The sequence below is a fragment of the Helianthus annuus genome, chromosome 13 (genome assembly GCF_002127325.2).
Source record: "Helianthus annuus cultivar XRQ/B chromosome 13, HanXRQr2.0-SUNRISE, whole genome shotgun sequence".
Taxonomy (NCBI): domain Eukaryota; kingdom Viridiplantae; phylum Streptophyta; class Magnoliopsida; order Asterales; family Asteraceae; genus Helianthus; species Helianthus annuus.
Window position 1 is genome coordinate 110,911,034 of NC_035445.2, and position 72,089 is coordinate 110,983,122.

Consider the following 72,089-nt stretch of genomic DNA (forward strand, 5'->3'; position numbering starts at 1 on the left):
ATGGTATCATTTCCGTGTTGAGATCTGGGCAGGCCAGTAACGAAGTCCATGGATATTTGCTCCCATTTCCATTTTGGGATCTCTGGTTGTTGAAGTGGGCCTGATGGTTTCTGGTATTCGACCTTGACTCTAGCACAAGTCAAGCATTTACTGATGTAGGTCGCTATGCTGGTTTTCATACCAGGCCACCAGTATGTAGTTTTTAGGTCGTGGTACATCTTATCCGAACCAGGATGTACTGAATAACGAGACTTATGTGCTTCATCCATCACAAGCTCACGTAAGTCTCCATAAAGTGGAACCCAGATGCGTCCGTTAACATAGTAGGCGCCGTTTTCTTTTTGTTCTAGTCGTTGCCTCGATCCTCGTAAGGACTCAGCCCTGATGTTCTCTGCTTTCAATGCCTCAACCTGAGCATCGCGAATCTGAGCGGGAAGGTTGGATTGGATGGTAAGCTTTAAAGCACGTACACGCTTAGGTATAGTATCCTTTCGGCTGAGGGCGTCAGCCACAACATTGGCTTTGCCCGGATGGTACTTGATAGCGCATTCATAATCGTTCAAGAGCTCTACCCATCGGCGTTGACGCATGTTTAACTCCTTTTGCTTGAAGATATACTCGAGACTCCTGTGATCGGTGTAAATGGTGCACTTGGTACCGTACAGGTAATGTCTCCATATCTTAAGCGCGAAAACAACTGCTCCCAGTTCCAGATCGTGAGTAGTGTAGTTCCTTTCGTGAACTTTAAGTTGGCGTGATGCGTAGGCAATGACCTTGTCACGTTGCATCAACACACAACCAAGGCCTTGGATGGAAGCGTCGCAATAAACCACAAAATCATATGTGCCTTCGGGCAATGAGAGAATAGGTGCACTACAAAGTCTATCCTTCAAGTGCTGGAATGCGGACTCCTGTGCATCACCCCAACGATAAGTGACACCTTTCTGAGTCAGTGAAGTGAGAGGTTGCGCAATCTTTGAGAAATCTTTGATAAACCTTTTGTAATATCCTGCCAAACCCAAGAATTGGCGGATTTCTGTTGGTGTACGGGGTGCAGGCCAGTTCTTGATCGAGTCAACCTTGGATGGATCAACGTGAATCCCATCCTTGTTTACCATATGGCCCAGAAAATGGACTTCGCGAAGCCAGAAGTCACATTTCGAAAACTTGGCATACAGCTGCTCTTTACGAAGTAGTTCCAGAATAAGCCTCAGGTGTTGCTCGTGTTCCTCCTGACTCTTAGAATAGATCAGGATGTCATCGATGAAGACTATGACAAATTTATCCAAGTAAGGCTTGCATACTCGGGTTCATGAGGTCCATGAAGACTGCAGGTGCATTCGTCAATCCGAAAGGCATAACCAGAAACTCATAATGGTCGTAACGAGTCCTGAATGCTGTTTTAGAGACGTCCTCCTCTCGGACTCTCAGCTGATGGTAGCCTGACCTTAGGTCAATCTTAGAATAGAAGCTCGACCCTTGCAACTGGTCGAACAAGTCATCAATGCGTGGAAGAGGATAACGATTCTTCACGGTCACCTTGTTGAGTTCGCGGTAGTCAATACACATCCTGAAGGTACCGTCTTTCTTCTTCACGAATAACACTGGAGCTCCCCATGGCGAAGAGCTAGGACGTATAAAACCCTTTTCCAGAAGTTCTTGTAGTTGCGTAGACAGTTCTTCGAGTTCTGATGGAGCAAGTCGATAAGGCGCACGAGCTATTGGTGCTGCTCCAGGGGCTAGCTCGATTTGAAACTCGACTTGTCGATGAGGCGGAAGGCCAGGTAATTCCTCAGGAAATACCTCGGGAAAGTCACGTACAATAGGAATGTCTTCAATCTTCTTTTCTTCCGCGGATGCATCAGTAACGACGGCTAGGATAGCGGTGTGGCCCTTTCGTAAACACTTCTGGGCTTTAAGGAAAGAGATGATGAGTACAACAGCGCCACTCTTGTCTCCACGAATCACGAGCGATTCTTTACCAGAACGAGGGATACGGACGATTTTCTCCTTGCAAATAATCTCCGCTTGGTGTCGAGATAACCAATCCATTCCAATGACAACGTCGAAACTACCCAGAACGATAGGAATAAGATCGATGGAGAAGGTCTGACCAGCTAGGACGAGGTTACAGCCCTTAACTATGTGTGTGGCTTCAAGACTTTTACCGTTTGCTATTTCTACCGTGTGCTTGGTGTTCAAAAGTGTTGGAGTGGGCTTAAGCATTTGGCTAACTTTTAAGGACACGTAGCTAGTATCGGCACCCGAATCAAATAAAACCGTAACAAAGAAATTATCCAGAAGAAACTTACCCATCACAACGTTGGGGTCATTCCTTGCTTCTCCCTGACCAATCACGAACACTCGACCTTGGGCGTCATTGCCATTATTGTTACCTCCGTTGTTGCCTCCGTTGTTGTTTCCATTGTGGTTCCCGTTTCTTTGGTTGTTATTCTGATTTTGGTTCAGCTGGGGACAGTTTCTTTTAAAGTGGCCTTCGGCGCCACACTGAAAGTATCCTTTATTTCCCTGCTGATGCTGCTGCTGGTGGTTCTGTGGAGCTTGTTGCTGTTGTTGGCGATTCTGATTCACAGGACGTGGGCTCCTGCAATCCTTAGCTTCATGACCCAGCTTGTGACACCTCTGACAACGACCCTTGTTGCACTGGTCGCTGTGGTGCAGATTACATCGATTGCACTTAGGGTGATTTCCCTTGTACCCACCCTGACCTTGATTTCCAGATGACTGCTGACTGGGGCTCCTGTCCTCATCTGTCTTTCGCTGCTGAGATTGAGCTGAAGCAGAACCCTTGCCCAGATTTCCATCCCACTTGCGCTTATTGTCGTTGGGAGCATCAGAGGTAGTGGCGCTAATACGTTTGGGCAGTTTATTCTGCTCAACTGCCTGATCAGTGAGACGATGAGCCAACTTGACGATTTGTTGTATAGTGCCAAGGTTAGCTGAGGTTACGTGGCTTTGAATTTCTAGCACCAAGCCCTTAAGGTACAGCTCAATGCGTTTGTAGGGAGGGTCAACCATAGTAGGGCACAAGATGGCTAGCTCATTCGACCTCTTCGTGTATGCCTCAATCTCAGATCCCGTCATTTTCAGATTGTAAAATTCCACTTCTAGCTTGTGGATGTCATCCAGACTACAGTACTCTTCTCTAATCAGTTCTTTGAAGCCGTTCCATGGGGTGGCGTTAGCAACCGCCAACCCAAGCAATTGGACCTGTGCTTTCCACCAGGTTAACGCAGCTCCTTCGAGTGTTCCAGTAGCATACTTCACCTTACGATCTTCCGGGCAATCACACATCTCGAAAACAGACTCGAGCTTCTCGAACCAGTGAAGAAGGCCTACAGCACTTTCTGTGCCGCTGAAAGTGCTTGGTCGGCAATCCATGAAGGTTTTGAATGTGCACACAGGAGGCTGAGCATGTTGACCTGTGGTGCGAGAATAAATGACAAGGTTAAGCACGAGGGTAGGTTTGCGAAGGTAAGATCTAAACGTCCTAAGATAGGTCGAAGTAGCAGGTTATACCTCCTGCAGGAACAGCTGCGAGTGCCTCAGCAACTCGTTCGTTGATCAGAGCCGTCAACTGGGCTTGAGTAAGGTTGATACGTCCTCCGCGTCCGCTCATGATCTTCATAACGAAGCAACGTAAGTGAGGAAAGTGTCGTGAATGTGCGTAAGTGTGGGACGATAGTAGAGCGTAAGCACACAAGGTTCAATAGCAATTGTCACATTATCTAATGCATAGCGAGAACTACCTAACCGACAATATAACATAAATCATACCACTTATGGTGTCGAGTCTTGCACGTGGAGCGAAGCGTCGTTGTGATCGTTGAGCACTGTACAGGTTATAGTCTGGTTTTATCAAAAAGCTTTTCCCTTTTTAAAACCAAGTTCACTATAACCAATGGCTCTGATACCAATCTGTCACAGCCCCAAAATCCACCATGCGGAGTACCACCGCTTGGAGGCGTGACGTGACCAGGATCGAGCCACCAATCATATTGAACAACGTATTTAAGTAAATAAAACCAACCACAATACGATTGGTGACCATAAGCCAGTTAACCAAGTTTTAATTTAGACAGCGGAAGCATAAACATAAAGTTCAAAACATAAGTTCGCAGTTCATAAGTTTAAAGTCCGACAGATAGGTTTAATAAGTTCACAAGGATTATATATTAAACACGGGACATGACAGTCCGTATCCCACAACGACTCCTTCCTCGTGCAAGCTCCAAGCATTTAACGACCTGTAAGGCATGTAACAACGAGTCAACCACAAAGTTGAGTGAGTTCACGTTTAGTTGTTTAGTTTTAAGTTGTTTCTGAAAACGTGGTTTGTCTTTCGTTGGGGTAATTACCGTGGGGGTTACCCCGTAGTTGAAAGTAAGATTAACCAGTTCATTCTTTATTACCCGAACCATTTCCATGATTAGTGGGGGCTTCCCCATGTGAACCACTAGACCGTATGATATCGACTACTACGCAAGTAAGTTGTGCCCTACATCAGTGTCTATCATCACTGATGGTTTGCCATAGTCCATTAGTACACGCCCGTCCGACTGGCACGGTGTGAGGTTTGTTAAACCTAATAGCGCTATTAACTAATGACCCGCTCGCCATTGGCCTCGGCGATTAAGTCGATATAAAATGAGGGACTTATGATAGAGTTTTGTCTAGTAAGTTTTAAAGTTGTTGTCCTACCCAAGGAGGACGAACGTACGTAGTTCTACCCAAGGAGAATACGCAGGAATAATATTGGCATCCTACCCAAGGAGGATGGCCGTACATATCCTACCCAAGGAGGATATGTAGATTCAATTTTAAGTTCTTTAACCCATTCCCAAACCACCGGGAATCCCATGCCTTAGAAAGTGTGTGAACTCACCTCGGTTTGCTCGGTTAGATTCTCAAATATAGCTAACAGTTGAGGTCGGTCAATCACGTCCTAATATAATTACCAATTAATCATTTAGTGGCTTTCAAATAGAGCACAAAGTTCCTACACGTATCTATCACATAACATGCATTACTTTGACGGTTTATGCCCATGTAACCTCCCCATCTATTCCCATTCACAATTAAACATACGATATTGCACATAACACTTTTAACGACACATAACATGTTAGATCATTCACAGATAGCATATTCGACATTTAGACACGCAAATCACTACTTATGTAGTTTCAGCTTAAATATTCAAAAGGGGGCTGTTTTCGGGGATTTTAATAAAATAGTTAAATTATTCCAAAAATTCCCATATTTTTACAGGATGTCTTAACGTTCCATATTTTATTGTGTAAAAATATCGGGGCCGGGTTCATTACCAATATTTTATAAAAATTCATATTCCGGACTGAACTCAGATTTATGTATTTCTGACCACAGTCCACGGAACAATTTATTAAAAATTCATCGAGTGTCCGATTTACGAAATTCCAATGGGGTAATTACAAATGCATCGGTTGTCATCTACTGTACAAATTTCATGGTCCGATTCATCACAAAACTCAGGTTATGACTGAAAGTACGACACCCATTTATTGCTGTCAAAATTCAGCTTAAGTTGCTGTTACAAATTAACACTTTAAAAATAGTAAACGGAGTCCAAAAATTACGATTCCGGTGCCATTAGAACCGTATCTTATAATAACATATTTTAGATTCAAAATTTCGGTTTTTCATTGAATTTATGACATGTTTACAGCCTGATGAAGTCGGCTGGAAATCATTACTCAGCTTGCTGTTTTGTGGTTTAAATGTTACTAAGTCGTATTAACAAGCGTCCGGACAACGGGTTTATCAAAAGCTTGACTAACAAACATCATATATGTATTAACCAACCTTAAACCAACAAGTTTTCATCTTTATGCATCAATCATAAGTAAACTTTTTATATGTAAAATTTCATATAAACTTTTATGTTCATCTACTAGTTCTTGTCACTTTAGTGATTTAAAACATACTACACCTTTTGATCATAGAAACGAGATGAAACAAGATTAACAAGAGTGTAACAAGAGACTTACTACTAGCTTATAGCTAGGGTAGAATCTATTGGGAATATGATGGTGAAAAGTCTTGAAACAAGCTCCTTTGAAACCCTTCAAGAGGCAACCTCCAAAGATTCACCTTCAAAGCTTGGAATGCACTTGTTAATGGAAGAGATGGATGAATGAAGTGGTGGTGATGGGTTTCGGTCATAGGGGAACCGAATGAGAGAGAAAGGAGTAGTGAGATGGAGTGTGTAAGGATGAGAATGATGTGTGTAAGAGGTAGCCATACTTATGTATGATTTACTCACTTCTACAAGCAAGAAATCAATTAAACAATTGAATTAAAATCTAAACAAATATATGGAAGTATGGAGGGATGATATGGTGGGTCCACATGGACCAATTTTCCGTTGGGGGGGTCTATTTGCAAAGTTTGTAACTAATTGGCAAGTATTAGTTAGATAGCAAGTATATAATTCCATATACTAGCTAGTAGGGAAAATAGTGGGTGCTGTGGTATACAGAACCCATGACTAGCCAACAATAATAAAACTATGCTCATGAAAAAAATTTAGTGTTCCAGGTAATGTCCGGTTATCCTGTCGGATACTGTTCCGTTAAAGCGTTTAATTGTACCGTAATGTGTCTTTTAAATATATTTTCGTAACACGGTTAATTCCTAACACTCAGGAAAATATTCAGGACCATTTACTCAGGTTTTCTGCATACTACTAGTATGTTAACACGCACATGTGAATATAACACAGAAATCAGAGAGCAGTTAAATATTTCCACGCAGTCGTCAAGCACTTTAATTATCATTAATGAATTGTACGGAATACATGTAAATTGAGGGTTGTCACAGAAATGATTGTCCAGACAGACCTCTCGTTGCGCATTCGTGCCGCGCAGAGAGAAGCTCTCAAAGAAAGGAATATCGAGAATGAGTACCTCCGTGGAATGGAGAAGCAGTTGGTACCAAACGGGGAAGGAACCTTGTGTTTCATGAAACGAGTTTGGGTTCCTCTGTTGGGAGGATTGAGAAAGGTTATTTTCGATGAGGCTCACAAGTCATGATACTCGATTCATTCAGGAGCGGATAAAATGTACCAAGATCTTAAGGATTTCTATTGGTGGCCTAGGATGAAAGGCGATGTTGCAGTATATGTTGGCAAATGTTTAACTTGCGCCAAGGTTAAAGTCGAGTACCAAAAGCCTTCAGGTCTTCTACAGCAACCTGAAATACCCAAATGGAAATGGGAACAGATTTCCATGGACTTTATAACGAAATTGCCAAGGACGCCCAAGGGTTATGATACAATTTGGGTAATAGTAGACCGTCTAACAAAGTATGCGCACTTCCTACCAATCAAGGAGAAGGACAACACGAGTAAACTTGCTGAAATATACATGAGGGAGATTGTTGCGCGCCATGGAGTGCCTCTCTCGATTATCTCTGATAGAGATGGACGCTTCGTGTCAAGGATTTGGCAGTCCTTCCAAGAGGCATTTGGTTCTCAATTAAATCTAAGTACAGCATTTCACCCACAAACGGATGGCCAGAGTGAACGAACAATTCAAACATTGGAAGATATGCTGAGAGCATGTGTAATGGACCTGGGTGGTAGCTGGGACAATCACTTACCATTGGTCGAATTTTCGTACAACAACAACTGCCACACAAGCATTGGAGCAGCACCATTTGAAGCTCTTTACGGACGCAAGTGTTGATCACCGCTATGCTGGGCTGATGCGGGTGATAGACAGCTGGTTGGTCCCGAAATGATTCAAGAAACAACAGACAAGATCTTTCAAATTCAAGAGCGCATCAAGGCAGCTCGCGACAGACAGAAAGGCTATGCAAACTAAAGGAGGAAACCTTTAGAGTTTCAAGTTGGGGATATGGTTTTGTTAAAGGTTTCACCCTGGAAGGGTGTGGCACGCTTTGGAAAGCGTGGGAAGTTGAATCCGCGTTACATTGGCCCTTTCAGAATCCTGCAAAGGATTGGGCTTGTAGCATACAAACTGGACTTACCTGCTGAACTTAATGGCGTTCATGATACATTCCATGTATCGAACCTGAAAAAGAGCCCAACTCAAGAGACAGTTGTCATTCCTGCTGACGAAGTTCATATCGACGACACACTCCACTTTGTTGAGGAACCGGTTGAGGTTACGGATTGGAAAGTTAACAAGACACGACAGAGTAGTGTCAAACTCGTCAATGTTCGATGGAATGCACGACACGGCCCAGAATTCATGTGGGAACGTGAGGATCGTATGAAGGCCAAGTACCCACATTTATTCCCCAAGACCCCTACAACCAGAAGTAGAACTTAAAATTTTGGGACGAAATTTTCTTAACGGGGGGACAATGTGACAACCCACACAATTACAGGTACTATACAAATTAATTAACTCTAATTATGTGCTTAATAAATGTGCTTGATTACAACTGACGCTTTAAACTGCTTACTGATTTATGTTACATACATACATGTGCATCCTTTACATACAGTCACTCCATTTATTTCATACAGACTCTTAGTGGCAAACCTGATGCACAAAGCACAGTTAGCACAGTAAGCGGATAACTCAGACACATGTTGACAATGCCAGCACATAGACAGACACTATATTGAGGCCAATATGAGCCAGGGATAAAGTACTACACCAGTATGGAGTGTAGGGAAGTGAGGACCATAAGACTGTGTCACTAGGTGATAGTTTGAGTGCCGGAAAGTGCCTAAAACTCATTTTAAGTACAGAATCCTGCATTTTCAGTAACAATTCAGCTTTTAACACAATCGTGTTATACATAGAATTGACTAAATGGTCCTGAATGCTTCCCTAAGTGTTGGAATTAAAATTCATTACAAAAAGATGCATAAAAGACACTATGCGGTACAATTAAACGCTTTAACGGAACGATACGTAACCGAACAACCAGACATTACCCGGGACACCAAAATTTTGTATGAAACATTATTTTATTATTCTTAAGTAATCATGGTCACAAAAGTATGAGCCAGGGATAAAGTACTACACCAGTATGGAGTGTAGGGAAGTGAGGACCATAAGACTGTGTCACTAGGTGATAGTTTGAGTGCCGAAAAGTGCCTAAAACTCATTTTAAGTACAGAATCCTGCATTTTCAGTAACAATTCAGCTTTTAACACAATCGTGTTATACAGAGAATTGACTAAATGGTCCTGAACGCTTCCCTAGGTGTTGGAATTAAAATTCGTTACAAAAAGATGCATAAAAGACACTATGCGGTACAATTAAACGCTTTAACGGAACGATACGTAACCGAACAACCAGACATTACCCGGGACACCAAAATTTTGTCTGAAACATTATTTTATTATTCTTAAGTAATCATGGTCACAAAAATCCCCACACACTATAGAGACATGACATACACCCACTATTCTAGAAAATACCCGTAACCTCCTAATTATTTACCTACTAACTATCAAATTTTACAAATTACCCCCCCCCAACCAAATTTCAGCCCCATCATTACTAAATATATTGTTTAGATTTTATTTTTATCTTCTTAATTATGATTGGCCAAGAAACCTAGCTAATCATTTCTCTAGGTTGGTTAGGGTGGCTTGTGAGTTCCCAAGGCCCTCTATATCACCACCACCATCATTTTCTCTCTCACCTCACTCCTCTCCCTCTCATTTTCGGCTGCCCACATCTGAATCCATCACCATCACTTCAACTTCCACTCCTTTGATCCATTTTTAAGTCTAAAACAAGTGTTAGAAAGAAGCCTTGTGGAGTTTGGAGCATTAGAGCCTTGAAGAAGCATCACCGCTTGTATTCTCACACCTCTTTCACCATCATTTCTTGTTCACAAGTTCATCCCTAGCCCTTGTGCTAGTAGTAAGTCTTTGATCTAGCTCATGAATCATTTCTACGTTGATTGTTCGAAACATTGTTGTTTGAAGCTTAAAATAAGAACACAAAGAGAAAGTGAACAAGGAACCTAAACACAAACTTATATAATGATAAAATCTGGTTGGATTATGTTGGTATAAGTATGCATGTTGTTTGATCATTGATTTCTCGATAAACCCGTTGTTAGAACAATCGTTGACGCGTTTTTAGTAACTTTTACATCGTAAAAAGCATGCGGATTGGTATTTCCAGCCAACTTCAATAGGCTGTAACTGGACCGTTTAAATCGAAAAACTGATTTTCTGAAGCCTAAATTATGTATTTTTGAAAAACCAAACAAATGGCACTGGAATCGTAATTTTTCGAGGTCGTTTACTATTTTTAAAGGACTGTTTTTGGACAGCAGCTTAATCTGTGTTTTTACTGCAGAAAAAGTGTGTTGTATTCGGAGTCATAACTTGAAACCTGCGTAGAATCAACTCATGGAATTTTTACAGTAGATGGTCACCGTTGTCACGATGATCCTCCGGCTGGAATTTTGTCGATCGGACTTACAAATAATTTTTAGTGAATTATTCCGTAAACTGCAATCAGAAAGTAGCAAATTTGATTACAGTCGGGTAAATGAATTTCTATAAAATATTGGTAACGAATTGGACCCCGATATTTTTACACAATAAAATTTGGATCATATATGACATTCTGTATAAATTTGAAAATTTTTGGAAAAGGTTAACTATTTTATAAAAATCCTCGAAAACAGTCCAGTTTTGGGTAATGAAGCTGAAATAAAGTAAGTAATGTTTTGTATGTCTAAATGTCGGTTTGATTATTGAGAACGATTTACTAGATATATGTAAAAGAAAATGATATGCTATTAAGCATGGACGCCTCCGCTTACAAAGGAGACCATGGCGAAATTTTCCAAAAAACCAACACTTAGTAAATATTTACTAGACATAAGTTTACTAGAACATTGAACGAACAAATATCCCAACATGGCACATGACTAAGTTAAAATATTAACTATTTTGACAAACAATTATCGCACGAAACAATATAAGTAACGTGACACAAAATACTAAACTCTAAGCCAAGGCACGGCCCGTTCGTCTAATAGACATTAATACGTTGTAGGTTGTCGTGTAGCGGACAGAGTTTGAGATTCGATTCAAGACGCACTATTGTGAGTTCATGTCCCCCTTTTCCTTTAACTGTTTTCAGTTTTATACTTCGGGGGTGAAATACATGTTACAAATTTACAGACGCTTTTATAAATGGTATAGTTAGCTTAAGGAGGGTTTTTGTTTAGACGCTTAGATCATGTGAAAGGTGGGTACAACACTTAAGGCCATTAATCCTCATCGTAGGACCAAGGGACATGAGTGATAGATCTATTTGGGTGTAGCGAGCCCACACCCATGAGGCCGGGGAGTCCCATAGAGGTGACTGTGTCTTACAGCCGGAGGCCCGGTAACAAATTTGCTAGGTTTGAGTACTTCCTGCACCGTTTCACACATGTCAATGGATTTGCAACCCATTGGCGATCTCTTTTATATTTCCTTAATTGCTACATACCAGGGTTTTCATATACACAGACGCATTTCAAAGGTTTATACAGACTCACATACACATGAACTCGCTCAACTTTATGTTGACTTTTTAAAACTACATGTATTTCAGGGAATTAATTGGATCTGGCAAGTGTTGCATGTTAGTTAAGCTGCGTACTAAATAAGGATGTCATCCAGAGTTGTAGGGTTTGGGAAGTGCAACTCCTTCCTGGACGAGTTGCATGTCTCTTATCCTCGTTTTGTTGGTAGTCTTTCGTTGAGTCTTATGAACTCATTTTAAACAAGTCATGGTTTGTAACGTATTCAGTGGTTGGTATTTTTAAAGACAATATGTTATGCTTTTCTTTAAACTATCTTAATGGATGAACATCACGTATTTTTATCATATAGCATTGTTGTGGTTGTTGCGATGGTATTAAGAAGTCACACCAAATAAACCCACGCTTCCGCAAAAGCCAGGGTGTGACATATGCTCCTAGATTCGGCATGGGCATGTCTTCTGGTATCGGGTAACGTTGCACATAGTCGTCCCACCATGGGTCGTAGTTTAGGTCTAAGGGATTGGGTGCTGGAACCCTAGGTATCTTTTCTGGGTTAAAATCATGTATTTCGACTTGATTTTCCGAGTTGTTTTCAATTTCCATTGGCTGGTTAGGAAATAGTGGTAGGGGTTGAGGTGCTATCATTTGCTCCAGGTTAGGGTCGGTTGCAGTGGTTGCTAGGATATGGAAATTGGCTAAACTTCTATTAAGCATATCCTGTGTATGGGCATCTGTCTCTCTTTGAGCGGCTGCTAGGACTCTCTTTTGTTGCAACTTTTTCATTCGCTTCCTACGCTCATGTGCTCCCCAACTGAATCATCCTCTCTTTTTAGGAGGGAATGGCTCTTCAAACTGAGCCTTAAACACGAATATTCCTTCTTCGTTATCAGCTGAATACCCTGAGAGGGCAGGCTGTGAAGAGGCTCCTTCGCTTCTAGGCGAACCAGACAACTGACGGTACGCGTCGGATCGTCCTTGGTCGCTCATACAGTAAACTAACAAATAGTCAAATAACACACAACAATAAAATACAAATATGCACGTATTTCCATGATTTATTTCCTAACAATTTAGGTAAATTTTGGTGTCAGCGGAACACTTCTGTGGCTGAATCAGTGGCTTAGCTCTGATACCACCTTCTGTCGCAACCCCCGCCCCCTCACAACCCGAGAACGGGCGGCCGCGGCCAGTTTTGGTGGTATCTGTTTCTATCCATTTTGGCAGTGGAAATTTCATCAAAATCGTAGTTAGGAAATATTTTATCAGAGTAAAATACCACACTTTCATAATATTAAACACATGGGATAAAACCCCAAGTTTTAAGTACACACATTTTCATAGGAATAAATCCTATTTTATTTAATAAAAACATCTATTTATTTTAGGTAACTTTATAACCACTTTTCCAAGCCTTCAGTGCTGTCCAGCTGGCTTCTATTTGGCTTTCACATTTTATTACATGAAACGCGTTTAAAAACATTTTGTCAGTGGGAAATACTGGTGAGTGAATCTCAGTTTAATCAAGTTTAAATAAAACCATTGTATTGAGAGCGGTCGCGCAATTACATTTGTTTCCAAGTCATATCAATTACCACACACGGTACTGTCAACCTGACTTGTGGTCATGTTATTCCTCGCAAGGTAGTAACAAATTTTGTATACAAAACCCCAACATACCGACGATAATTGTATCCTTACAAATACTCAATAACTGTTTAATGTAATATTAATTAAGTGAGGTTTTGTAAAAATAGTTTACAAAAAGGAGATTACTCACATTGCTGTCTTAGGTTTTCTGTAAGGGTTTCCTGGTGACAATCTATAAATTACACAAATGCACACGCGTTAGTATAATAACCCATTTTAACATTAGTAATACCCTCCCCAAGACGGCATTCCAACGACTACGTCGGGCAGAACCACGACAGCCGTTACGGAACCCTAGATCAATCGGGCAGCGTGTCTAATACGTATCCAGGGGTTATGATACTTACAACGGAGCAGAACTTCGTTATTTAGGGGGGTATAACGCCTGGGTATTACTTGGACTATAGAGAATTGAGAGAGAATTGAAAGAAAATGAACGAATTGGACTGAAGGCCTCTCGACTCCTTTTATGGGGCTGATTAGCCATGACGTCGCGCCCCGCGACGGAGATGGGAGGGGTCGTCGCGCCCCGCGACGTAGGGTGTCTAGGCCGTAGGGTTGATTGGTCATGGGGTAGGCTCGACGGTTGGCAGGACACGTGGCAGCTCAGGGCTGCGCCACTTGCCCAGGCGCTCGCGGCCCGCCAGGGACTAATATAATTTGTTTTTTTTTTTTAGTTTTTACAAAAATAAATGTATTCGGGGTCCGTTTTCGCATATGGGGTGTATTTTAGGACGTATTGGGACATTTTAAAATATATTAGGGTGTCGGAAAATATTTAGGAGGGTTATTATAGATCTTATGAAGTACATCATTTTTTATGTTTAATAAAAGAATTTAATTTCTACTCAATAGTGAAAAAATTGTAATAATTTGGTGATTTTATAACTTATTAAAAATGAGATCATTTAGTATTTGTAGGCACAAAGAGTGAATTGAAATACAAAAAATATAAAAAACAATAATCTTACCATGAGGAATTCAAACGCCAGTCCAGTTGTTTCCATTACAACCATGTGTGGGTAGGAGGTATGTATTCCAACCGGATAGATCCAAATTTGTTATTTAGACGGATCTGGTCAGCAAAAGAGAGCCCCAAAGGATCACTTTTCTGCCAAACACTTCCAATCCCATTAGCATTACCATCTACAGTTCGAGTTGTAATTATCAAACCCAATCCATCAGCCAAAGCCAAAACATAAGGGATTTTCACTGATGTCTCATCATTTGCACGCTTAGTATAATCATCCGCCCCACCCCCATCTCCAAATCATTCACAGCAAAGACAGAATGTATTTCATGGCTTTGAGACGGCACACATGTGTGCACTGAAACCTGCGAGTATCCGAGTGCACCACAACATGAGAAAACCCATAATCCCGTACAAAACAAAACACACACACACACACACAACAGAGCTGCAAAAGAATGAAGTACAAATCTAATCAAGATGTGTTCTGAATGCTCTATTAAAGCTTACGATGTTTAAATAACCAATATTCGAAATTAGTAACTTAATATCCAGTTTATCATGTTTGTATTATTTGGTACATGAGATGGTAAAACTTGTACATCTTAAATGGAAAGAAGCAATTTGGTTAGATGGTCTAACAATCTTCTAACCAATATCACATTTAGCTGTACATTTAAACTTGTTTCTAAAATTTTTAATCACAACAGCCCCAAACTTAATTATGTTTAGTTTAAGATAATCAGCAAAACCTTAATAAACATCACTTTTGTAAAATCATTTATCAAAAGAGTACGTGATCAGCCCCAAAACCCATTAAAAATATCAAAACTGTGGCGTATAAAATTCACCTTTAACGTTCCCTAAGAATACTTTACGAACTCACGATTTGTACACCATGAAGCAGCCCTCAAAATGACTTTGAACCACTCTAGTATGCCGCCTTGCAACAAATCAGGTGAATTCTTAAAGACAAACAAAGCATAAAGTCAGAAATAATGAAACAACATACGTCAACAAAATCAGCGAACAACATACGTAAATAAGCAAACAAATCGCTCACCTAAAGTTGTCGAAAAGTCATCGAAGAAAAGATAGAGAAACCCATCAGGAGAGAGACAAACAAAGCGTTAAGATGAAGACATAGTGAGATGTCAGCCTTTTAAACCCCTCATCGACCCAAAATGTACAACCAAAACAGCAACAAATTAACAAACGTCCAAAGCAAGTAAAACTAATAAAGCACAAAGTACAACACACAATACTTAGAAATATTGTAAATTAATATTATACATATATAAACAAATTAAAGATGGTATTGTAGATCTGTGGTTTTTAATGGATTGGTTTTGGCAAGTTGTCAAATTTCAATGGGTGCTAAAATAAAAATAAATTATATCCGAAAAAATTAAATTGAATCAAGTTATATTTTGGGTGTTAATATTCACACACATCCCCTCTATCTCTCTATACATAGATATATAGAGAGAGATAGAATGAAAAATAACGTAAAAATGAGAGGTAGGAATGTGGGAATAAGATGACCCTATATTTTATAAAGAGTAAGATAAAACGAGTTAATAAAACAAATATCTTTATAAAAACCATGACGAATATGAAGAAAACGTTTACTGACGAATATGAAGAAAACGTTTACAACATCGAAAAATATTTAAATGAAAAAAAAAACTGTTATTAATCTGATAATATACCATTTGTAATCTTATTAAACTAGTAGGTTTTCTCGCGCTTCGCGGCGAGTTTTTGGTGGTTTTCCTTGCGCATCTTGGCAAGGTTCGGTAACAATACGATACCGGTATTTGAAGACTAAAACCAGTGAATACGGGTACCGTACAAACCGGTATCGAAAACGCCAAAAGTTGGTACTGAATTTGTACCAAAAATATTTCGGTTTGGAAAATTCAATACTGGTACATGGTACCATTTACTCATCCTTAGGTATGAGTACGATCCAAACACTCAATATAGCAATCGAAAGAGATATCATGACGCCTTTATGTATTAACTAATGATATTTTCATATGTGTCGATTCGGTTTATCATGATAAAGAGCAGAAAAATCAATTATAATTGACATGTTTGTTTTTTAATAAAAGTTAGTAAGAATTATAATTTCATTTATAGTTTATAAGTGAAAAACTTGAAACATAAATTATAAAATGAAATGAAATTAAAAGAAATTCATTTAGATGCATTTGTGTCCTTAATTATTTTGTATATTTTATAATTGAAGGGCACCACATGGATATCCTTATTTTTAGTGGTCACAAGGGCAAAACAAAAAACACCAAAAACAAATGGGCAGAAGTTGAAAAACCGAGAAGTACACTGACGCAAAGGCATGTTATGATTTGATATATATAATAATATCGTAAAAGTTTAGAAATTAGTCAAAATGATTGCTAATAATACTATACTAAGATAAAGATATGAATATAACATCATTTTGTCTAAATTTTTCTATGTAAATAGTCATTTGATAAATTTATAAAAAAAAATATATAGTTATCAATTACAAATTATTACGTACAGGAAAGTATAACCCCATTCAAATATTTCACAAGGATTTGTACATTGAGGAGAGTGGAGTTTACTAGCCTTAAAAGGCATTTTCACAGTTCTGATCTTAAAAATAAGAGTAAACTGTCATTTTGGTCCCTGTGGTTTGGGCACTTTTGCCATTTAAATCTCAAACTTTTTACATCTGGGTCCATGTGGTTTCACTTTTATTGGCATTTCAGTCCAAAATCCAAAAACCCTCTATTTTGACTGTTGAAAGCTGGTTATTTTGTCCTTTAGTGCAGGGGCATTTTGGTCATTCTGATTTATTCTTCTAATAAATTAAAACAAAATTAATTATATATTATATATTAAATATATAACTCTCTCTCTCTCTCTAAAACATAGATATATACTTTATATTTATACCACACCCTCTGCCACTCTCCTTCTCCGATAACCACATACACCACACCCTCTGCCACTCTCCTTGTCTGATAACCACACACCCACATCCAAATCAGACCAGTAGCGGCGGCACGGTAACGAAATCAGGGGAGGAGAGAGAGAGAGAACTGACGGAGCAGGTGAAGGAGGTGGTGGTTCTCCGATAACCACACACCCACACCCAAATCAGACCTAGCACTAACGAGGAACTACGGCGGCGACATAGATCTCCGACAGTGGAATGTTGTTTGAAGAGACAGATGAGCGAATTTATGAGGATAGCGGTAGGGTCTATAGTGTTTGCCCAGTCTTTTTTGGGTGGAGGTGCTCACCGGATTGAGTTGCAGGTTCATCGGAAACCATTTTGGTCACCGGATTGGTGTGGCAGTTGTGGAGGTGGAGGAGATGGTGTTGTGATGTAACAGAGAGAGAGCGGGGCGGTGGTTGCAGGGGTGCGAGAGGGTGGTGGCAGGTGGTGGTGCTTGGCGGCGAGAGGGGGGTGGTGGTGGTGGCAGGTGGTGGTGCTTGGCGAGATGGTGATGACGTGTCGTTTGTTGATTTTGTTTAGAAATCGAATCGGATTCAAGTTACATTAGGTAATTTGTCTTGTGTTTTTTGTCTATTTGTTTTTGTTTTTGCTGCATCTGCTATGATTTATGCAAGGTTACTTGAATCTGTTTTGGATTGGTTTTTGTTACTTGAATCTGGTGGTGCTATGATTTATGCAAGGTTACTTGAATCTGTGCTGCATCTGGGTCGAGGATGAAAGAGAGAGAGAGAGGAGAGAGACAAATCACATTATTTATGTTTAATCATAAATAGAAAAAGATTTAATTAATATTTAGTTATAATAATTCTAAAATGACCAAAATACCCCTGAGGGTAAGGACAAAACAGGGGGTTTTAATTTGGGGATTCTAGTCAAATTTCACTTTTGGACCAAAATGGCAACAAAATGCAAACCACAGGGACCCAGATGTAAAAAGTTTGAGATTTGGACTAAAATGACAAAAGTGCCTAAACCACAGGGACCAAAATGGCAGTTTACTCTAAAAATAAAAACTTGTACGCTCGAGAAACCAATCAGGTCAGATGCCATGTGAGCCTTAACCGAAAACTAAGAGAAGCATGGATGGGTTTAAAGATGGAGCATTATACGATACGTGAATCATGTTTCAGAATGTGGCATGGGGCTAAGACTATGGGGTGTGGTTCCCCCTTTCCTTAAGTCCACATAAGCGTTACATCACCCTCTCTTCCACTTCACCAATTTTCCTAAGAATGGAGCGTGGTTCCCCTTTCTTCCCCGTTCTATTTTTTTATATTTTGAGTAAACTTCCGTTTTGCTCCCTCTGGTTTGCTCACTTTAACGATTTTGCCCCAAACCTTTCAAAATAGCCATTTTACTCTATCTTTGAAGGCCTTCATGATTTTGCTCCCCGCCCCTTAACGTCATCCATTTAAGCAGTTAAAGCATGTCACGTGCAAAACACATGAGCGGCAATTATGTCTTTTCCCAACCCAAATTAAGGAGTCACAATTAAAACCCTAACAACCCATTATCTGCTTCCCCATTTCATTTTCTTCCCCATCACATTCAACACCCTATATTATACAATTAAAACAATTTTAATTAATCTCTCTCTCTCTCTCCTGTAATCTCATTTAGCACCCACCATACCAACACCCACCCCCACCCCCACCCACACACCACCACCATCACCTTCTTGAACAATATCAATCTTCAATAATCAGCAGCAGTATAATGAACTCCACAAAATAAAAAAATAAAAAATCCATGACCCTTTAGGTATCAAGTATATCAACAGCAGCATGAACAATATCAAGCTTTAACTCTCAAATAGAAATTTCATAAACAAATCTTGTAGTTAAAATACATACCAAAATTATTAAAATTGTAAGTACAAGAATAAAATTTTACAAACACGAAGGCACAAAACCTGACCTTCAATACAACACCTCCCCATTAGCCTCATGTATATATCTTCGGCGAGCCAACCACTCCCGTCAACACCACCGAATGCCTCCCTCAAACCTCTCCGACAAAAGGGGTGACTGAATCAACCACCATATTCAACAGATCTAACCTATGAATGAAATCCTGTCATTGTCGTCGCCCGATATGTCGCCGGCTAGTTCGAATCTTTGCTGATCGGGTAACCTGGAACCGAGCCCAAACATCCATGAGATTACAGGGTGTTGGTATGTTAGGGTTTTGAATGTGATGGGGAAGAAGATGAAATGGGGAAGAAGATAATGGGTTGTTAGGTTTTAAATGTGACTCATTAATTAGGGTTGGGAAAAGACATAATTGCCCCTCAGGTGTTTTGCACATGACATGCTTTAACTGCTTAAATGGATGACGTTAAGGGGCGAGGAGCAAAATCATGAAGGTCTTCAAAGATCAGGGAGTAAAATGGCTATTTTGAAAAGTTTGGGGCAAAACCGTTAAAGTGTCCAAACCACATAGAGCAAAACGGAAGTTTACTCTTATATTTTTTATTTAGTGTATTTTGTTTATAAATAACATTTTTTACTCCTTTAATTTGTTAAAATAAAAACAACTAAACATATGTTAAATTCAAATTAAACTTTAAAACACTAACATATATAACTAAATCCTAAGGTGTATTCTTTAAAACTAAAACAAATTTAAGAGGTTTTTTTAAAATTAAAACCAAATTCTAAAGGTAATATTCAACACTAAATCAAATTTAAGGGGTCTTTTTAAAACTAAAAAAGATTCCAAGGATAACATTTAATACTGAGTAAATTACAAGTTTTTTTCTTTATGTTTATATAAAATTGCAGGCGCTGTCCTTTTTGCCAAAAGTTTACAGGCGGTGTCCTTAATCTTTCAAAATCTTGCACGTTTTGTCCTTTAGGCCAAACCTGGTTAGAAATCTCAGTTAAAAATTGTCATGTGCAATGCACATGATGGTAAAATGGTAATTTCCCTCTCAACCCTTTCAAACTCAACACTCACTCCATCATCTTCCCCAAATTTCTAAGGATTAAGCCGCCTGCAACTCCAACCACCAATTTCTGTCTTTTTGTCTCTTGATTAACGAATTTATTTATTATCCCAATTTCGGTCTTGTGACAACCCTCACAATTACAGGTACTGTACAATTAATTAAATTTAATTATGTGCTTAATGATTGTGCTTGATTACAACTGACAATTTAAACTGCTTTATGATTTTTGTATCATACATACATATGCATCATATCTCATACTGTCACTCCATATATTACACACAAACATTAGTGACATACTTGATGCACAAAGCACAGTTAGCACACTGGACGGATGATTCAGAAACATGCTGACAATGCCAGCAATAGACAGACAGTGTTTTTGAGGCCCAGTATGAGCCAGGGATAAGGTACTACACTAGTATGGAGTGTAGGGAAGTGAAGACCATAAAACTGCGTCACTAGGTGATAGTTATAGTGCCGCGAAGTGCCTAAAACACACTTTAAATGCAGAATTCTGCATTTATTTATAAAATTCAGCACTGAAACATACTAGTAAAGTGCAAAAATATGACAGAATGGTCCTATATACTTTCCTAAGTGTCGGGGATTAATTGTGTTACAAAAATATATATAAAAGACACTTTAAGGAATACTTAAACACTTTAACGGAACAGTATCTAACTGGATAACCGGACATTACCCGGAACACCAAAATTTTGTCAAACACATTGTTTATTTATTTCTTAGCTAGTCGTGATCCCCGAACACCCTAACACCTACTAAAAATCAAATAGCTAACATATATAAACATATTACTTGAAATCTAACTAACCATTGCAATTTAGTTACAAAAATTTACCCTTAACCCCCCCCCCCCCCTAACCGAATTCGGTCCATATGGAGCCACAAAAATCAACCACACCATGCTCTCATATCTTGGGCTAGATTATATCCATTTGTTTATTAGATTACTGCTTGTAAGGATGATCAAAATATATGAACATATATCTATATAAAGCATGGCCCTAAGATTACTACATTACTCCTCATCATCACCACCATTCCTTCACTCTCTCCCTCCCTCTTCTCGGCTCACTTCAACCGCCACCACCACCACCACTTCACAACCATCATCTTCCATTTTCAAGCCCCATTCAAGCTTGTAAGGTGATTCAAGGAAGTTGCAACTTGTGGAGCTTCAAAGGACCTTGTTGCTTGCTTATTCATCATCACTTTTCATCATCTTCTTCACTAGATTCTTCCCTAACCTTGTGCTAGTAGTAAGCTCTTGTTTAACTCTTGATCATCTTGCTTTTATGGTTAAAATTTGTAGTAAGACTAGTATGTTTAAAACACTAAAAGAACAAGAACTCAAAAATAGAAACATGAAGCTTTACATGAAAGTTTACTTGAAAATGAAATGTTGATAGTATGATATTGTAGTGAACATATTGTTAACTTTATGATGATTCTTGATTAATCACCATATGAATCTTGTTAAATAATATTTAGTAATATGATTTAACAAGATTAGAAAGTGGTTATGTGCTACATAAAATAACCACCTTCTAGTTTGATCATGAACTCGAATAAAAGTGTTTTTTTTTTAAATATAAGTGAACAAGTTGATGGATGATCATGTTGATCCAAGTTTTACAAAAGATTTTTGTAAACAAACCAAGTTCAAGAAACGATCTCTAAAAGATTATGATTTTTACATACACTTACATATTTTTGGAAATGAAATAAGTGTGAAAATCTTTTATTTACAAGAAGAGTTCAAGAGTTTTAATTTTTGTAAACATTGTTTACAAGTTGTAAACACTAAACTTTGGTAAGAAAATGATTTTTAAAGGAATAATTTCGTTTTGGAGGATAACTAAGTCCACTAAGAGCTTTACCAAGTTACTACGCGTTTTCGAAATATATCAAGTTCATGATTAGGGTGTAACCCATATATTTTTGCTCTTGGTAATGTAAAGATTGATTGTTGATGATTGTTGATTGATTTTGAAAAGAAAACGATATGCTTAATAGCATGGACACCTCCGTTTTTAGGGGAAACTCTGGCGAAATTTCCTAAAAATTCCAAGACTTAGAAAATATTTTTCCAGGCAAATGTTACAACTATATTTAATAACTTGTGTTTCGAATATAAACTTCGCCATAATTTTTGTAACAAAATACAAGTGTCGGAGGTTGATTTTCTTAAATAAAAGTGCATAAATATGTATTTTGAATATATATTTTCATACTAACACGCTTGTGTGATTATTTGTTATTTTATGAACTAGTTATATTATTTAGGGGAAAATATTGTAACTTAGCAAAATGCCATCACGTTTTATTGTTAGGAAACTTTATTTCTAAGTATTGAAGAAAATCTTTATCAACTGGATCTCTAAAGAAGATAACAGTCCTGAAGAACACAGCAAGATGAAGAAAAACAGTTGGGACAACTGAAAAGCAAAGTATCTACTACAAAGAATCTCAAGTTGATAAAGAGTTGATTTGGATTATCAGAGAAGGTCGTTTCTGATGGATCTGATGATATTTCTGATGAAATATCATCAGTTTCTGACAAATTCTGATCATCAAACTTTCTGATGATTTGTTCACCAGAATTTCTGATGAAGTGGCTTATCAGAATTTCTGATGAAAGACCCACTTGTCTAAAAATCACAACTCTAGCCTGCCACCCATGACCGAAGCATGACATTATTAGTTTTCATGATTACAAATGCAACTTGAACGATGGATTCAATGAATATGTCAAATTGCTACTTTATGCAGGACTTATTGCATGAATAAACAATTGTTTATTCATGTCCACAGCCGTCTATAAATAGAAGGCTCGAGAGGCAGAAGATAATTGAGTTTGAAGCTTAGCATTCACATACAAACACCAAAACTCCACTGCTCTTCTCACCCACAGAAATCAAGATCCATTTGTATTAGATAATAATCTTACAATCACCTTGTTAAACTAATTTGTTTCAAAGTGATATAAACTTGATAATTCTGTAGGTCTTGTTTTTTGAAAGTCTGATTTCCATTTCCGCACATCTTTTTCACATATACTGAAATCACTTGCCATATTACGTAAAAAGAAGTTGTTAAGGCCATACTGAGTCCAACAATTAGTATCAGAGCAGATTGAATAAATTATTTTCAAACGATCAATCGCTCTTCTTCTTTTTTCTAAATATGGCCAGCTTTCAAACCTGGAATAATGCTTTCAATATTGGTTCTATGTCAAAACCTCCGACTCTGGTCAGGGAGGAATACCCCCAATGGAAAATCAGGATGGTCAATTTCCTTAATGGTCATGACCGAGCTCTGTTTAGATCCATTGAAAGGGATCCACATATACCACTGACTGAAATACCTGCAATTCCAGCAACTGACCAACTACCTGCTATCCCTGCCTCCCGAGCTCCCAAAAGTGAAATACTTTGGAGTGAGGAAGACAATGAACTGGTAGCAGGGGATGAAAGAGCAAAATCACTCTTAATAATGGCCATCCCCAATGACATATTTTCACAAGTTGATGCTTGTGCATCAGCCAAGGAAATATGGGATCAGTTGGAAAATCTTTGTGAAGGAGGAGAAAGGATGAAAAGAAACAAGAGAACAAACAACGTCTCATCCTATGAAAGGTTTAAAAGTTTACCTAAAGAAAAGTTAAATGACACATATCAAAGGTTCACAAAACTTTTAAACGAGCTAAAGAAATTTGGAATAACTAAATCAAATGATGAAAGAAACATAAAATTTCTTGATGCTTTGCCTAGAGAATGGAGAAGTCTTACAATGACTTTGTCCTCAACCTTAGAACTAGGAAACATGAGTCTTCATGACTTATATAGCATCTTGATCCCCAGAGAGGAAGAAATATTTGAAGAAACCATTCAAAGAGGGGGATCTTTAGCTCTTATCTCTAATTCTCAAAGACAAACAACTTCCAATGATCCACAACCATCAAACAGCCAGGCCTTTGAAACTTCTGATTCATCATCAGATTTTTCAGCCTTTGTTGATGCAATAGCACTGCTCACCAAAACATTTGAGCAAAGGTTAAGGGAAGGAGGCCAGAGGTACCGGAGGAGTGATAGAAGGAGGATGGACGATAGATCTAAAGAAGATGTTAGATCTAAGGATAAAGGAAAGGCTGAGGTGGTGTGTTACAAGTGCAAGCAAAAAGGTCATTATGCATCTGAGTGTAAGACCAAGAAGCTGAAAGATGTTGCTTACTATGAAAAGAAGCTTGAGGAAGCCAAGAAGCAACAACAACAAGTCAGCTTAATTGCTGGAACAGATACATGGCTATCTGATGATTCTTCTGATGAAGAAGAAGAAGAAGAAATGGCCAACTTCTGTCTCATGGCACTTTCTGATGACATACCAGAGACTTCAGGACAACAGGTAAGTTTAGACAATCTTGATCTTGAACACAAGCTAAATGAGCTCATGTCAGATTTTTTAAACTTGCAAGTTAAACATCAATCAGATGGTAAAAAATCTGATGAGTTGCAGAGGACCTTGAATAAAATCATTCTTGAAAACCAATTACTGATAGAACAAAGTTTAGATCAAAGAGCTAAAATTGAGTTCTTTGAAAATGAAAGAAGAGATCTTTACAAGAAAATCAACGATAAAGAAATTAATGTAAGAGGTTTTCAAGAAGCAAAAGAATTCATAAATTTCATAGAGTCCACTCCAAAGAACAAAGGAGAAGGGTTGGGTTATGTAAGAACAAACAATAACAAACCTACTATCTTTGTAAAAGCTACTCAACAGACTTCTGATAAATACTTATCAGAATCTGATTCTGAAACTTGCAAATCAACATGTTCTGAATACTCCTTTGACAAGCCAAATTTTGAAACAAAAAGAAGTGAATGCAGTCAAGAGTTTGTAAAAACTCCAGAAGCAGTTCACTCATCTTTTCAAAACTATCCCTTCATTCCATCACAAGAAGGAAAATTAGAAATTTCTGATGATTCATGTATGTGTGTTGAAATACTGAAGCTTGTTCAACACCATCTCCAAAAGAAAAACAAAAATTCTGTTAATGGCTCAGCATTCAACAGAAATTCTGATGAAAGGTCATTTAGAAGAAATAATAGAACTAGAATATCATCAGAAAGTGTACCCAAGCATGCCTTAAAACCCTCTAATCATTTCATTTCAGGACCATCATGTGCAGCAGATCCGGTACTGCGACTTAGGAAGCTCCAAGCACATGATTGGAGATAGGGGCTTACTCAGCAACTTTGTCTCGAAGCTGGGTAAAATGGTGAATTTTGAAAATGAAATAAATAAAAATCTGACCATTGAAGAAAGTAGCCTATAGAGGCTTAAGGTACATTCTGCTAAATCATGGTCAAAATTGTGATAAAGTTCTCCATGATTTGTAACTTGTTTGAATAAAAAAAATTATAAGAAGAAAAAGTACTTTTCTATAGAACACCAGAAGATCTGATAAATTTTAAGAAAATCTGATACATCATCAGAAGAATCTAACAAATTATCAGAATTTCTGGTAACAAATCAGAAAGCTTCTTAAAACAAAATTGTCGAATGATTATTTGAACAAGTTCATACATTTCATCACCTTTATTCATAACTCAAAATTGACAAATTCATAATTTAAAATTTTTTTGTTGTTTATTTATTCTCTTTGGCAAACGTCACATGACAGAAGATTTTCTGGAAATTGTCAATAGGTGTAGAGATTTTTTTTTCTCTTCATTAAATACACTGAAATGACAACGGTAGGCAATCATGATAGAAAACTGAAAAATAGCCGCCTAAATCATTTAATGAAGAAGGGTTCAATCTGGGTTATTCTTAAGGTCACCTGATAAAACAATAAAATAACCAAGATTGTGGTAGACAAGATACAGTGGGTAGATAACATTTATGGCAGTTCTTAAATTTACTATATATGTCTACCACATTAAGCAAAGGCAATCACCTTCATCAAGAAATTCAGAAAAACTCTTCATCTCCTTCTTCACAGATACAGATCTTCACTTAAAAAAAAATATGCTTACCATACAAGCTGATCGTTTCCCACTTCTTTTACATCCATACCACAACCTCAGACTCAGAACCAGTTTTGAGGGTCCTCTCTTGGATGGATGTCAAGCTGTGGTAAACATGCTTATGGCAAGTAACTTAGGAAATGCTCTTACTGCCAACATAACAATATTCCCTGAAATCCTTCAAACATTCTGGCAAAATGCAAAATAGTCAGAAAGTCAAGATAGAGGGTGGATATATGTTGAAAGTAAAGTTCTCAATCAAATGATCAGAATAACTGAAAATACCATCAGAACAGCTCTTCAACTCAATGATGACAACAACGTTCTGATGTTCTCAGAAGATGAGATTGAAGAAACTTTGGAGCACATGGGGAACAATCATGATAATGATCGCAGAGCAATCAACAAAAATGGCTTTATCAAACCATGGCAGTTTCTGATTACTCAACTAGGTGCATGCTTCTCGAGGAAGACCATAAATCATCATGAGGCATCTAATAAGTTGTTGGAAATTTGTCGAGCTGTCACATTGAAAGTTCCTTACAACTTCTCTTATTATTTAACGAGAGACTTTGCAAGCAACATGTGGTCAAGCAGACCATTTTTTGATGTATCCTCGTTTTCTGATGAAGATAATCACAAGCCAACTGGGCTTTGGTGGAATTCCTACCGGTTATCAAAGAGCAGAGCTGGTTATTCAACAAAATACAAGCATAGCATTACTTAGACCAACAAATAAAAATTTTGGTTTAGTAACCGAACAATGGGTACTTCTTGAGATTGAATATGGAGATGGAATAGATATTGATTAAAACCCTTCATGAATAGATCTTATATGTGTAGATGGTATGTAGTATTTATATGTTTATATAAAATACTACATGTTTTGCTTTCTATCTTACTTTATCAGTAGAAAATTTTTTTCAAGGAAAATCTGGTAAGAATCAAATGAAATCTGATAGGATATAATAAATCATCAGATTCTGATCAAATTTATCAGAAACTTCATTAAAACATCAGAATTTGATTCAAATTCACCAGACAAAACAAAAACGTGGTACAAAAGCATCAAAGTAATTTAAAAAAATGACAAATTTAGGGGGAAAAACATATCAGATTCTGTTGACTTCTGTTGACTTTATTTGGTCAAAAAAAGAGGAGGGTGATCAAAGGAAATACATATTTTTCAACAGAAATTTTCTTCAAGAAAAGAAAGGATGAAGATGAAGAAAGCTAATTGGACCTCCTCAAAAGAGAAGGGCCCACAAAAATGGAAAGGTGTCATACAACCGATAATGTTTTTCAAATCTGAATTCAGATGAAGCACTTCAGTGAAACAACAAGTTAAAAAGAACAAGTTGAAAGGGCACAACCACGATTACACGATTAATCATCATTAAAGTTTTTGATACCCACGATCTAACGGTTATATCATGAACCAAAAACAGACATCCCATGATCAAACGGTATAAAAGACATTTAATGATCCTTTAACTGCCAATACATGACACGTTCTATATCCTCGCAACTCCATAAACCCACAACACTCTGCTAAAAATCTTCACTATATAGCCCTTAGCAGAAAATTCAAAAATCATACCTTGCTCACAAATTCCAAACCAAAGCAAACTTCGTTCCGCACTCAAAAATCCCTAAATTTCAAACCCTAATTCACAAAAATGGCCGAAGTAAACCTTAACATCCCATTTGTTCAACATGATGTACCTCTCATTGAAGACGATGAATTTCTGCCAACGAAGGAAAACAATTTGCTGATGAATACAGAGCATTCAGAATATGATGTGAGATGTCAACTTCTGATAGAATATCTCATGAACTGTCCAATTACAGGAGCTCTAACAAAAGAGAAAGAAGTACCAGAAAAGTTGCTACAACAATTTGTTCACACCTTTGATGAAGTTGAAGAAAACCAACTCTCTGCCCATGTATGGGAAAATATTTTCGTAACATTAACTCCTGCAAGGGTAAGAGAATGGCTTGAACTACCTATTCTTGATAACTATGTTGAAGCACCAAGCAAGAAAGAGCTATTAAGCTTTATTGTTGGCCTTGGTTATAAGAACAAGAAGATCAACAAAATTGGTTCAATCAGAAGAAATGAACTACCAGCAATATGGCAAGTGATGATGGAAGTATTAAACAAATGTCTCACTTCAAAAATTGGAGGAACTGATCAGATTAATCAAGCTATTCTAACAATCATGTATGGACTCATAACTGGGTTCAGAATTGATTATGGATTAGAAATTTTTAACCTGATCAAAAGGTCAATCATCACCAAAAATGGAAAAATAATCTCACATTTGCCATATCCGAGATTAATTTATATTTTTATTTCTGAAACATTTGCTGCAAGAGAAATGGAAATTCCAATTCTGGAAAATCTGTGGAGATCAAACACAATGAAGGCCTGGAGTTCTTATCATGGATGGGAATCTGACAAAGATATTCCTATATTACCAGAAAGCATGCTATGTTTCATTTCACAAGATTCACAATTCAGAATACAGCATGAGACTCTTCTAACCAAATCAGACTCCACAACAGAAAGAGCCAGCAGAGAAGTTTTCAAATGCTCCTCATCACTGGAAGGAGATGAAGAACAAAGGTCAAGATCATCAAAAGAAGCAGGAGGAGAAAGAATTCTGATGATTACCAACTCACCAGATAATGCTGAAAATGATCAAATTCATGAAGGAAGAATTCATCCAGAGTTTGATATACTACAAGAAACAGCACAAGAACATCATGCAGAATCACATATTGCTGGAAGAATTCATGAAGAAGCTAAATTTGGTGGCACTGAAATTGAAACAACGGAAGTTATACATCATGATGAATCTCATATCGCGGGTACATCTTTTTCAAGAACTGTTTTAGTTGATACTTACTCAAAACAAACTAACTCAGAGAGTTCAGTAAATGTTTCTTACAACTTAGAACATAAAGAAACTGATATTGATAAAGAGGTTACTAGTGCTTTTAATCTCAACTCTGAATCAGAAAATGAGGAGGAGTATGAGGTCTCAACAGATAGAGATCAGGAAACTGATCAAGGAAATCTGGAAAAATGTAATATGTTTACCTTAAAAACTTGTGGAGAATCACATCTTGATGTGATTCAAGGACATAAGGAAATCCAGGATGAGAGTATGTCACTCACCACTGGTGGAGATGATACTGGTAAACTTAAAGCTGCACCAAATTCTGGTAAAGCAAAAAATGATCCTATCATTTCCAAAACAGCAGCAAATGTGTTTGCAGCTGGTATGTTAGCAGGAACATCTGTTGTTCCAAATATCCCTGAAAAACCCATGAATCAAGAAAATCTGGAAACTATGTTGGTAAAAGATTACAAAGTCTGCAAAAGAAGTCCAGTAGAGGAAAAACTTGATATGTTGTTGTCAGAAATACAAGGTCAAAGGGCTGAAATAAAGATACTATCAGAATCAGTGGAAGCAATAAAGAAACAGACTGATGATAACACTGAAGCACTAAAATCCCTTCAGAAGATGAAAGAAAAAGCACCAGAACTCAACATTTCTGCATCATAAATCCAAATGATTCTCACAGAAATAGAAAAGATCAAAACACAAGTTGTGAATGTGATGGAGTCAAGACAGTCAAGCAGTGGAAATAAAGTTTTGGAAGAAGAAATTGCCATTCTAAGGGCAAGTAATAACAGTATCACAGATGCCCTTGAGAAGCTGTCAAAAGAATGGGCTGAAAATCAAAAGAAAGCTCAAGCTGAATTCAACCAAGCTCAGAAGAACATGGCCAGCAACTCAAAACTGGTGAGAGAAACACAACAACTAATAGAGAGAATGCAATTCAATGTTGCAAGTTTAGCCAAAGTGGATCCTCAAAAACTCATGAAGGAAATTCCTGATTCAAGCTCACATCAGAAAGCTCCAAAGTCAACTCCTCAATAATCATCAACCACACCAATCACCAAAGCTGATACCACAGTGATGGGACCACCTCCAAATATTCCAAAAGAAGAAATGCTGAATAGATTAGTAACTGCAAAACCTCAAGTCATTACAAATTTGAAGATGCTAGCTACTGTTCCAAATCCAACAATATCTGATGACTCAGCAATAAGCAAATATATGAATATGCAAACAGTGAAGGAATGGGGACAAGAAGGTGAGTCAGAGGCGAAGTCAAAGATTGTTAAGAGAAAAAAATCAGAAACCAAGTCTGTCATGGTCAAAGAAATTGCCAGAGATGTAATGATGTTTCCTGAATACAATCTGGTAAGTTACTACTTGACAAAAGAAGATGAAATACCAAGATCACTATCTCCTACCAGACTGGGGTTAAGAGAAGAAAGAATGAAAAGAGGGCCATACAGCATTCACAAGCACAATGAGAATCCAGTGAAGAAAATTTTAAAGGTGGAAGAAGTGAAAGTTGCAACTGATGATATAGGAGGAACGTATGTACAAAACAGATACACACTTCAAAGAGAAAAAGGGGATGAACAGAAGGTGACTGATGAAGAATTAGCTGACCAGTTGCATCCTTTGGACATTTTGTTCATGAAGGATAACTATGAAAAGGAAAAGAAAAATAACCAAGAGGTCAGAAGGGTATTGAATGGCATATCAAAGGCTGGAATATTGCTATTTGAAAGAATGGCTTTTTCAGACTTTGATCTATGCATCAATTATGAACATGTGCACAACAAAAAGGTGTACTTTAGATCACCTAAGACAAAAGTTCCTTTGGAGATACTGGATGATGCAAGATCTGGAGACATCATTATTCAGACAAGCAAAGATGGAGAACAAGAATATGGTGTAATCTTTAGAGATCAAGACAATAAAAAAGCTCTGTTCAGAAGTGTTGACATCTGTAAGTACTCAAATCAAACCCTGAGGTATATCTTAAAAAACCATGAATAAAAGACAGGAACATCTTCAGAAGATAGAAAAGAACTTGGAAGGAAGCAGGAAAGAAATTGAGCAAATGATTGAAGAATGGATTCAAGCAAGAGAATGGTACAAAGACATGTATGATAGCTGCAACAAATATATCTCCTACAAAAAGAAGATAAAGAAAGGAGATATGCATAAGAGAGTGAAGGTGAATTAAAACTTGTTTATTTTCATCTTTTATGTAATTTGTTTTTCAAAAACTTCAGCAACTGGTTTAAATTTTGAAAGTATTAAGTTTCCACTGTCTGGAAATTTTATATTCATGAGATAGTTCATTTTCTTACAATACTTAGGGGGAAACTGTTAGGAAACTTTATTTGTAAGTATTGAAGAAAATCTCTATCAACTGGATCTCTGAAGAAGATAACAGTCCTGAAGAACACAGCAAGATGAAGAAAAACAGTTGGGACAACTGAAAAGCAAAGTATCTACTACAAAGAATCACAAGTTGATAAAGAGTTGATTTGGATTATCAGAGAAGGTCGTTTCTGATGGATCTGATGATATTTCTGATGAAATATCATCAGTTTCTAACAAATTCTGATCATCAAACTTTCTGATGATTTGTTCACCAGAATTTCTGATGAAGTGGCTTATCAGAATTTCTGATGAAAGACCCATTTGTCTAAAAATCACAACTCTATCCTGCCACCCATGACCGAAGCATGACATTATTGGTTTTCATGATTACAAATGCAACTTGAACGATGGATTCAATGAATATGTCAAATTGCTACTTTATGCAGGACTTATTGCATGAATAAACAATTGTTTATTCATGTCCACAGCCGTCTATAAATAGAAGGCTCGAGAGGCAGAAGATAATTGAGTTTGAAGCTTAGCATTCACATACAAACACCCAAACTCCACTGCTCTTCTCACCCACAGAAATCAAGATTCATTTGTATTAGATAATAATCTTACAATCACCTTCTTAAACTAACTTGTTTCAAAGTGATATAAACTTGACAATTCTGTAGGTCTTGTTTCTTGAAAGTCTGATTTCCATTTCCGCACATCTTTTTCACATATACTGAAATCACTTGCCATATTACGTAAAAAGAAGTTGTTAAGGCCATACTGGGTCCAACATTTATAATTCCGGAAATACTTTTACGAATATATTTTGGGAAAATATTATTTGGACACAAAGAATGAAAATATATTATTTTTGGGAAAAGTATATATATTTTGGGAATACATTATTTTCGACAAATGTGTTAAATATATTTTTCTAAGTGGAGTTTAAGAATATATTATATTCGGAACCACCAAAATACATGTATAAATACCCCCCCCCCATCCTTGGGAAGGAAATACACATATAAAATACTTGAGAAGTATGAACATGAAATAGTTACCAAACTATTATTCCGAAATCCTAAAAATAAAACTTAAGTTAAAATAATTATTATTATTTTAACAAGAAGTTATGACTTGGAACAATAACAAAGTAACGTAACTCAAACCCGAAATACAAAAGCAAGGCACGGCCTGTTCGTCTAATAGACATTAGTACATTGTAGGAGGTCGTATTTGCTGACGAGACCGGAGATTTGAGTACGATACAGGAGACGCACTTCAGTGAGTTCATGTCCCCCTTTTCTCTTAACTGTTTTCAGTTTTACAACTTCGGGGGTGAAATACATGTTACAATTATACAGACATTTTTATACATGGTATGGTTAGCTTAAGGAGGGACTTTCATACACCGTTAGATTATGTGAGTGGGTAGGCGGCTACTAAAGGCCATTAATCCTCGTCGTAGGACCGAGGGACATGAGTGATAGATCTATTTGGGTGTAGCGAGCCCACACCCATGAGGCCGGGGCGGCCCATAGTGGTGACTGTGTCTTACAGCCGAGGCCCGGTACAAATTTGCTAGGTTTGAGTCTTCCTACATCACTTCACACATATCAATGGCCTTGCAAACCATTGGTGATCTCTTTTTATTCCTTATTGCTACATACCAGGGACTTTTATACATACATCGTTTACAAAGGAATATACATACTCACATACACATGAACTCGCCCAACTTTTTGTTGATTTTTCAAACTACATGTATTTCAGGGAATTGATCGGATCTGGCAGGTGATGCACGTTAAGCTGCGTATTAATAAAGGTGTCATCCAAGATTATAGGGTTTGGGAGATGTAACCCTTGCCTGGACGAGTCACATGTCTCCAAACCCCGTTTTATTTAAGGTCTTTTGTTGAGTCCTTTGTGAACTCATTTTATTTTAAGCAGGTCATGAATGTAACTTGATTTGGGTAGTTGTTTCAAGACAAATATGTTTTGGTATTATTAAACTTAATGAATGGATGAACATCTTGTGTTTTATTTTCATATAGCATTGTTATGGTTGTTGCTATGGTATTAAGAAGTCACACCAATTAATCCACGCTTCCGCAAAAGCCAGGGTGTGACAGCTTGGTATCAGAGCCTCGATCATAGCAAACTAGGATTCTTTCTCGAGTCTAGACTATGATCACTAGGGCTCTCACGAAAACATTTTTACATTGCATACACTAAAAGTCCAGATCCGGAGCACAAACATTTTACAAACAAAAAGGCACAATTACACATTTCAAATTTATATTTCAGTCTTAGAGACTGGGGGATTCAATCTTAGAGATTGGGGAGGTTTAGTCTTAGAGACTGGGAGTTGGTCTTAGAGACCAGGAGTTGGTCTTAGAGACCAGGGAGTTAGTCTGAGAGGCTAGAGAGTTCAGTCTAGGAGGCTGGGAGGGATAGTCTGGGGAAGACTAGGACGATTACTTGCATTATTGTGACTTACATGATTATTTGATTTTATGTTGATATATGTGCAATTATCGTGATTGCTTGTTACAGACAGCATGTCATCTTCGGATACCGGAGTCTCAGATACGCTTGATCCTATGGCGGTAGTCTCGGACGACGAGATCCTATCCGAGAGCGAGGTTTACACGTCAGATACCACGAGCACGGATGATGATGATTTTCAGTCATTCGCTTTGCCCGGCTTCGGGGATGAGGTTCAGCCCGCTGATGGCATTCTAGCTGGGGATCTACCTCTTGCTGAGATCCCTGCTCCTGTTCCACTTGCCGCATTTCCCGTAGAGGATTTGCCACTCGATGTTGTGTCTGATGACGACATCGATCTTTTCGTTGAGGGTCCCCCTGAGGACGACCATGAGGGTGGGGCCCTGATTGCTGATGATGTCGTCATTCCTATTGCTGAGGCTCCTGTGGAGGAGGCTCCTTCTGATTCACCTGGTCCAGACTCGTCTGAGTCTGTGGCATCCGCTTCCTTGCACGACCGGGGCGTGCAGCGCTACTCTCCTGGCACTGACTCAGACATAGCGATGTCAGCTGCACGTGGTTCACCCCACGAATTTGAGCTTGATCATGAGTACGAGGACGAGTTTGATCCAGTTTTTCCTCCTGATTTTGATCCCGATCACGAGATCGAGTTTATTCCTGTTGACCAGCCCTTAGAGGAACCAGTGGCTCCTATTGATTAGTTTCTTGATATACCTGCCGACTTTGATATGGACTTTGTCGACCCTGCGCCTGTCATGGCACCAGAGCCTGTTATTGCTCCTGATCCTGTACCGATGCACGACCCTGTTCTTGTGGATGCACCAGTCCTTGCACCACCTATTGTTGATATTCCCATTGTTGCGCCACCAGTGGCAGATGTTCCTATTGCTGATGCACCCGCTCTTGCACCACCTGTTATCGACCATGCACTATTTGCCACGCATGTCGACCCTCGATACGCCGACACCCACAACGGGTGGATCGACGATGATGATTATCCCCCATTCGTGCTACCAGTCACTCCTCCTGTAGCACCTGTTTCCGCACCTATTGATGTTCCGTTTTTCCACCCTCACATCGCTGATGTCCATCGCACCGACCTTCCTATCACATTCCTCCAGGATATTCCTCCACCTCGTCCTGGGGAGGGTTCGTCGAGGCAGCAGCCTGCTTTTGTTCCACCTGTATCGTCATTTGTTCCGTTCATGTCCTAGTTCCCTCACACTACACCATCTTTTGTACCTTCGGGCGAGCCGTTTCTGTGGTCTTCGCCCAATGTTATGCCGTTATCAGACCCGTATCACCCGTTCCATGTTGGATACACTACAGAGGACATACTAACATCCCTGCAGATGCAGTAGGATGCCCTGAGTCATTGAGTCGGGGAGCTAGAGAGGACTCCACGTCCTCCCCCATGTCAATGTCAGACTCCTTTTGCCGCACCACATGCTCCCCTCCTGCTACCCCCTAATTCGGATGTTCGTTTCCTTACACCTGAGCAGCAGATTGCCTATTTGCTGCGCGTTATTCGTGCCCTTGAGGAGGATTGGGTGCACATGCGCCGTTTGCTTTTCTCTTATCTTCCTCCTCCTCCTCCGCCATCAGCGTAGCTACATTTTGGTTTGGTGCAGGTAGATTGTTTTTGGTGAGAAAGTCGCAATTGGGCCAGCATACGAAGACTTTTGGAAGACCACACTTTTGTATATGATTTGTGTCGACTGACTTGTATTTTTGCGGGTGATGTAACCCTATGATCTTATTTTGGATGTATGATGTACTGTAAAACATGTAAAACTATATTGTGGTCATGATTAATGGAAGCTCAATGGCAACGTTCTCACTACATGCTTTGTTGAATTATTTGTTCTATATTATAACATGGGATGTTATGTGTTATTTCGTCGATAAATGTTATTACGTACGCATATTATTTACTTACTATGACCTGAACAAAATAATCATCTGTTAGAAGATGCCTCCACGACGAAACACCCACCTGCCTACTACTGAGGCGGAACTCCAGGGGCAAATTGCCGCAGCAATAGCACAGTATGCGGCCTCCCAAGCAGAAACAAGCAGGAATACTTCAAACAACAACAACAACAACAACAACCCACCCAATGGTAATGTTAAGTCGCTTGAGACACATTACGTTACATTTGGATACTTCTTACACATCCACTAATACTGACTGTTAACAATATTGCCTGTACAGGCTGCACCTACAAACAATTCCTTGACTGCAAGCCCCTAAACTTCAACGGCATTGGAGGTGCTGTTGCCTTCGTCAGGTGTGCAGAAAAGACAGATTCTATTCTAAGGATGAGCAAGTGTGCTCCCGAGCAACAAGTTACATATATTTCAGGGTTGTTTCTTGATGGTGCCCTTTCATGGTGGAATCTGCAAGTGCAAACATTGGGAGAGGCGGCGGCATATGCGTTAACATGGAATGAGCTGAAGGAGCTCATGAGGAAGAAGTATTGTTCGCGGGCTGAGATACAAAAGCTAGAAACGGAATTCTGGAACCTAAAGATGGAAGGCCCAAAAATCGCTGAGTATGTTCAGAGGTTCCATGATCATTCCCATGTGGTGCCGTACATGGTCACGCCCGAATTTAAACGCATTGAGCGCTTCATCTGGGGGTTGGCACCCCAGATCATGAGCATGGTAACCACGTCCAAGCCTTCAACAGTTACTGAAGCCATTGATCTCGGCGTGGCCATTACCGAAGAAGCCATTCGGTTGAACAAGTTTTCAGTTTCTGAACCAAAGAAAAAGGAGACCCATGTCGAATCCTCAGGGGAGAACAAGAGGAAATTCTCGAACTTTAAGAAAAGTACCGGAAGTGCCAGCAGGAAGAGGGATACAAACCCGCCAGCTGAGGTAGAGACTGGCAGTGAACAAAAAGGGAAGGGATACATGGGCACTCTGCCCAAGTGTGATTTATGCCAACATCATCATACTGGCCAGTGCAGACTTAGCAAATGTGAATCCTGTGGAAGGATGGGTCACTCAAAAGACACTTGTTGGCTTGGTACTGGTCATGGTGGCCAAAGGGGATATGGAAACAACAACCGTGGAGGTAACGGGAATGGAAACCGCCCACAAGGAGGGAACGGCGGAAATGGTAATCGGGGAAATTTTGGAATTCAAGCTGGAGGTGGGAATCACAACCAAGGCAATGCGCAAGGTGGAAATGGTAATGGGAATGGTCGAGGACCAGGTTGTTTCAACTGTGGAGACATGGGGCACTTTAAAAGGGAATGCCCAAAACTGAATCAAGCGCAAGGCAGAGTCTTCAACATTGGAGCAAGGGAAGCACGCCAGAACCCGAATGTTGTAACTGGTACGTTCCCTATAAATCAACGCTTTGCATCTGTTCAGTTTGACACTGGTGCCGACTATAGCTTTGTATCGTTAGAATTTAAGAATAGGCTTGGGTTAACTGCTAGTAAGTTAGACATTCCATACTCAATTGAACTGGCTAATGGAAAGCTAGTTGAAACAAATGAAGTTATCAGAGGATGCGTAATCAAGCTGGGAGAACATGAGTTTACACTGGATCTCTTGCTAGTCGAGTTAGGAAGCTTCGACATGGTAGTAGGGGTGGATTGGTTATCAAGCAACAAAGCCGAGATTGTATATCACGAGAAGACCATTCGCATCCCAATGGCGAATGGAGAAACCATTATGGTGCACGGAGAGAAGCGTGATACGCCTTTGAGGATCATTAGCTGCCTGAAAGCTAGAAAGTGTTTACGGAAGGGATGTGTTGCTTTCTTGGCACACATCATGGATAAAGAAGCCGTTGAGCCGAAACTAGAGGACATTCCAATCGTAAAGGAATATCCTGAAGTCTTTCCAGAAGACTTGCCAGGATTGCCGCCACAAAGACAAGTCGAATTTCGCATTGACTTAGTTCCAGGCGCCGCGCCTGTGGCTAAGGCACCCTATCGACTTGCGCCTTCGGAGATGCAAGAATTTTCAACGCAACTTCAGGAGTTGTTAGACAAGGGATTTATCAGGCCAAGCTTCTCGCCTTGGGGAGCTCCAGTTTTGTTTGTCAAGAAGAAGGATGGTAGTTTTCGCATGTGTATTGACTACCGGGAGCTGAACAAGCTGACAATTAAGAACAGATATCCTTTACCGAGGATTGACGACCTGTTCGACCAGTTACAAGGTTCAAGTTTCTACTCAAAGATCGATCTGTGATCAGGTTATCACCAGCTGCGTATTCAAGAGGAAAGTATTCCCAATACTCCTTTTAGGACTCGTTATGGACATTACGAGTTCCTGATTATGCCGTTTGGTCTGACGAACGCGCCAGCTGTATTCATGGATTTAATGAACAAAGTTTGCAAGCCGTGCCTCGATAAGTTTGTGACTGTGTTCATTGATGACATTTTGATCTACTCAAATACGAAGGAAGAGCATGAGCAGCATTTAAGAGCCATTTTAGAGCTACTTAAAAAGGAGAAGTTATACGCAAAGTTCTCAAAATGCGAGTTCTGGTTGCGCGAAGTCCAGTTTCTTGGTCATGTGGTTAATGGAGATGGAATTCATGTGGATCCCACAAAGATCGAGGCAATCAAGAACTGGGAAACTCCAAAGACGCCAACCGAGATTCGACAGTTCTTAGGTTTGGCTGGTTATTATCGCAGGTTCATTGAGGGTTTCTCGAAAATCGCTCAACCTTTGACCTCCCTTACGCAGAAAGACAAGAAGTTTGATTGGGGAGACAAACAGGAAGAAGCGTCTCAATTGTTGAAAAACAAACTTTGTGACGCACCGATCTTATCTCTACCCGAAGGCACGGACGACTTCGTGGTATATTGCAACGCCTCGCGTCAAGGTTTGGGATGTGTACTAATGCAGCGTCAAAAAGTTATAGCATATGCTTCTCACCAGCTAAAGGTCCACGAGAAAAATTACACCACGCATGACTTGGAGTTAGGCGCGTGGTGTTTGCTTTAAAGATCTGGCAACATTACTTATACGGTACGCGATGCACGATCTTTACTAATCACAAGAGCCTACAGCACATTTTTGATCAAAAAGAGCTTAACATGAGGCAAAGACGCTGGGTTGAACTATTGAACGACTACGACTGTGAAATCAAGTATCACCCAGGGAAGGCGAATGTGGTCGCCGATGCCCTGGGTCGGAAAGAAAGGATCAAGCCCATAAGGGTTAGGGCTTTGGAAATGATCATACAAACGGACCTCTCATTGCGCATTCGCGCCGCGCAGATAGAAGCTCTTAAAGAAAGGAATATCGAGAATGAGTATCTCCGTGGGATGGAGAAGCAGTTGGAACCAAACGGGGAAGGAACTTTATGCTTCATGAAACGAATTTGGGTTCCTTTGTTTGGTGGTTTGATAAAGGTTATTTTTTATGAGGCTCACAAGTCACGGTACTCGATTCATCCAGGAGCGGATAAGATGTACCAAGATCTTAAGGACTTCTATTGGTGGCCAAGAATGAAAGGTGATGTTGCGATATACGTTGGTAAATGCTTAACATGCGCCAAAGTGAAAGCCGAGTACCAGAAGCCTTCAGGTCTTCTGCAGCAACCCGAAATACCCCAATGGAAATGGGAACAGATTTCAATGGACTTCATAACGAAGTTGCCAAGGACGCCCAAGGGCCATGATACGATTTGGGTGATAGTAGACCGTCTAACGAAATCTGCACACTTTTTGGCAATCAAGGAAAAAGACAACACGAGTAAACTTGCAGAAATATACATGCGAGAGATTGTTGCACGTCATGGAGTGCCTCTCTCAATCATCTCTGATAGAGATGGAAGATTCGTGTCAAGGATTTGGCAATCCTTTCAAGAAGCATTTGGTTCTCAGTTGAATCTAAGTACTGCTTTTCACCCGCAAACAAATGGACAGAGCGAACGAACAATTCAAACGTTGGAAGACATGCTGCGAGCTTGCTTAATGGATTTAGGTGGAAGTTGGGACACTCACCTACCCTTGGTTGAATTTTCATACAATAACAATTACCATGCAGGTATTCAAGCCGCACCGTTCAAAGCTCTCTATGGACGCAAATGTCGATCACCGATTTGTTGGGCTAACGCGGGTGATAGACAACTAGTTGGTCCGGAATTGGTCCAGGAAACGACAGACAAGATTGCACAGATCCGAGAGCGCATCAAAGCGGCTCGTGATAGACAAAAGAGTTATGCGAACCTAAGAAGGAAACCTCTGCAATTTGAGGTAGGAGACATGGTTTTATTAAAGGTTTCACCCTGGAAGGGTGTGGCACGCTTTGGAAAGCGTGGGAAGTTGAATCCGCGATACATCGGTCCATTCAAAATTCTGAAAAGGGTTGGTTTGGTAGCATACAAGTTGGATTTACCTGCTGAACTTAAGGGCGTTCATGATACATTCCATGTATCAAATTTGAAAAAGAGTCCAACACAAGAAACCGTGGTCATTCCTGCCGACGAAGTTCATGTTGACGACACACTCCACTTTATCGAAGAACCAGTTGAGGTTACGGATTGGAAAGATAACAAGACACGCCGGAGTAGTGTCAAACTCGTCAAAGTTCGATGGAATGCACGGCACGGGCCAGAATTCACGTGGGAACGTGAGGATCGTATGAAAGAAAAGTACCCACATTTATTCCCCAAGACCCCTGTAACTAGAAGCAGAACCTAAAATTTCGGGACGAAATTTTCTTAACGGGGGGAGAATGTGACAACCCTCACAATTACAGGTACTGTACAATTAATTAAATTTAATTATGTGCTGAATGACTGTGCTTGATTACAACTGACAATTTAAACTGCTTTATGATTTTTGTATCATACATACATATGCATCATATCTCATACTGTTACTCCATATATTACACACAAACATTAGTGACATACTTGATGCACAAAGCACAGTTAGCACACTGAACGGATGATTCAGAAACATGCTGACAACGCCAGCAATAGACAGACAGTGTTTTTGAGGCCCAGTATGAGCCAGGGATAAGGTACTACACTAGTATGGAGTGTAGGGAAGTGAGGACCATAAAACTTCGTCACTAGGTGATAGTTATAGTGTCGGGAAGTGCCTAAAACACACTTTAAATGCAGAATTCTGCATTTATTTATAAAATTCAGCACTGAAACATACTAGTAAAGTGCAAAAATATGGCAGAATGGTCTTGTATACTTTCCTAAGTGCCGGGGATTAATTGTGTTACAAAAATATATATAAAAGACACTTTAAGGAATACTTAAACACTTTAATGGAACAGTATCTAACTGGATAACAGGACATTACCCGGAACACCAAAATTTTGTCAAACACATTGTTTATTTATTTCTTGGCTAGTCGTGATCCCCGAACACCCTAACACCCACTAAAAATCAAATAGCTAACATATATAAACGTATTACTTGAAATCTAACTAACCATTGCAATTTAGTTACAAAAATTTACCCTTAACCCCCCCCCCAACCGAATTCGGTCCATATGGACCCACAAAAATCAACCACACCATGCTCTCATATCTTGGGCTAGATTATATCCATTTGTTTATTAGATTATTGCTTGTAAGGATGATCAAAATATATGAATATATCTATATAAAGCATGGCCCTAAGATTACTACATTACTCCTCATCATCACCACCATTCCTTCACTCTCTCCCTCCCTCTTCTCGGCTCACTTCAACCGCCACCACCACCACCACTTCACAACCATCATCTTCCATTTTCAAGCCCCATTCAAGCTTGTAAGGTGATTCAAGGAAGTTGCAACTTGTGGAGCTTCAAAGGACCTTGTTGCTTACTTGTTCATCATCACTTTTCATCTTCTTCACTAGATTCTTCCCTAGCCTTGTGCTAGTAGTAAGCTCTTGTTTAACTCTTGATCATCTTGCTTTTATGGTTAAAAGTTGTAGTAAGACTAGTATGTTTAAAACACTAAAAGAACAAGAACTCAAAAATAGAAACATGAAGCTTTACATGAAAGTTTACTTGAAGATGAAATGTTGATAGTATGATATTGTAGTGAACATATTGTTAACTTTATGATGATTCTTGATTAATCACCATATGAATCTTGTTAAATAATATTTAGTAATATGATTTAACAAGATTAGAAAGTGGTTATGTGCTACATAAAATAACCACCTTCTAGTTTGATCATGAACTCGAATAAAAGTGTTTTTTTTTTAAAATATAAGTGAACAAGTTGATGGATGATCATGTTGATCCAAGTTTTACAAAAGATTTTTGTAAACAAACCAAGTTCAAGAAACGATCTCTAAAAGATTATGATTTTTACATACACTTACATATTTTTGGAAATGAAATAAGTGTGAAAATCTTTTATTTACAAGAAGAGTTCAAGAGTTTTAAGTTTTGTAAACATTGTTTACAAGTTGTAAACACTAAACTTTGGTAAGAAAATGATTTTTAAAGGAATAATTTCGTTTTGGAGGATAACTAAGTCCACTAAGAGCTTTACCAAGTTACTACGCGTTTTCGAAATATATCAAGTTCATGATTAGGGTGTAACCCATATATTTTTGCTCTTGGTAATGTAAAGATTGATTGTTGATGATTGTTGATTGATTTTGAAAAGAAAACGATATGCTTAATAGCATGGACACCTCCGTTTTTAGGGGAAACTCTGGCGAAATTTCCTAAAAATTCCAAGACTTAGAAAATATTTTTCCAAGCAAATGTTACAAGTATATTTCATAACTTGTGTTTCGAATATAAACATCGCCATAATTTTTATAACAAAATACAAGTGTCGGAGGTTGATTTTCTTAAATAAAAGTGCATAAATATGTATTTTGAATATATATTTTCATACTAACACGCTTGTGAGATTATTTGTTATTTTATGAACTAGTTATATTATTTAGGGGAAAATAATGTAACTTAGCAAAATGCCATCACGTTTTATAATTCCGGAAATACTTTTACGAATATATTTTGGGAAAATATTATTTGGACACAACGAATGAAAATATATTATTTTTGGGAAAAGTATATATATTTTGGGAATACATTATTTTCGACAAATGTGTTAAATATATTTTTCTAAGTGGAGTTTAAAAATATATTATATTCGGAACCACCAAAATACATGTATATATACCCCCATCCTTGGGAAGGAAATACACATATAAAATACTTGAGAAGTATGAACACGAAATAGTTTCCTAACTATTATTCCGAAATCCTAAAAATAAAACTTAAGTTAAAATAATTATTATTATTTTAACAAGAAGTTATGACTTGGAACAATAACAAAGTAACGTAACTCAAACCTGAAATACAAAAGCAAGGCACGGCCCGTTCGTCTAATAGACACTAGTACATTGTAGGAGGTCGTATTTGCTGAGGAGACCGAAGATTTGAGTACGATACAGGAGACGCACTTCAGTGAGTTCATGTCCCCCTTTTCTCTTAACTGTTTTCATTTTTACGACTTCGGGGGTGAAATACATGTTACAATTATACAGACATTTTTATACATGGTATGGTTAGCTTAAAGAGGGACTTTCATACACCGTTAGATCATGTGTGTGAGTTGGCGGCTACTAAAGGCCATTAATCCTCGTCGTAGGACCGAGGGACATGAGTGATAGATCTATTTGGGTGTAGCGAGCCCACACATGAGGCCGGGGCGGCCCATAGTGGTGACTGTGTCTTACAGCCGAGGCCCGGTACAAATTTGCTAGGTTTGAGTCTTTCTACATCACTTCACACATATCAATGGCCTTGCAAACCAATGGTGATCTCTTTTTATTCATTATTGCTACATACCAGGGACTTTTATACATACATCGTTTACAAAGGATTATACATACTCACATACACATGAACTCGCTCAACTTTTTGTTGATTTTTTAAACTACATGTATTTCAGGGAATTGATCGGATCTGGCAGGTGATGCACGTTAAGCTGCGTATTAAATAAAGGTGTCATCCAAGATTGTAGGGTTTGGGAGGTGTAAACCTTGCCTGGACGGGTCACATGTCTCCAAACCCCATTATATTTAAGGTCTTTTGTTGAGTCCTTTGTGAACTCATTTTATTTTAAGCAGGTCATGAATGTAACTTGATTTGGGTAGTTGTTTCAAGACAAATATGTTTTGGTATTATTAAACTTAATGAATGGATGAACATCTTGTGTTTTATTTTCATATAGCATTGTTATGGTTGTTGCTATGGTATTAAGAAGTCACACCAATTAATCCACGCTTCCGCAAAAGCCAAGGTGTGACATGTCTTTCTATCTGTTGCTTGAAACTTATATTTAAAATCAGTCAGTATCATCTTCAACTCGTTTGTAATCCACAAAACTGATCAGTTTTGTTCAAATTTCTATTTCAAGAAAGTGAATTCTGACATAAAGGTAATCAATCAATCAATAACTTGCAGGTACTTTCAGTTTCTAGTTTAGTTTTTTGATAAATTTGGCTTTTTTTTGCTATTGTTCTTGAGAGTATCTATCATTTGTTTTATGGTTGAGCATATGGGAAATGAAGGGTTTGGTTATACACTGGATGAAGCTCTGTGTGTTGTTGGATTTGGTGGATTCCAATATATTGTGCTTGCATATTCTGGTCTGGGTTGGGTTGCAGAAGCAATGGAGGTTATGCTTCTGTTATTTTTGGGACCAGCTATTCAGCCTGAGTGGGGTCTTTCTGCAAATCAAGAAAGTATGATATCAACTGTGGCTTTTGCTGGAATGTTTGTTGGTGGATAATCTTGGGCAGCTGGAGTTGCAGGCGGCTTAAACCCTAGAAATTTGGGAAAGATGATGGAGTGAGTGTTGAGTTTGAAAGGGTTGAGAGGGAAATTACCATTTTACCCTCATGTGCATTACACATGACAGTTTTTAATTGAGAATTTCTAACCAGGTTTGGCCTAAAAGACAAAACATGCAAGATTTTGAAAGGTTAAGGACACCGCCTGTAAAGGACAACGCTTGCAATTTGATGTAAAAATAAAGGAAAAAATTGTAATTTACTCTTTAATACTAAAGCAAACTTGTGGAAAAAATATAAAATATAAGCTCCTTCTTTCTTCTTCCATACCTGCAATCTTCCTTCTTCCATACATGCAAGAAAAAAAATTAGAAACATAGTAAAAAAAACCTATTAGCAAACTATAAAATACACACAAAAGTCACAAGCTTTCATCAGGGAGATTGGGGAAAATTTCCCGTGCACACTAATTTTCCCGTGCACACCGAAGCTGGACGGGGGCGGGACCGTCGGGATCCCCCTCCACGTCGGCTTCCCGATGGACTTGCCGAGACCATACCTGAGGGTCTAAAACGGACGGTACGTGACGTATTTCAACACATGGCACTCGCCTTTTATATTATTTTGTAATTCTAATTATATGAAATGTATTAAACTTTTATAAAAACATTATTGCTAATCAATACATAACATTAAATTTTATAAAAGGTTACATAAAATTTAAAAAAAAAATTAGATAAAATAAAACTTTACCTAATACTAAAATTAAAAAAAAAACACATCATTTAAATAAAAGATCTAATGATTTCCACGCCGAGACGAGCTTGAAGTCACAGTGGTGCTCGTGCCTAAAGTTGATAAGAGCCACCTGAATGATGTCGTCCTCCCCGAGGTCACCACCCTTGTGCTCCATGGCAGTGTGGATCTTCTCGAATCTTTCGCAATCCAGTCAGATTACTCTAAAATGAAACGAAAGGGCGTCGAAGGTTCGGGTGGTCTCGCCCCTGTGGACATAAAGTGTTGTTGGATTGTCCTCCAAAAAGCACTGCACGTTCGCCTACGGCCTACCCATCGTGTGGTGGCTCAAAGCTTCGACCCACGACTCGCAAAGTGCAATATCCTTTTCTTCGGTCCACGCAAAGGTTGCCATCCTTGGTTTTTTTTTTTTTTTTTTTTGAAGTTGAAATGGTTGAGAGTTTGTATAATTTTGGGTGAAGTTATAGAGTTTGTAAAAAAAATGAAGGGGTTGTATATAGGGTAAATTTGATTTTTTAAAAAAGTGAAGGTTTTAAAATTTTGAAAATTTACCCGTTTGTGTGAAACGGCTATCAGCCACGTCGAATAATCACATGCCAAGTCGTTTCATAAAACATCTCCATGTCGGTGGATAATCCCCCGCCTCTTGAACAATGTCGTCCTAAACGCCGTGGACGGGTCGGTGTGCACGCCGTTGAGAAGCAATAACACCACTTTAAAACGCCCATATCGTGTGTTCTAAGAATGGAAATAAGCTGGATATTGTCCCTATAATAGTGCTTCAGTGGTAAGGAGGTTAGAGTATGTTACTGAAGGTCTGGGAATCAAACTCCGGCATCACCTGATTTACTTTGGGACACGTGATTGACTTTGCTTCTGTTGATAGTGGGACCGGTCAGTGGGGGATGCCTAGTGATGACGTTTACCATTCAAATAAGTCTGATATGGGATATGTATTGGATATTCACATAGGTACCGGTTGTACGTTGTCCATTTTCGTTAAGTACTCAATACTCATTACCGATTGGGTATTGGGTATTCTTGGGTGTACAGGTATACCTGATTTCATTCCAATTTGGTACCCTACCGGTTATACGCAAGTCTCATTCCCATCTAGTACATGGTTACTCATTACACTAGGGTATCCTGTGCATACTAGTTATACCCGGTTTTATTTTCGTCTTGTAAAATAAGTTATTTTAAATTTTCTAAAATGTCTACACCCCGATATTTCCACGTATTACCGGTGGGCCCGGTGGGGAGTATCGTGACGTAGTTGATATCATCATAAACAATTTATCACAGTTTAATACACAGCGGAAGCAAAAGATAACAACATTACAAACCGATGAAAAGTAATATCAAGTATTACAAAAACGGTTGTAAGGGATCCACAGGCGGATCGAAGATAAAAGTAACATTGTTCAACAGATTCTTAAACATCTAAGCTTGCAAGACTCTTTATTGATGCTAGGAGTAGCCAGCCTATTTCGATTAGTACCTGCACTTAACCTTTTCGGGAAAATACGTCAGTTTTCACTGGTAAATACAATTAACCGACTCATTTTGAAAATGTATAAGAAAATTGATTTGAATGCACAAGGCATAAAATATCTTTTATAACTTGGGATAATTATTTAAAAATAAACCTGTTAAAGAATTACATGTTTATTATGCGTTCAGTAGCCCGGGCTGAAACCCGGGTTAAAGATTAATAGACACACCACATAATATATCCTGCGGTGAGTTATTCCCGAACAGGTGGTATATTATTTTTATACGCACTGGCAGGTGTATGCCTACACCCCGTGCTCAAGTCGTGGCCATTTCAATGAATGAGCCATGGATATCCAGGACATGGTCATTAACCCCCCAAAGGCTTAAAACAAACATAACAGAATAAACGGGTTATCTCAATGATTTAACCTTCATACGATTAAAGATTCAATACCCGACCAAGCGGTATTTTATATACCGTACCCCAATGTAACACCTCGTAAAAATCATATCCAATAAAATAAAGACACGCGTCATGTGAGACAAACATGTCAGGAACCCGGATCAAATAAGGATGTATGGTAGGATTTGAAAAGGGCGTCATGTTATTAAAATACCTCTGAACGACCCAAGGGCGACATGTTATTAAAATACCTCTGAGCGACCCAAGTGATAAATCCCAAGACCTTAAATCGTTTTGATAAACATCTGATATATTAGCCGGTTGTTTCTAAATAAATAAAATTCCATTTTTATGGAAATTGGATTCTTAAAATATTACTACAATGATTAGAAATTTGCAATACTTGATTAAAGGAATTGAACTTGAGCTAAACATGTATTCTTGAGAATTCCGTCATTTCAAAGCTTGCCATAAAGATCCAAAATGTGAAAGTTCATGCAAGGCATGCAAAGGCCTGCCCATATGGTCCCCTACTGCAGAGAAAACATGAGAATTCGGACACTACAAATTTGCATGGTCAAAGTTTGGAAGTTTGCAAAATTTTGGATTCTGGTCATCGGTTACGAACCGTATGGCTTTAAGCTTACGGCCCGCAAGGATTGGTTACGGACCGCAACCAGTTAATCATACGGTCTGCAAGAATCATGTCTGGGCGCATCAGACCAGGGTCGGTTACGGACCGCAACCACCTAAGCTTATGGTCCGTAAGAGATGAATACGGACCGCAAGGGATTTTGCTTACTGTCAGTAAGCCTGTCGCTGGCAGCAGAAAATGGACAGCTGCCTGTTCAGCCAGTTCCACCGCCTTATTTAGGTGGTATTCGAATTCAGGGGCTTGATAGGCAGCATATAGCATCATAGAGACACCTGGGATGATCTTGTAACAATCATAGACTATCTTGGCTTGATCTTGTGCTCCTTAGTTCACTATATAAGGAGAAGGAGTTGTGACAAATTCACTTGCTCATTTCATTTTCACTCAAGTCCCTTCTCTGGAGCTCCTCTGATCAGCAACCATCTTCCCTTAAGTCCCTAATCATATTTAGGACCATTGTAACTGTTCCTAATCATTCTTAATTAAGTTTAGCTTAGCTATTTAGCTAAAAGTCAAACCGTCGTAATTAAGGTTTGACTTTGAGATTAAACAATAATTATCCAGTCAAATCTCGAATTAAAAATACCTATAAATAGGTAATTATGTGGGTAATAAACCCTTAAAAGGGTATTCTCAGATTCCCACTCTAACTATGTCAATTGTCGGGTCAAAGCTAATTTCAAAAAGTCAACAGAAAGCTTTATTTCAAATTAATACATAATTAGCAATGTAGGATCCATGTAACCTGTTTTGTCATTTATATAACTTGGTAATAAATATAAGAACATGTCTAAACATGTTAAACTCGACAATTTTCAGTTTAGGCTCGGTTTGGAACCGAAAGTCGCATAGTTTGACTTATGCTTTGACTTTCAGTTCTGACCCGTTTAAGCCAAGTTTAGGATTGCATTTGAGCTTCTTTTGGGCCTATTTTCATGTTAGTATAAACCTCTGTGATTATACAACTTGGTCCATTAGACATCTAATTCATATGCATGTTTCCGTTAATTGCTTAAATGTTGACTATTATGCCATCTTCACCTTAAAATGTGATTTTTGAAAATATAAAAGAGTAGACATCTTAGTTACTGATTTATAAAATTGTACTTAAAATTTTACATCAGCTTGAGGTCTAGATTAAGAGTTATGCTCATTAGCGTAATTAAAAGCATTCTTAATAATTAATTGGCATAATTAGCATATAGCCTATCTAAACCCAAATTTTAATATCAAACTTTTTACTTACTGATATAGAATAATATTTTGGGATTTTTGGAGATTTTTATTTATTTTTAGGCTGAGCATAACTTAGAGTTTTAAGCTTAATTCGGTTATTGTCGGTTTTGCCCTTTTGGGCTATAAAATGAGTTTTATAAATCCTTTTGATCTCAAACCTTTTTCTACTGATTTATTATGTTAAATAAATTATTTTGAGCTTTCTGGAATATGAAAAATATATAAGCTTTCTATGCAAAACCCGGAAATGGCTCCAAATCGCCTTTTAGGCATTTTTATGACATAGTATGTATCAAAACTAGGTTATATATAAAAGGGTTGATACCTACTGATATATTCAGTAAATTTTTATATTATAACAGTAAACAAAAGTTTTAAACTCAGGTTTCCAGTTTTGACCTTTTAGGCTTATGTGAAATTACCAAAATGCCCCTACGGTGCATAATATGGTTATAATTAATAAATTTCACATATATATGATACCCTACTGTTATAACTTATTAAATTAAGTATATTTACTTAATGAATCAGGCCTGTAACTCAGATTACAAATTAAACTCTTTTATACCCTTTAAAATGACCAAAATGCCCTAATGAGGCATAGTTGTGTTTAAAATCATTTTGGGCATAATAGGAGATATCTTACTGATATCACAACATATTTAGTGCATATTAACTCAGGAAACTTGTATATGATTCATATGGTTACCCGTTACGCACTTTCGCGTTCGGATCGGCTTATGTAACTAGTTTACACATTTTAGCCGAAACGGGTCAAACCATATCCTTATTGTCTCAAAATCCAGAATGTGATTATGTTACCCATATTAAACAAGCATGCAAGCTTGTCGGGTCAAAACCATATTCTAAACCGGTCTTCGCCTTCCATGCGATTGAACCGTACTCTTTCTTTAAAACTAACCGGTCTAAGCTTAGGCTAAATTAAAGACCCGTTAGGATTCTAATAGGTTATTATAAACCTTCGTTCCAGAATAGGAGATCCAGTAAAAGATATTTGCACTTGCTAATTGTGACAATACTTGCTCAGGTAAATACTTTTAACTTATTTTCCCTATACGGGCTTGGGGTACGGTATATAAAATACCGCTTGGTCGGGCATTTGACCTTAATCGATTAGTGGTTAAGTATTATCAAGATGACCCATTTAAAAATTTGTTTTATTTGTTTAATGCCATTGGGAGTTTAATGACCTTGTCCCGGATATCCTTGGCATCATTCAAAGAATGGCCACGACCTTAGCACACGGGTGTAGGCGTACACCCGTCAGTGCATTTACATTTATCAAGGTATAACCGCTGGTTTCCCGCCGCGGGACTATACTATGTGGTATGTCTATTAATTTTTAACCCGGCATGAACGGGGCTACTGGACGCAAAATAAACATGTAATTCTTTACAAGTATTATATTCAAATAATTATCCCAAGTTATAAAAATCTTTTGTGCCATGTGCATTCAAATCAATTTTAAACCTTTTCAAAATGAGTCAGTTAAATTGTATTTACCAGTGCAAACTGACGTATTTTCCCAAAAAGATTAAGTGCAGGTACTATGCGTAATAGGCTGGCCTCTCCTAGCATCAAATAGAAGTCTCGCAAGCTTAGATGCCAAATTCTATTGAACTATGTTTCCTCTTTATTTTGATCCGCCTGTGGATCTGTTTTAACTACTTTGTGATACTTAAATATTACAATATTTATTCGGTTGAAATAAATCCATCTTTTTGCTTCTGCTGTGCATTTTAAATTTGTGTTGTTTGACTATGATGATATCAACTACGTCACGATACTCCCCACCGGGCCCACCAGTGACACGTGGAAAATAGGGGTGTCACGGGTTGGTATCAGAGCCAATACTGAGTGAATTAAACACTGGCCTTTTTGTGTTTAATCTCAGTGCACAAATTGCACATTCCTCGAGTTCCGAGTCTAGACAAAGAACATAGGACAAATTCTGTTTTGTTTTATTTTGTCTTTTATTTTATATATTTTGGTTGTTATCTTAATCATGTTTCCAGGTTAAGAATTCCGCCAAGGTTTTGGAGAGGAAGAGGCAAGGGCCCAGTTACGGGCAATGACCATGAAGTCGGGCCTTCTCACCGGCGTACACCATCTATCACAATGAGCACTAGCCCTCAGGAGCCATGGAGGGTTTACGTTCAAACCCGGGAGGCGATCAGTTGATCGGTACATTTTAGGTACACTCTTGTTTATATTATTATAATAAAAATGTGTCGATACTATTATAAAAAAGATACTACTTTGATCGGTTTTGTTATTTTATAGATTGAATAATAAAACGAGCTTAAACGATTTTATTAATTGATTATTAAAATACAAAACAACTAATGGAATTAATTGTAGTGGTTAACTTTACGTTTCATATAATGAAACAAAATGGGTTAATTATTTTTAAAGTGAATGGATTTAGTGTGGAATAAGTGTCAAGTTATATGAATTGCTATTATATGCATGCAGAAAGTAAACCAATGGATGTGGACACATGCAGTGCAAAGAAAAAAATGGACAACAAGTTAATTATTTGGATCATAAAATCGTTGGGCTTCTTGGGCCGTAGTAGGCCTCCTAAATGATGGTGGCCGTTGTTGACTAAAAAAGGAAGAAGAGACGTCAGTGGGGGGACGGTTACGGTTTTCGCACAGGGGTGATGGTCCGCAATTTTGGAGAGAAGGCAGCGCCCTTGGCTGCTAGGCACGGAATTCAAGAAGAAAAAAAGGATTTTTGGTGACGATCTTGACACATAATGCTCGGCTAATCTTCTTAGGGTTTCACCCCGGTGTAGACTCTGTAAGAATTCTAGGGTTTCAATATTTTGTTTATGATTTAATTTGTGACTAGTTGTATTTAACCATTTGAAACTTATATCAATTGTCTTGCATTTGTATTAGATTCATGAATTGTCGAATGAGTTATTAAATTTGACTTTGTGAAATGAATATGTGCAATTATGCCTTGCTATAGGTTAGGATTTACATGTTCTTGGTAACGAAGTGTAGTGCGGTCCGTTGTCTATGACGTTGATAGCTCTTGACACCTAAGCCCCGTAATACTAAATCCGTTAATAATCAAATGCAACTAAATTAAGTCTAACGTACAAAAATTCTAGGTCTTTCAGTTGTCGAACCGGGTGTAACCCTTCTTTCTAACTTGTTATTTTTACTCATTCTAATTAGTGGTTTCTAATAATTTTTCTAAACAAACTAAAAATAAAAATTAGCAAGCTTCATAATCACTTTGTACATTATTTGTAAATAGTCTAACGAATCGAACAGGTCGTGCGATACTGACCACATGCTCTTCGTGGATACGATACCCGACTTACCCTAGCTACCTAGGTTTAATTGGGTTTTTGACTGATCGGGACGACACGGTCACGTCAAAATGGCGCCGCTGCCGGGGAGCTAGTGCGCTTAGTATTTCATTGCTTGTTCGATTTTAGTTGAGTTTATTTTCTTTCCTTTTTCTTGTCTATTTGTGATTTTACTTCGGGTGGTCGAGCTTGTTTGTGCAGATACATGTATTGTAGGTACCATCTTTCAATATGAATTGGGTAGATGATGATCCGTGCGAGTGTTGCGGAAGCGGAGAGCATTATTTAGAGGATTGCTCTGTTTTCTACGAAAAAGTTCAAGCCAACAAGGAACGGGAAGACTACCTTAGTGGATTGTTTGAATATAGGAGGGCGGATTATGAAGATTTCAATGGTCCATCCTCATATTATCCATACGATAATCCACCACCACCACATTATCAAGAGTACTACTATGAACCCGAATTGCCACATTTCTCAAGTTACCGGGAGGTGTATGATGATTATTATAATGAATACCCTCAACCGGCATACGAGGAACCTCAAGACTCAATAAATTCCAAGCTCGATGCCATCATGAATGCCATCATCACTTCAAATCAAGAGATTAAGAAGGAGTTTGAGGCGAGAGACGACGCTCATGAAGCCTTGGCAAAGAAAGTGAGTCAACTCGCCAAAGAATTGGCTCAATTTAGACGAGATCAAGAGGTGTTGGCTAGTGATACAATGGTGAATGCTGATGTGGTGGAAGAGGTTATGGAACTTTCGAAGCAAGAAACTGAATGTTTGAACCGATCGGAAGACATAACACCGCAAGACGGGTCAGAACCAAAAGAAGCCCACGTTCATATCGATCCTTCTCCCATACTTGTCACTCCAACCAACAAAGTTGGGGATGAGGGTTCGGGTATAAGGATTCGAAAGGTAGCATTGCAAGACATTGGCTGGTTTGTTAAGAAGCGACCCCGAAGTTGTACATTACGCATGCCGAATAGAAGAAAAAGAGTATGGATTCGGCATGCCAAATACCGAGCGTATGTAGGCAACTCGGTAGGCAAATGTGCACTTCGACCACCATGAGAGGCAAATCAGGTATAATTGTTGTAGAGTTTGTATTATTATTTGTTTTATTTTTTTTAGTAGTTAAATGAACGTTGTGGGTGTGTTCCCTATATAACCCTCACGAGACCTCTCGTCCTCCCAAGCTATTGGGGGGTTTAAAAGGGCTTGTTGCATAAGCTAGATGCAACCGTGATTCCTACGAAAGTGAGTTAGGCTTGTTATTGTTGTAAATTATTTTTCCACATAAATCAAAGTGAATTAACGTATGACTTGGTAATATTTTCATAAAAGTGGTAGAACTTGGTAGCTAATAAATTTTAATAGTTGTGAGAAGCATGCTTCTACACAAGGTTAAGATTTGTAGGTACATTATGTTCGTGGGACGACCGCTTTCTTGAAAAGAAGAAGAGCACACGAGGAATGAGCTCAAAAATCAGGTGCATACGTTTCTTTTTACTCTTGATTTTTAGTTAGCAAATAAGTGGATTGTAAATTGTATTTTATTTTCCGGGGTTAAATTTTGGGGAGGTAGCCGGGTCACATCCCTTGTGCGTTTTTAAAACTCTAGTTCTTACACATTGAGGACAATATGTACTTCAAGTGTGGGGATGGGGGAGTAGTAAAAATTTTCGATTTTGACCCATTCATTTAAACACTACACATTGAGGACAATGTTTATCTCAAGTGTGGGGATGGGGGGAAATTTCAAAAATTTCTTGTTTCAAAAGCAATCTTAAAAGCACAAGTAACTAAGTTAACGAGGGATGACACAACCCATTTGGTCTTTTGTCATGGTCAAGTTCCAATTAATAGCATGACGGGTATTTAGCGGGTGGTTATTTGAGAATAACTCGCCTAAGAAATTAGCACATTATGCATGTCACATATCATACCCTTTATATGTGTGAGGGTTTGAGCCACTTTTACATCATAGAAGTACATATTTATGTTTCTTTGTTTGAGTGGACCATTAGTCATGTGTTGTAGAACTTGCATCTTTTGATACGTTTGAGACCATAAACCGAATATAAGCACGAGAATGATTAAGGCATTAGGTGAACCTTTTTCTTTAAAACCATTTATATATCCTTACCCAAAAATTATCCCCTAGTAGCCCACTTTGAGCCTAATCCTTTCGTTTGTCAACCCCTTTAGCCCATAACCTTAAACCTTTTCTTTTAAACCCGTGTGATGAAAATTCGATTGTAGGTCTATTTATTTGTATAGTTGTGCTTTACATTTTGCGAAAAAAAAAATAAAAAAAAATCAGAAAAGTTGTGAAAAAAAAACAGAAAAAATGTTGAGAAAAATACAAAAATATGAAGTTAGTAGTTGTTGAATAAAAGGCTAAAGTTGTTGCCTTGTAGTTGATGTTTATAGTTTTGTTTTGTTTAGAGTAGTCGTTTGTAATAAAAAAAATTGAATTTTTATCACCTTAGCCACTTAAAAAAAAAAATATATATATATATATATATATATATATATATATATATATATATATATATATATATATTCCATACCCTTAACCTAGCCCCGTTACAACCCTCCAAAGACCTTATGACTTGTTCTTAGTATTCGTGTTCAGTGGTGGAGAACGATTGAGTTGCAAGCCTATGCGGGTACGTGTTCTAATCGGCTTTGAGCGTTTACTTTTTAAAGTGCTAATACATTATAAAAATTAGCCAATTTATAAACCGAGTGGAGAGAACATTGTGAGGGATGTGCATGATTTGTTGGTTTCACGGGCGGGTTAATTTTGGATAACCATTTTATATGTGATTATTCACTTTACCGTTAGATATTTAGTAAATTGTAAAAAATTTGAACCAGGGTATGACATTAGACCCTAACTTTAGTCTCGAGAATGTGATGTGTGTTTCTCGTTCGACCCACGTGAAAGTGAAAAATAGATTTGCTTGAGGGCAAGCAAAAGATAAGTGTGGGGATGTGATCGGTACATTTTAGGTACACTCTTGTTTATATTATTATAATAAAAATGTGTCGATACTATTATAAAAAAGATACTACTTTGATCGGTTTTGTTATTTTATAGATTGAATAATAAAACGAGCTTAAACGATTTTATTAATTGATTATTAAAATACAAAACAACTAATGGAATTAATTGTAGTGGTTAACTTTACGTTTCATATAATGAAACAAAATGGGTTAATTATTATTAAAGTGAATGGATTTAGTGTGGAATAAGTGTCAAGTTATATGAATTGCTATTATATGCATGCAGAAAGTAAACCAATGGATGTGGACACGTGCAGTGCAAAGAAAAAAAATGGACAACAAGTTAATTATTTGGATCATAAAATCGTTGGGCTTCTTGGGCCGTAGTAGGCCTCCTAAATGATGGTGGCCGTTGTTGACTAAAAAAGGAAGAAGAGACGTCAGTGGGGGGACGGTTACGGTTTTCGCACAGGGGTGACGGTCCGCAATTTTGGAGAGAAGGCAGCGCCCTTGGCTGCTAGGCACGGAATTCAAGAAGAAAAAAAGGATTTTTGGTGACGATCTTGACACATAATGCTCGGCTAATCTTCTTAGGGTTTCACCCCGGTGTAGACTCTGTAAGAATTCTAGGGTTTCAATATTTTGTTTATGATTTAATTTGTGACTAGTTGTATTTAACCATTTGAAACTTATATCAGTTGTCTTGCATTTGTATTGGATTCATGAATTGTCGAATGAGTTATTAAATTTGACTTTGTGAAATGAATATGTGCAATTATGCCTTGCTATAGGTTAGGATTTACATGTTCTTGGTAACGAAATGTAGTGCGGTCCGTTGTCTATGACGTTGATAGCTCTTGACACCTAAGCCCCGTAATACTAAATCCGTTAATAATCAAATGCAACTAAATTAAGTCTAACGTACAAAAATTCTAGGTCTTTCAGTTGTCGAACCGGGTGTAACCCTTCTTTCTAACTTGTTATTTTTACTCATTCTAATTAGTGGTTTCTAATAATTTTTCTAAACAAACTAAAAATAAAAATTAGCAAGCTTCATAATCACTTTGTACATTATTTGTAAATAGTCTAACGAATCGAACAGGTCGTGCGATACTGACCACATGCTCTTCGTGGATACGATACCCGACTTACGCTAGCTACCTAGGTTTAATTGGGTTTTTGACTGATCGGGACGACACGGTCACGTCATCAGTCTCCCTAAGTTCCTCACCGTCCTACTTGCATTCTTTCGGGCCGCAATCTGAAAACGAGCCCGACAACCCTCCGCCTTCCTTTATACCGTTGCAGCGGTCAAACTCGCACCATTCTTTTGGTGACCCTACCCCTGCTTTCCAGAGCCGGTTCAACCCGGCTAATTTCATCCAAGAACCCATGGGTTTTAACCCACTAGGACCCGAAGATCATTTTTCGGGTGATAACGACTTGGATGAAGATATGGATCCTGTGGAGCCTGCAACCGGGACCCCGAACCACCCCATCGAAATCCCCGATGAGTCATCTTTTCATGGATCACCTTACCATGGTCCTGACAGCTACCAGGCGAGGTTCAACCAATGGGACTGGTATTTTACACCATCCGAACACTCGTCTCCGTACCAGCAGCAGCAGCAGGATCCTTCCGAGGATTCCCGATTTGTGGCAGTCACTCCGCCACCACCACCACCAGTGGAACAGCAACCGCCTCCGGAACCACCGAGGCGGAGAAGGTCAAACGCACGGATGTCTGTGCGAGGAGGAGTCCGCATCAGCACTCCCAGCCCTCGAGTGGCAGCCACTATCTGCCACTCCAATAAGAAGAAGAACTGTAGATGGGAGGGCCATCAAACCCCATCCCAGAGATAAACTCTGCGCCTATGGCACCACCATTGGGTTTTGACAACCCAATCCCTGCCTACGCCGGTTCAGCGGCGTATAAACCTTTTGAGCAGCTGGCTCATACCCATTACGACTATGCCAATGTGGACCCATTCCAGGAGGCATGGGACTACAATGCTCGTCACCCAAAGGGACCCTATGGTGGTCTTTGGACCACTGGTTACCCACCTTATGGGTACCAACGTCCGCCACCTCCTCAATCTCTGTATCAGCCGCCGCAGCCACAACTGATCCCGCCGGAGCGCCAACAAGAGGTCCTTGAAAGATTGGACCGATGTGAACGGGAAATTCAAACAGAGCGCAGTAACACTCGAGGCTTCTTCAAGGGGTTGTCAGACCTGATCAAAGGGAAGTCCAAGAGGAAGGGTCATTGAAGACCTTTTGTTATTTATTTTATTTAGTTGTAATCAAGTCCCTGCGTGGACTTTTTGTTTCAGTACTCAGCCCCTGCCTGGGCTTGTCTTTTTGGTACTCTGCCCCTGTATGGGCATGTCTTTTGTTAACCCCTACGTGGGTTTGTTGTTTGTTTCGCCCCTACGTGGGCATGTTATTTTGTAGAAGTCCCGTTTAGGGCAAAAATGTACTTGTTTAATTTATTAATGGGATGTTTAATTTAAATTTTCATTTTGCTTGTTATTATTATGTGCTTGAAACATAAAATAAATGAAAATAAATTTTCTCTATTTAAAAGATCTACCATTATATTAAAATGGTAAATTCTAAAAAGGACAAGACCTAGCCATGTGTCATCTTAAGACAGGGCCAAGATGGTAGTTCCATAATTAGATTCAGATCCATATTAACATCTCAATTTAGGACTGTTCTGCGTTAATTATTAAAAGAATCTTAAAGGTAAGACCTAGCCTATGTGTCATTGCAGAGATGGCCAAGATGGTAGAACCTATGCAAAAGATTCCAATTCCTGTTAACATCTGAAAGAATGTTAACATTCATGATAAACTGTGATACGATAAAATCACATAGGTCATCTCTTAATTGTGTTATTTAAATTCCTTTAATTATATAACCATCCCTTAAGGATGAAGTGCCTACAGACTAAAATTAATGTCCTTTTTGGACTAAAGACAGTAGTAGCTTGTATCTCCCTGTCTTGAATAAGGCAATAAACTTTGATTAAAGCCTTAATACCTTGACTCCGTAGAAGTCTTGGTTTATATATTAAATTTGTCTCTATGACTATGCCTTTTGTGCTATTATTAAAATAAAATATAGGATTATAATAAAGGTCCTGAACATATAAATAATTATCAAATTAACCAAAAATGGCTATTAAAACCATGGTTAATAAATCATAAAATATTGTAAAAGCCTCTAAAAAACCTTGCCTATTATTTTCTATATGGAGAAATAGAAGCTACATGGCTGGGTCGGATGAAATGAATAGTCATCCGGTGGAAAACCACGATAATGCCAGGATACAGCTGACTGGTGAAGAGCTGCAAGCACTAGTTGATAATGCTGTTACAAGGGCTTTAGATCGGCAGAACAGTGAGTCTTCTGGGACTCGAAGTAGGACCCTATCTACGCCACATTCCAAGCCTAAGACCCATTCTGAAGCTCACAGCAAACCACCCTCTATCCAACCTAAACCTAAGAAAGAGGAATCAAAGAAAGATGATGATCGACATTCCTCAAACCAAAACAGTATTCCATCCAAAAAGATTGTATTTGATGATAAGCCTCGTGCCAAAGGTTGCACCTACAAGTACTTTGTTTCATGCAAGCCCCGAGAGTTCACAGGGGAGAAAGGGGCTGTGGATTGCATGACTTGGTTGGATGAGATGGACACTGTGGTAGATATTAGTAGGTGTGCTGAAAAAGACATTGTGAAGTTTGTATCTCAATCTTTTAAAGGTGAGGCATTAGCTTGGTGGAGGTCTCTGGTCCAAGCTACAGGGAAAATCCCATTGTACAACATGTCTTGGGAACAATTTGTGGCACTAATCAAGGAAAACTACTGCCCTCAGCATGAGGTGGAAAAGATCGAGTCTGGTTTTCTATCATTGGTGATGAAAGACCTGGATTGCCAAGCTTACCTCACGAGCTTTAATACCATGTCAAGATTGGTTCCGTATCTTGTGACCCCGGAACCCAAAAGAATAGCTCGTTTTATTGGGGGTTTAGCCCCTGAAATCAAGGCAAATGTGAAGGCCTCTCGGCCAACGACATTCAGGTCTGTAGCTGATATATCCTTGTCCCTCACTTTGGACGCGGTCCGGCAGAGATCGCTGAGGAACACGGATGCAGAAAGAGAAAGCCTGATGATGATAATTCACGTCGGTCAAACAAAAAGCACAAGGGAAACCATGACCACAAGAAGGGGTCTGAATCTAGGAAGGATGGGCATCAATCTGGAGATAAGCCCAAGTGTAAGGTTTGTAAGAAGCACCATTTTGGGAAGTGTAGGTTTGAGTCGAAATCCCAGTCTCAGCCAAAGGCATGAGGGATTTGCAAATCTTCTGAGCACAAGACCCTAGATTGTAAGAAGATCAAAGATGCAACATGCTACAGTTGCAATGAAAAAGGGCATATTAAGACAAATTGCCCAAAATTTGCAAAGAAAGCCGAGGAAGGAAAGAAGACCAATGCAAGGGTCTTCCGCATGGATGCAAAGGAAGCTGTTCAGGATGACAATGTCATAACAGGTACTTTTCTTATTAATGATATCTACGCAAGAGTATTGTTTGATTCTGGAGCAGATAAATCGTTTGTAGATAATAAGTTTTGTGAGTTGTTGAAAATGCCTGTTAAAGCCTTAAGTGTGAAGTATGAAGTGGAATTAGCTGATGGAACCATAGAAACCGCTTCGGCTGTATTAGAGGGATGTGTCATATCCATTAGGAACCACTCTTTTCCTTTGTCCTTACTTCCGTTTAAGCTAGCCGGTTTCGATATAGTGATAGGCATGGATTGGTTATCGCATAACCAAGCCCAGATTGTATGCAACTAGAAGCAAGTGGTGATCAAGACTCTGTCTGGTGAGCCACTTACCATCCAAGGGGACACCCAGTACGGGTTACCCGAGCAAGTGTCTATGCTCAAAGCATCTAAATGCTTGAAAAAGGGTTGTGTCATTTATATGGCATAAGTGACCATTGATGAGCAGAAACCGAAGATTGAATATATCTCTGTCATTTCTGAATACCCTGAAGTTTTCCCTGAAGAACTACCTGGGTTGCCACCAGATAGACAAGTAGAATTCAGGATCAACATCATTCCAGGAGCAGCGTCTGTTGCAAGAGCACCTTATAGGTTGGCACCAACAGAAATGAAGGAATTGAGGACGCAGTTAGATGATTTGCTAGCCAAAGGTTTTATTAGACCGAGTTCATCTCCATGGGGAGCACCAATCTTGTTTGTCAAGAAGAAAGATGGGTCGATGCGTTTATGCATCGATTACCGTGAGCTTAATAAGGTCACTATCAAGAATAGGTATCCTTTGCCCAGGATCGACGATCTGTTCGATCAGCTTCAAGGAGCAAGCTATTTTTCCAAGATTGATCTGAGGTCAGGCTATCACCAATTGAAGGTTAAAGATGAAGATGTGCACAAGACTGCATTTAGGACTCGTTATGGTCATTACGAGTTTCTAGTGATGCCTTTTAGGCTCACTAATGCACCTGCCGCATTCATGGGTCTCATGAATCGCGTCTGCAAGCCTTATTTGGATAAATTTGTCATCGTCTTCATCGATGACATCCTCATCTACTCGAAGAGCCAAGCTGACCACAAGAAGCATCTCCGTTGCATTCTGAAACTGCTTCATCAAGAAAAGCTCTATGCCAAATTTTCTAAGTGTGAGTTCTGGCTTCGTGAAGTCCAATTCCTTGGACATGTTGTTAGCGAGTGTGGTATCCAAGTAGATCCCGCTAAGATTGAAGCTATCATGAACTGGCAAGAGCCGAAGACGCCTACGGAGATACGCAGTTTCCTAGGATTGGCAGGATACTACAGACGCTTTATTGAAAACTTCTCAAGAATTGCAGCACCCCTGACTCTTATCACTCGCAAGAATAGCAAGTTCAATTGGGGGCCTAAGCAGCAAGAATCCTTCGACATTTTGAAGCAGAAGTTGAGCAACGCTCCAGTGCTGACGTTACCTGAAGGAATTGAAGAGTTTGTAGTGTATTATGATGCATCATACACCGGGATGGGGTGTGTGCTTATGCAAAAAGGCAAGGTCATTGCCTATGCTTCACGCCAGTTAAAGGTGCATGAGAAGAACTACACCACCCATGACTTGGAGCTGGGTGCCGTTGTATTCGCACTAAAACTGTGGAGGCATTATCTGTATAGAACTAAGTGCATGATCTATTCTGATCACAAAAGCCTTTAGCATCTGTTTAATCAGAAGGATTTAAACATGAGGCAGCGACGTTGGATGGAAACTTTGAATGATTACGACTGCGAAATAAGATACCATCCAGGCAAGGCCAACGTAGTCGCAGATGCCTTGAGTAGAAAAGAAAGAGTGAAGCCAATAAGAATCAATGCCAAGAGCATTAAAATCAAGAACAGTTTGAATGAAAGGTTGTTAGCTGCACAGAAGGAAGCTGTGTTGGAAGCTAACTATCCTAATGAAAAGCTAGGAGTAACTGAAGAACAGTTATCCTATGGCAAGGACGGAATCCTGAGATTAAATGGAAGAATATGGGTTCCTGTTTATGGAGGACTTCGGGACGTCATCCTTCAGGAAGCCCACAGTTCCAAATATTCCGTTCATCCTGGAGCTGATAAGATGTACCAGGATTTGAAGGCAAACTATTGGTGGATAGGCTTGAAGAAGTCTATAGCTAAATGTTTGACGTGAGCGCAAGTCAAAGATGAGCATCAAAAGCCGTCAGGCTTGCTGCAACAGCCTGAAATTCCCACTTGGAAATGGGAAATGGTGACGATGGACTTCATCACCAAGCTGCCAAAGACAAAGAAGGGAAATGATACTATATGGGTGATAGTAGATAGACTAACTAAGTCAGCACATTTCCTACCCATTAAGGAAACTTACAGTTCTGACATGTTGGCCCAATTGTATGTTGATAAGATTGTATCTCTGCATGGAGTACCTGTGGCCATTATCTCTGATAGAGATACCAGATACACGTCACACTTTTGGAAAAGTTTCCAACAGTCTTTGGGCACGCGCTTAAACTTCAGTACGGCTTACCATCCTCAGACGGATGGGCAGAGCAAGCGTACCATTCAAACCCTGGAAGACATGCTTCGTGCATGTGTGATTGATTTAGGTGGTAGTTGGGATAAGCATCTACCCTTGGTTGAGTTCTCCTACAATAATAGCTACCATACCAGCATTCAGGCTGCGCCTTTTGAGGCATTATATGGTAGAAAGTGCAGAACGCCTATTTGTTGGGCAGAAGTAGGAGAAGCTAAATTATCAGGTCCTGACCTAGTCTTTGAAACGACGGACAAGATTGTCCAGATTTGTGACCGCCTGAAAGCTGCCAGGGATAGGCAGAAAAGCTATGCGGATAAAAGACGAAAAGCTCTCAAATTTGAGGTTGGTGATAAAGTTCTGCTTAAGGTATCACCCTGGAAAGGGGTGATGTGATTTGGTAAGAAAGGTAAGTTAAGCCCGAGATATATAGGACCATTTGAGATCATCGAATGTGTAGGAACAGCGGCTTATAAGTTAAACTCACCTGAAGAGCTCAATGGTATTCACAATGTGTTCCACATCTGCAATTTGAAGAAATGTCTAGCTGATGAATCGCTAGTCATACCACACACAGATGTGCACATAGATGAGAGCTTGAAATTTGTGGAAAAACCTTTTGTCGACTGAGGATCGACAGGTAAAGAAGCTTCGAAGGAAGCATGTGCCTATTGTCAAAGTGAAATGGGATGCCCGTAGGGGTCCCGAATATACGTGGGAGTTAGAGTCCACGATGAAAGAAAAATACCCTCAATTGTTTCCGTAAATTTCGAGGTCGAGATTTCTTTTAAGGGGGTGAGGATGTAACACCTCGTAAAAATCATATCCAATAAAATAAAGACACGCGTCATGTGAGACAAACATGTCAGGAACCCGGATCAAATAAGGATGTATGGTAGGATTTGAAAAGGGCGTCATGTTATTAAAATACCTCTGAACGACCCAAGGGCGACATGTTATTAAAATACCTCTGAGCGACCCAAGTGATAAATCCCAAGACCTTAAATCGTTTTGATAAACATCTGATATATTAGCCGGTTGTTTCTAAATAAATAAAATTCCATTTTTATGGAAATTGGATTCTTAAAATATTACTACAATGATTAGAAATTTGCAATACTTGATTAAAGGAATTGAACTTGAGCTAAACATGTATTCTTGAGAATTCCGTCATTTCAAAGCTTGCCATAAAGATCCAAAATGTGAAAGTTCATGCAAGGCATGCAAAGGCCTGCCCATATGGTCCCCTACTGCAGAGAAAACATGAGAATTCGAACACTACAAATTTGCATGGTCAAAATTTGGAAGTTTGCAAAATTTTGGATTCTGGTCATCGGTTACGGACCGTATGGCTTTAAGCTTACGGTCCACAAGGATTGGTTACGGACCGCAACTAGTTAAGCATACGGTCCGCAAGAATCATGTCTGGGCGCATCAGACCAGGGTCGGTTACGGACCGCAACCACCTAAGCTTACGGTCCGTAAGAGATGAATACGGGCCACAAGGGATTTTGCTAACGGTCCGTAAGCCTGTCGCTGGCAGCAGAAAATGGACAGCTGCCTGTTCAGCCAGTTCCACCGCCTTATTTAGGTGGTATTCGAATTCAGGGGCTTGATAAGCAGTATATAGCATCATAGAGACACCTGGGATGATCTTGTAACAATCATAGACTATCTTGGCTTGATCTTGTGCTCCTTAGTTCACTATATAAGGAGAAGGAGTTGTGACAAATTCACTTGCTCATTTCATTTTCACTCAAGACCCTTCTCTGGAGCTCCTCTGATCAGCAACCATCTTCCCTTAAGTCCCTAATCATATTTATGTAAGTGTTCCTAATCATTCTTAATTAATTAAGTGTGCCTAATCATTCTTAATTAAGTTTAGCTTAGCTATTTAGCTAAAAGTCAAACCGTCGTAATTAAGGTTTGACTTCGAGATTAAACAATAATTTTCCAGTCAAATCTCGAATTGAAAATACCTATAAGTAGGTAATTATGTGGGTAATAAACCCTTAAAAGGGTATTCTCAGATTCCCACTCTAACTATGTCAATTGTCGGGTCAAAGCTAATTTCAAAAAGTCAACAGAAAGCTTTATTTCAAATTAATACATAATTAGCAGTGTAGGATCCATGTAACCTGTTTTGTCATTTATATAACTTGGTAATTAATATAAGAACATGTCTAAACATGTTCAACTCGACAATTTTCAGTTTAGGCTCGGTTTGGAACCGAAAGTCGCATAGTTTGACTTATGCTTTGATTTTCAGTTCTGACCCGTTTAAGCAAAGTTTAGGATTGCCTTAGAGCTTCTTTTGGTCCTATTTTCATGTTAGTATAAACCTCTGTGATTATACAGCTTGGTCCATTAGACATCTAATTCATATGCATGTTTCCGTTAATTGCTTAAATGTTGACTATTATACCCTCTTCACCTTAAAATGTGATTTTTGAAAATATAAAAGAGTAGACATCTTAGTTACTGATTTATAAACTTGTACTTAAAATTTTACATCAGTTTGAGGTCTAGATTAAGAGTTATGCTCATCAGCGTAATTAAAAGCATTCTAATTAATTGGCGTAATTAGCATATAGCCTATCTAAACCCAAATTTTAATTATCAAACTTTTTACTTACTAATATAGAATAATATTTTGGGATTTTTGGAGATTTTTATTTATTTTTAAGCTGAGCATAACTTAGAGTTTTAAGCTTAATTCCGTTATTGTCGGTTTTGCCCTTTTGGGCTATAAAATGAGTTTTATAAATCTTTTTGACCTCAAACCTTTTTCTACTGATTTATTATGTTAAATAAATTATTTTGAGCCTTCTGGAATATTAAAAATATCAGCTTTCTATACAAAACCCGGAAATGGCTCCAAATCGCCTTTTAGGCATTTTTACGACATAGTATGTATCAAAACTAGTTTATATATATAAGGGTTGATACCTACTGATATATTCAGTAAATATTTATATTATAACGGTAAACAAAAGTTTTAAACTCAGGTTTCCAGTTTTGACCTTTTAGGCTTATGAAATTACCAAAATGCCCCTACGGTGCATAATATGGTTATAATTAATAAATTTCACATATATATGATACCCTACTGTTATAACTTATTAAATTAAGTATATTTACTAAATGAATCAGACATGTAACTCATATTACAAATTAAACTCTTTTATACCCTTTAATATGACCAAAATGCCCTTATGAGGCATAGTTGTGTTTAAAATCATTTTGGGCATAATAGGAGATATCTTACTGATATCACAACATATTTAGTGCATATTAACTCAGAAAACTTGTATATGATTCATATGGTTACCCGTTACGCACTTTCGCGTTCGGATCGGCTTATGTAACTAGTTTACACATTTTAGCCGAAACGGGTCAAACCATATCCTTATTGTCTCAAAATCTAGAATGTGATTATGTTACCCATATTAAACAAGCATGCAAGCTTGTCGGGTCAAAACCATATTCTAAGCCGGTCTTCGCCTTCCATGCGATTGAACCGTACTCTTTCTTTAAAACTAACCGGTCTAAGCTTAGGCTAAATTAAAGACCCGTTAGGATTCTAATAGGTTATTATAAACCTTCGTTCCAGAATAGGAGATCCAGTAAAAGATATTTGCACTTGCTAATTGTGACAATACTTGCTCAGGTAAATACTTTTAACTTATTTTCCCTATACGGGCTTGGGGTACGGTATATAAAATACCGCTTGGTCGGGCATTTGACCTTAATCGATTAGTGGTTAAGTATTATCAAGATGACCCGTTTAAAAAATTTGTTTTATTTGTTTAATGCCTTTGGGAGTTTAATAACCATGTCCCGGATATCCTTGGCATCATTCACAGAATGGCCACGACCTTAGCACACGGGTGTAGGCGTACACCCGTCAGTGCATTTACATTTATCAAGGTATAACCGCTGGTTTCCCGCCGCGGGACTATACTATGTGGTGTGTCTATTAATCTTTAACCCGGCATGAACCAGGCTACTGGACGCAAAATAAACATGTAATTCTTTACAAGTATTATATTCAAATAATTATCCCAAGTTATAAAAATCTTTTGTGCTATGTGCATTCAAATCAATTTTAAACCTTTTCAAAATGAGTCAGTTAAATTGTATTTACCAGTGCAAACTGACGTATTTTCCCAAAAAGATTAAGTGCAGGTACTACGCGTAATATGTTGGCCTCTCCTAGCATCAAATAGAAGTCTCGCAAGCTTAGATGCCAAATTCTGTTGAACTATGTTTCCTCTTTATTTTGATCCGCCTGTGGATCTGTTTCAACTACTTTGTGATACTTAAATATTACAATATTTATTCGGTTGAAATAAATCTATCTTTTTGCTTCCGCTGTGCATTTTAAATTTATGTTGTTTGACTATGATGATATCAACTACGTCATGATACTCCCCACCGGGCCCATCGGTGACACGTGGAAAATAGGGGTGTGACACCCAAGCCCGTATAAGGGAAAATAAGTTAAAAGTATTTACCTGGGCAAATTATACAAATTTATCCCAGCTATACAAATCAGCAAGTGCAAGTATCTTTTACTGGTCTCCTAAATCTGGAACGAAGGTTTTAATTAACCTATTAGATTCCTAACGGTCTTACTTAAGTTTAAACTTAGACCGGTTAGTTTTAAAAAAAAGGTTTACGGTTCAAAATGAAAGATTAAGCGAAGACCGGAATAGAATGTGATTTAGTCCCGACAAGTTTGAAGACTTGTATAATATGGGTAAACTAAACACATTCTGGATTTTGAGATAAAAACGATAAGGTTTGACCCGTTTCGGTTAATTTATGCAAACTAGTTACATAAACCGTACCGAACGCGAAAAATGCATAACGGGTAAACAAACGAGTCATGAACAGGTTTTCTAAGTTAATATGCCTTAAATATGTTGTGATATCAGTAGGATACCTTCCATTATGCCCAAAACGAATTTAAAATCAATTTAAGCCCCGAAGGGGTATTTTGGTCATTTTTAATATTATAAAAGAGGTTAAATGATAATCTTAGGTTCTGGTCTAAAATGATCAGTAAAAATATTTATTTTAATAAGTTATATCAGTGATATATCTCACATATGTGAAATTTATCATTTATGGCCAAACTATGCACCATAGGGGCATTTTGGTCATTTCACATATGCTTTAAGGGTTAATTTTTGGAATCTGAGTTCAAAACCTTTACTTACTGTTAAATTGTAAAAATTTATTCATAACATCAGTAGGTAACAAGCCTTAGGCACCAAATATGGTTTTAAACCATACTTTGCGCCTAAATCGCATAAAAGTTGGTATTTGACGATATTCGGGTTGATTAACGAAATCTGAGGTTTTGATCAGCCTTTAATGTTTAAAATAACTTATTTAATATATAAAATCAGTATAAAAGGGTTTGGTATGTAAAGGATGTGTAAAACTTATTTTATTAGCGAAAAGGGCATTATCGTCAATTACCGAGTTTATGTGATATCTCTATGTTATGATCAGTTTAAATTTTTATAAAAAATTTCCAAAAATCCTTAAATATTATATTACATCAGTGGGTAGAAAGTTTGGTGTCAAAATTTGGGTTTAAATAGGCTTTATGCCGAAAATGCCGTTTAATTAATAAAAAGCTTTTAATTTACGCTATCGCGCATAACTCCTATTTTAGACCACGAACTGATGTGAAATTTTATGGACATGTTTATAAATCAGTAATAAAGGTTTTTTTCCTTTCACATTTTCAAAAATCTTGTTTTAACATCAAAAGGGCATAATAGTCAACTTTTAAGCATATAACGGAAACATGCATATGAACTCTAATTCTAAAGGACCAAGTAGTATAACTTCAGAGGGTTATACTAACATATAATATGGTCACAATGGAACCCTAAGGCATGATTAAACTAAGCTAATTCGGGTCAGAAATGAAAGTCAAAGCAAAAGTCTACTTTTGCGACTTTTGGTTCCGAACCGAGCCTAAACTCAGAATTGTCGGGTTGAACATGCTTAGACATGTTCAGCTAATATTTACCAAGTTATTAAAGTGACAAAACTGATTTTATTGCCTTTACATCCTTAGTTATGAATTTTATTTAAAAACTAACCCGTTTGACTTTTATTTTAATTACTTTGACCCGACAATTAACTAAGTAAACGTGGTAATTAGGAGGTGCCCTTTTAAGGGTTTAATACCTACCTAGTTACGATCATGTAGCTATGTTCGTTGCGAACAATGGCTTGACCGTTTAAAAGTCAAAGCGTTTATCGAAACATTTGACTTTTCGGCTTTAAGAGACAAATAAAATGATCTAGTCAAGGATGGATACTTACCAAAGGTCCAAGGGACTGAAGATAGATCACTGGTTTGCTCCTTATAGCTCAGGAGCTCCCAAGGTGAGAAGATTGGAGATTAGAGGCAAAAGAGCAAGTTGATCAAATGAAGAACAAGGTCTATTTATAGTTCTAGGATCAGTACATGTGTCTCAACAACTGTCCAAAACAAGCAACAAGCCCATAGACTCGAATATGTGAGACAAAGAAGTAAAACCAATTCTGGTTTTCGAATTTATGATACTGGGCATGGTATACGGACCGTAAGGGTCTCTATACGGTCCGTAAGGACCTAACCAGCTCACACATGTTTTCATTTGTTGTCACTTTTGGCCCCTACACTTGATAAATGTCATTTCCGACATATTTAAGGCCCGTTAAACCATTTTCAAGGCTCTAAAATGATTCCTAAACATAGGGAACATAAAACATGCTAAAAAATATGCCGGATGTCAGTTCGTTTGGTCGTACGGTCACGTTGTTCGGCTAATTACGACGAAACACGAATGGACGCGAAAAACGATCCAAATTACGCGACGAATGGAATTTTATCATGAAAATCACTAAAATAAAATATTTTAATGATTACATAAATTTTTGGGTGTCCGGATATATTCAGAACGTACGGTATGCGTGAAAATGCAAACTTATGCACTTTTTGACGTTGTTAGTCCCTGTTGATCAAATAAGTTTATTTTTACGCACCAAACACCTCAAAGCCTATTTCTAAACTATATAAAGGATATTTAGGGCATGATTAACTTATGATCATATTCTGGAAGGTTCGATATCATACGAATTGGTATACTTTTGCAGTTTGACGCAATTAGTCCCTTTAATGCGCAAACTTGCGCATATCATCGTTTAATAGCATCGAAGCCTTATCTAATCCATATTATACATCATATAGACTATTATAAGACATCATAATGCTTCGGGTTCGCTAAAAGGTCATTCAGAGGTATAATTAAACATATTGACACTTTTAGTCCCTCTAACTTGCAAAGTTGCGCGTAACTTCACTTATAGGAATAAAAGCCCTTAATGGCCAATCTTAGGCATTCCCGAGAGTATAATTAATTATCATGAAGCTCCCGATTTGCTAAAAGGTCATTCAGAGGTAAGAGTTAACATGTTGACGCTTTTAACCCTTCATTGCACAAACTTTCAATTAATTACGCAAACGGCTACTCTTAATCAATGAGCGGCTCAATTGTGAATATGAATACCATAAGAGGTTATTCACAAACTTATTTTAGGTATGTTAACACTTCTACTCCTTTCATAATCAAAGTTTTCGATTTTTCGAAAAATTAGTCCCTTAAATTCAATGTTTGACTTTATTAGGGTTTATTACATGTGTCAATACATCATTGGAGGTGATTTTACGAGGTGTTACACTAGGTGATGCCCCGCCCGCGTTGCGGGGCGAGGGCCGAATAATTCTCAACGAATTAAAAAAACAGTACTATAGTTTTGCTAGAAAGAGAAAGTAAAAAAAGTGTTAGGCAGCTCCTTGACACGATTTTTAGCTGGGGGCAAAGTCATACTTTTATTTTTACTTGGGGAAAAAATCAAAAAAATTTCCCGTTGGTAAAATCCTAATTTTTAGCTAGGAAAAACCAAAGTTTTATTTTCCCCTAAGGGCAAAAACATAATTTTGAATTGAGGGTGATATCGTAATTTTGAACCGATGGGAAAATCGTAAATTTTAGCTGGGGGCAAAAGCATAATTTTATTTTGAACTGTGGGCAAAGACGTAATTTTAAACTGGAGGCAAAACCGTAATTTGAAAGTAGGTATAAAATAATAAACTGGTGTAAAATCGTAATTTTGAGCCCGGGGGGGGGGACAAAATTTTATTTTGAACTGGGGCGAAAACGTAATTTTGGCTGAAGGTAAAAGCGTAATTTTTTTACCGAGGGCGAAATCGTATTTTTTAGCTCGGGGTAAGAGGGTAAATGTATTTTGAAGTTGGGGCAAAACCGTATTTTTTAACTGGGGGCAAAAACGTAATTTTAAAGTGGGTATAAAATAATAAATTGGTTGGTCAAATGGGTATTGCTCGCCGCCCATTTGAACCAATGACAGGAAAACACTATCCGGACGAAAACGTAATCTTAAAGCGTGTAAAAAATAATAAACTGGTTGGTCTAATGATGGAGGGCCGGCCGCCCATTTAAACCAATGGCAAATTTATAGTTTGACAGAGTTACATATAACTATTATATAATTAAAAAAACAAGTGGCTTGGGCCAATCGTAAAGGAAAACTATTCCCCTTAGGGGAAATGTATAGGTAGTAAATATATAATATAATATAATATAATAGTTGTATGTATATAACTAGGTGTTGTCCTGTCGGCGTTGCGGGGCGATGACCGAATAATTCTTAACCAATTAAAAAAATAGTACCATAGTTTTGCTAGAAAGAAAAAGTAAAAAGAGTGTTAGGCAGCTCCTTAACACGATTTTTAGCTGGGGGCAAAGTCAAATTTTTATTTTTACTTGGGGGAAAAATCAATTTTTTTCTGAGGGTAAAATCCTAATTTTTAGCTAGGGGAAAACCATATTTTTATTTTGCACGGGGAGCAAAAAAACGTAATTTTGAATTGAGGGTGATATCGTAGTTTTGAACCGAGTGGAAAATCGTAAATTTTAGCCGAGGCAAAAACATAATTTTATTTTGAGCTGGGGGCAAAGACGTAATTTTAAACTGGGGAAAAAACGTAATTTTAAAGTGAGTATAAAATAATAAACTGGTGTAAAATCGTAATTTTGAGTCGGGGGAAAAACAAAATTTTATTTTGAACCGGGGCGAAAACATAATTTTGGCTGAGGGTAAAAGCGTAATTTTTTTACCGAGGGCGAAATCGTATTTTCAATTTCGCTGGGTGTAAAGTCATATTTTTATTTTGAACTAGGTAAAATCATAATTTTGAACTGAGGGTAAAATCGTAATTTTGAGGTAGGGGTAAACCATAATTTTATTTTTAACTGGGGGCAAAAAAGTAATTTTAAACTGAGGGTGAAATC